Below are 72,089 nucleotides of genomic sequence, written 5' to 3'. Positions count from 1 at the left end.
GATGGCGTATATGGCGGCTGTCATATATCGGACTGCTCAGAATCTCCCTCTCCATGCCACTAAAGCGTTTATGGAGGAGGCAAAACAAGAGTTTGATCGGATGAGGGAGCTGAAAGAGGAACTTGAGGTAAAGGTAGCCAAGCTGGAGAAGGACTTAGAGAACGAGAAGGCGAGTTCTCAGTCACTGGCAGCTTCTTTGAGGTTGGATGAGGACGCAGCCATGATGCATAAGGAGAGTTATGTTACATCTTATCGTGAGGTGATGCGCCTGAGGGGGGAGCTCGACAATGTCCGGGAAGATTATTCTAAGCTCCAAAGTCATCTCGTTGGCAGCGTGACTGCTGCTTACGAGAACTTGAAGGAGCAAGTTCGGGTCATTGCTCCCGAGGCCGATCTCACCTCCTTTAGCTTGGATAACATTGTCAGGAATGGCAAGATTGTCCCTGATGATGAGGATGATGATGATGAGGTTGCTCCTCCCCATGCGTCCTCTGCCAAAGTGTCGACCTCTTCTGTTCCTCCGGTTGCACCTGACTCGGATTGCCAGATTTTGAACCGGGAGGATGGGACTGTGGACGTTGTGCCGATTCAGACTCGTCCTCCTTCTCCTTGTCCTGATGCTGCCAAAAAGGTTCCTGATGTTTGCTGATCTCTTTCTGGATATATAGTTGGCCCAGCTTGTTGGCTTTTAAAACTTTTTATTTAATTTCTGACATTTTCTAGTTGCTTGTTTAGCAACTTTTTATTTTGAAAAACAAAAGGTAACTTGCTATCCCTTCACGGTAGGTTTTGGTGGCCTTCCGGGCCTTATAAGTTTTGTAGAGTAAAGGAAGTAGTTTTTTGACTTGGCATCTTTTCTGTTTTCTACTGATGCTTGAAATCTTGCATCTCGACCTCCTCGGATTGCTTTGTTTGTTTGTAGCTTGGATCCTTTGAGGTTGTGACTTATGGGTCCAACTTGTTTCTCGGTGGTTCTTTTGCGTTGGTCCCCTTTTAAGTTATTTCTATAATCCTCTTTTCTTGGACCCTTGTCAGGTCTCTTTCATGGATTACTTTTATAACTTATTTTGTAAGAGATCGACTTCGTTAGGTCGATCTCTTTCTAGGTTATTTTTGTAATCCTCTTTCTTGGACTTTTGTCAGGTCTCTTTCAGGGATTACTTTTATAACCTTTTCATTTTGTAGGAGATCGACTTCGTTAGGTCGATCTCTTTCTAGGTTATTTTTGTAATCCTCTTTCTTGGACCTTTATCAGGTCTCTTTCAGGGATTACTTTTATAACCTTTTCATTTTGTAGGAGATCGACTTCATTAGGTCGATCTCTTTCTAGGTTATTTTTGTAATCCTCTTTCTTGGACCTTTGTCAGGTCTCTTTCAGGGATTACTTTTATAACCTTTTTGTTTTGTAGGAGATCGACTTCGTTAGGTCGATCTCTTTCTAGGTTATTTTTGTAATCCAATTTCTTGGACCTTTGTCAGGTCTCTTTCAGGGATTACTTTTATAACCTTTTTATTTTGGGCTGACTTTGTTAGGTCGAGCCCTTCTAAGTTAAAGTAATCCTCTTTAATAGGGTTGGCCAGACCTCTTTCCAGGGTTTACTTATAACTTGGGTTGACTTGGTCCGACTTCTGAACGTCGGCCAGTCTTTAAGTTATTATTTTAGCTATCCGTAAGACCTCGTCAGGTTCTTTTTTGGATTGCTTTCGATAACTTCTTACATTATTCTGTGTTCACCTTTGCCGATTTGTAGAAAGTGGTTGGCATCTTTAGATCGTCCTTTGGGTGAATCGTGCTTTCACCTTTATCGGACGGTTTATCTTTATCGTGGTCGTGCAGTGAAATTGTTTTTCACTTTCTGCCGACCTGTTGCTTTATAATCGGACGATGAATACTTCATATTATTGCATCTTGAATTCTTGTAGAATATCTAAGTAAATTTTATTCAAAGAAAAAATGCAAATATATACATGTGGGAATTTTTCATCCCTTTAAGTCGGGTATGGTCTAGGTCTCAACCTGGTGCCTCATTAAAAAAACTTTTTAGGAAAAAGAGCGCATCTACTAATGAGATCCTTTACCCCTTTTTTTTTAACTGTAGTACATTCTTAGGTTGCAGGCGTGCCATGATCTGGGAAGCTCTCGTCCATCAAGCTCGGACAGTCTATAGTAGCCCTTCCCAAGTACTTCTATAACTCGGTAGGGTCCCTTCCAGTTTGCTGCCAGCTTCCCTTCTCCGGGTCTAATCATTCCAATGTCATTTCGGATTAGGATGAGATCGTTCTCGGTGAAACTTCTCGGTACTACCCTTTGATTATATCTGGAAGCCATTCGGCGCTTTAGAGCTTCTTCCCTTATTCGAGCTCTTTCTTGGATTTCAGGTAGTAGGTCGAGCTCTTCCCTCTGAAGTTGGGAGTTTGCCCCCTCGTTATAATGGACTACTCTGTGCGATCCCTCCTCAATCTCTATTGGGATCATTGCCTCTATTCCGTATGCTAACCGGAAGGGAGATTCCTTTGTGGTGGAATGTGGCGTTGTTTGATATGCCCATAGAACCTGTGGAAGCTCCTCTGCCCAGGCTCCCTTTGCATCTTGCAGTCTCCGTTTTAACCCTGCCAATATAACTTTGTTGGTGGCTTCGGCCTGTCCATTGGCTTGTGGATGTTCGACGGAGGTGTACTGGTGCTTTATATTCAAGTCGGCTACTAGTTTTCTGAAGCCTACATCTGTGAATTGAGTACCATTGTCTGTAGTTATTGAATATGGAACTCCGAACCTTGTAACAATGTTTCTATATAAGAATTTTCGACTTCTTTGGGCGGTGGCGTTAGCTAGGGGCTCTGCCTCGATCCACTTTGTAAAGTAATCTACCCCTACTATAAGGAATTTAACTTGCCCTGACCCCTGGGGAAAGGGGCCGAGAAGGTTGAGTCCCCATTTTGCAAACGGGCAAGGCGAAGTTACGCTGATTTGTTCTTCTGGCGGGGCAATGTGGAAGTTGGCATGTTTCTGACATGGTTGACATGTCTTTACAAATTCTGTGGATTCTTTCTGTAGAGTTGGCCAATAAAATCCTGCCCGAAGTATCTTTTTGGCGAGAGCCCTTGCTCCGAGATGATTGCCACAAATGCCGCCGTGTACTTCTTCTAACACTTCCCTGGTGTGGGAGGTCGGCACACATTTTAGCAATGGTACTGAGATCCTTCTTTTGTACAGGATGTTGTTTATGATGGTATAGTACTGTGCCTCCCTTTTTAGCCTCTTTGCTTCATTTTCTTCCGTGGGAAGTGTTCCTGTTTTGAGGTAGTTGATTATGGGGGTCATCCATCCTTGGTCCTGGCCTGTTATGGTTAGGACTTTTTGTTCCTCCGAGATTGACGGGCTCTGTAGTATTTCCTGGATGAGACTTCTATTGTTGCCTCCTGGTTTGGTGCTGGCTAATTTCGAGAGTGCGTCAGCTCGGGCATTTCGTTCACGGGGTATGTGGTAGATCTTATATTCCCCGATTTGTCTGAGTTGTTCTTTGGTCTTATCCAAATACTTTTTCATGGTGGGATCTTTGGCTTGGTAGTTTCCTATTATTTGTGACGTGACAACTTGCGAATCGCTATAAATGTTGAGTTTCTGAGCTCCAACCTCTTCAGCCAGCTTCAAACCAGCTAGCAGTGCTTCGTATTCTGCCTGGTTATTTGAAGCCGGGAACCCGAACTTGAGGGAGAGCTCAACTTGGGTTCCCTGGTTGCTTTCTATTATCACTACTGTGCCGCTTTCAGTTTTATTTGAAGAACCGTCCACATAGAGATTCCACTCTGTGAGGGTTTCCAGGGCATCTGTGAATTCTGCGATAAAGTCGACCAGATATTGTGATTTAATGGCCGTCCGAGCTTCATATTGAAGGTCAAACTCTGACAGCTCGACTGCCCATTGTAGAATTTTACCTGCTAAATCTGTTTTCTGCAATATTCCTTTCAAGGGCTGGTTAGTTCGAACTTTGATGGTGTGGGCCTGGAAGTAAAGGCGGAGTCGTCGAGATGTTAGAATGAGAGTATAGGCAAATTTTTCTATTTTCTGATAGTTCAGCTCGGATCCCTGCAGTGCTTTGCTAATGAAGTAGACGGGTTGTTGTCCGTTTTCGTCTTCTCTGACTAGTGCTGATGCTACTGCCCGGCTTCCTACTGCGAGATATAATATGAGTGGTTCTCCTTCTCATGGTCGAGAGAGGATAGGTGGCTGTCCTAAGAACTTCTTAAAGTCTTGGAAGGCTTGCTCACATTCTGTCGTCCATTCGAACTGCTTTCCTTTTCTTAAAGTAGCATAGAAGGGGAGAGATCTTATCGCAGCTCCTGCTAAGAATCGGGATAGGGTGGCCAATCTCCCGTTGAGTTGCTGTACTTCTTTAACACAGGTTGGGCTCTTCATGTTGAGTATGGCCTGACATTTGTCTGGATTTGCTTCAATTCCTCTTTGTGTGAGCATGAAACCTAAGAATTTGCCTGCTTCTATTGCAAAGGTGCATTTTGCGGGATTGAGTCGCATGTCATGCTTCCTTATAGTGTCAAACACTTGAGCCAGGTCGGATAATAATGTATCTTCGCTTTGTGTCTTTATCAACATGTCATCCACATAAACTTCCATGATTTTTTCGATGTGATCTGAGAAGACTTTATTCATTAGTCTTTGATAAGTAGCTCCTGCGTTTTTGAGACCGAAAGGCATCACAATGTAGCAGTAGTTTGCTTTTGGTGTTAGGAACGAAGTCTTTTCTTGATCTGGTGGATACATGGGGATCTGATTGTACCCCGAGTATGCGTCCATAAATGAGAGATATTTATATCCAGAGGAAGCGTCTACCAGAGCATCGATACTTGGGAGTGGGTATGGATCTTTTGGACAAGCTTTGTTGAGATCGGTGTAATCGGTGCACATTCGCCACTTCCCATTTGATTTTTTCACCAAGACAACGTTGGCTAGCCATAGTGGATATTTGACTTCTCTTATAAATCCTGCTTCCAGTAGTGCCTGTACTTGTTCTTCCACAGCCTGGGATCGCTCTAGCCCAAGTTTTCTTCGCCTCTACTGTACCGACCGAGATCCTGGATAGACCGCCAACTTATGACACATTAGCTCATGGTCTATGCCCGGCATGTCTGCGGCTTTCCACACGAAGAGATCGACATTATCTCGTAAGAATTGTATTAGTAATTCCTTTGAATCTCCTTTTAGGATTGTGCCGATATTAGTTATTTTTTCCGAGGTGTCCCCGATCTGAATCTCTTCTATCTCACCCTCTGGCTGGGGACGAAGTTCTTCTCGTCGTTGAACTCCGCCCAGCTCAATTGTGTGGAACTCTTCTCCTTTGCCTCTGAGGTTTAGGCTTTTGTTGTAACAGCGACGTGCCATCTTTTGATCTGCCTTTATCGTGGCTATCCCTTTTGGTGTTGGAAATTTCATACATAGGTGTGGGGTCGAGACTATTGCGCCGAGTTGGTTGAGTGTTGTCCGACCTATGAGAGCATTGTAAGCTAAACTTACATCGACCACGATGTAGTCTATTTTGAGGGTCCTGTATTGGTTCCCCTTTCCGAAGGTTGTATGTAGTGGTATGTATCCTAGTGGTCGGACCGGGGTGTCTCCTAGCCCGAACAGACTGTTTGGATATGCTCGAAGTTCTTTTTCTTCTAAGCCGAGTTTATCAAAGGCTATTTTAAATAAGATGTCGGCAGAACTCCCTTGGTCTATTAAGGTGCGGTGCAGGTTGGCGTTTGCTAATATGATGGTGATGACCATGGGATCGTCGTGTCCTGCAATGACGCCGGATGCGTCTTCTTTAGTGAATGTTATTGCTGGGATGTTGAGTGCTTCCTCCTCTCCTTCGACATGATATACTTCTTTGAGATATCTTTTGCGAGAGGATTTGGAGATCCCACCTGCTGTGAATCCGCCATGTATCATGTGGACATGTCTTTCTGGTGTCCGAGGTGATCGTTCTATTCGTTCGGTATCTTCATCCCTTCGTCTCTTTCTTTGATCATCATCTCGGGTGGCCAGGAATCGATCTAACTTTCCTTCTCTCACCAATTTTTCTATGATGTTTTTTAAGTCGAAACATTCATTTGTGGAGTGTCCTCGGACTCGATGGTATTCACAATATTTCTTCCGGTTTCCTCCTCCCTTTTTGCCTTTGAGTGACCGTGCTGGGGGGATTTTTTCTGTATGGCAGACTTCTTTGTATATCTCGACTAGGGATGCCCTGAGAGGAGTGTAATTATAGTATTTTTTGATTTTCTCCCCTTGTCGATCTTATTTTCTCTTGGATTCCTTGTCTCTGTCTCGGTAGGAGGCCCCTGATTTTGAGGTATCTCCTAACCGAGCGTTTTCTTCCATGTTGATGTATTTTTCTACTCGTTCCTGTACTTCATCCAAGGAGGTCGGGTACTTTTTTGATATAGATTGGCTGAAAGGTCCTTCTCGTAGGCCGTTGATGAGTCCCATGATGGCGGCCTCTGTGGGTAAACTTTGTATGTCCATGCACGTTTTGTTGAATCTCTCCATGTAGTTGCGGAGGCTCTCCGGATCTCCTTGTTTGATCCCTAGTAAACTGGGGGCGTGCTTGGCTTTATCTTTCTGAATGGAGAATCAAGCTAGGAATTTTTTAGCTAGGTCATCAAAGCTTGAGATGGATTTTGGGGGTAGGTTGTCGAACCATCGAATGGCTGTCTTTGTGAGAGTTGTTAGAGAGGCTTTACAGTGAACAGCATCTGGGGCGTCGGTGAGGTACATTCTGCTTCTGAAGTTACTGAGGTGGTGGTTGGGATCTGTGGTGCCATCATACAAGGTCATATCCGGGAGTTTGAACTCTTTTGGAATTTTGGTTTTCATGATTTCCCTGGTGAACGGGTCTTGCTCTTTGCGTGAATTTTCTTCGAGATTGGCCCGAGGGGCTTTTGATTTGAGGTCGGTTTTCAATTGCTGTAGTTTTTCTTCCAATTCCCGACGTCGCCGTACCTCTCTTTGTAGATCTCTTCTGATTTCCCGTTGTTGTTGAATTTCTTTTTCCAGTTGTTTTAGGCGATCTAGGAGCGCTTCTATTGCCCCTGAAGTTGGTGAGTCTTTGTCCTTGTTGGTTTCCAGAGTATCTTTTGGTGTAGTATCCACGTTCTTGTGCGGCGTTCTGTTCTCTAGATCTGAATCATGGTCGTTGTCATAGTTGTCCGCCATGGTGATGGGATGACTTCCAGGATCCCCGGTAACGGCGCCAATGTTCCGAGGGTTACCTGAAACTGGAGGTCGATCTCGGACGAGATCTTCTGTGTTGGTCGGAGATGGTGTGTCCGGCTGGCTGGTGGCGGCCGGAGCTGTTGTGTCCGACTTGTTGGACTTGCTGCACTGCTGATCCTTGGTCACCGGAGGGTGGGGGGTACCTGCAAGAGACTCTGATGCTTAAGTTAGCACGGGTATTAAGCAGGTTTATTGTAGAATCAGAGTATGAGTTATACCTGGGTGCTCCAGTGTATTTATAGTAGTGTGGGCTGACCTTTCTGATAAGATAAGTTAGTTATCTTATCTTATCTTATCTTATTTTGGGTGAAGTCAGCTTATCTTCAAGAGAACCGCCTTTATATCTATAGGCTTGGATTGCCTTTGGATTTGGGTCGTGTTCCTCCATTTGGGCCCTTTATTGGGCTTTTCTGTCGATTTGGCCGATCTCTTTAAGAAGAGATCGGATAGTCGGACCTGAAGAGGTCGGTCGCCATGTCGCTAAACATCCCGGGTCGGACAGCTCGACCCAGGGTATGAACAGAAGAGTTTCTCAAGGATGCCGATGTCTATCAAGTTTCTGATGAAGAACAATCCCAAGAACCTCCAATGGCACGGCAATCAGAAAAAGAAACTCTAATCTTGTCATCATTTGATAGGTATGTTACTTGCTTTTCTTTAATATCATTTTTGTTTAATTTCATTTCGGTTCACTGTAAGTTTGGATTTAGGTTCACTATTTGTTTAAAATTCGGTTCACTATATTGATTAATATGAATTTTGTTTAATATCATTGTTAAATATCTATCATCCTGCAGTGCTGCTCAACCTAGGGAAAAGGAAGATGAAAGGCCTTCCTTTAGCCTTGGGATAAGTCCACCAGCATCTCAACCAAGTCAGCCCTCTTAACCGACTGTTTCACAGCTTGAAATCCTAGCAAAGGCAGTGGTAGATGTTGGAGTGATAGCAGCATTTAAATTTGCTGAAGGAACATCTTCAGAACCAAGCTTACCAGCAGCTCAAGTTTACAAAACCCCGCAGAAAAAGACAAAAATCACGAACGAGCTAATTGAAAAGTGTTATCATTGGATGACACATGTGAAACAGACAAAAGATGGTAGCAATGAATATGAACCAGTATTTGTCTTGAAACATGAGACACTCTACGAGGGATTAAGAGAATATTTGATGTCTCTAATGCCCGAAGAACAAGTGCATGTCGTGGTAAATCCTTTGCCAATTGCGTTAACATTAATATTTTTTTAAACACTCTTATATAGTATATCTCATAAATTTTCATCCTGTAGGTGGTTAGTATACACAGCATGATTCTCAACGAAATAAAAACTAAGCGGTATCAGGAATAAATATACATTGTGCCGATGGATATTGTGGTAAGCTAAATTTTTTATTCACTACTGATTACTTTTTGGTTCGGTCGGAATGTTAATATTGGTTCATCTGATCCTTATGTCTTCTGTTGAGTTCTTTTGCATTAAAAAAACTTTTCTCTTGATGATTGAATATTTTTCACATTTTATTCAGCATATGATTTGTGTTTAGTTCGGTGAAATATGATTTAACTGATTTTCACTTTGCAGAATTTTATGTTGGGAACACATGGCGTGAAGTACATTGATAAGAGGACAAACAAAGCCTACAGGTTTGATATTGAGCAGTATGCCCACCACCGCCAGTTTCTTGACAAAAGAAAACTTTCATCGCCTCCATTTGTAAGTTGTAATATCTAAAAATTCTTTGATAATTCTCTTGTGTGCTATTATTTCGACTGAAATATTCTATAATTTTCCAAAACTTCAGCTATTTGTCCCAATTTGCAATGGAAGGCATTGGTGGTTGTGGATTGCTGATGTAAACAAAAAGAAATTATACGTCCTTGACCCTATCAACAAGGAGCCAGAAAATATACCTGATTCGAGAAAGCAACTGAACAAATTTTTTGTAAGTTATTTTCTTGTAAATTATTCAAATTATTCTGTACATGAGAGGAGTTTGGTTCACTATTGTTGGTTCTGTTTATTTACTTTTTTTTGTCTCTTTCAGGGTTTAATAATTTCTTAGATGAGGGTTGTTCCGAGGGTTACCTGAAACTGAAGGTCGATCTCGGATGAGATCTGCTTTTGTGGTCGGAGCTATTGTGTCCGACTTGTTGGATCTGATGGTGTCGCTGTGTCCGACTTGTTGGACTTGGTGGTGTTGCTGATCCTTCGTCATCGGAGGGTGGTGGTACCTGCAAGAGACTCTGATGCTTAAGTTAGCACGGGCTTTAAGCAGGTTTTTAGTAGAATCAGAGTATTAGTTATACCTGGGTACTCTAGTGTATTTATAATAGTATGGAGTGACCTTTCTGGAGATAAGATAGTTATCTTATCTTATCTTTGAGTGAAGTCATCTTATCTTTAAGGGGAACTACCTTTTTCTTTCTAGGCTTTAGCTGCCTTTAGATTTGGGCTAGGTTCCTTCGTTTGGGCCTTCTTTGGGCTTCTCTGGCGATTTGGCCGAGCTCTTTGAGAAGAGGTCGGGAACTTCCAGACCTGAAGAGGTTGGTCGACTTGTCCTTTAATCAGCCCGGGTCGTACAGCTCGACCCAGGGTATGAACAGTTCCCCTGCTTGAGCACGGTCTTTCCTTTTGAGGTCGAGTCCTTTTTAGACTTTGATCTTTTTGGAGAAGCCAAACTTGAGCACTTTTTGTTGATCTCGTCGTAGAGCTTCCATTTAGTGGCTTGAATGCGGAGCATTTTTTCTCACCCCTTTTAATTGCAACGCGCGTTTTGCGTTTCCTTGGGAACGTGCGAGAGTAAAACCCATTAACTCCTTTGCCGTTTCCTTTGTTTCCCTATTTTGTATCTCATTTTTTAATTTTCAAAGCTTCTTTTAGTTTTCTCTTCTCTTGCTCGTTGTAACTTCTTCTCTTCTCCTTATCCTTTCCGTTTTTGCATTTTTGCGCTTCCCTTTTCTTTTACTCGAAAGGTGATTTGCTGGTGTCGTTTCGGTTTGTTTGCTTCAATCTCTGATCAGTTATTGTCTCCTTCTTCTCTGTAGGTTGGTTTTCTTCTTCTCTCTCTTTTTACCTTCCACGTCGTTCTTTTCGTGTTTGCATTGTTCTAATTTTGAAAAGTTTTAATCTTGCTTGAATTCATGTTGGAAAGTTTGAATCTTTTTCTGTGTTTGTTGCATCTGATTATCGCTGTAATGTGTGCTCTGAAGGTTTCTTTGATTTGTATGAATCGCCATTTTTGTCTGAGAAGGATTTGATCTTTCTCTGTTTGTAGGTTGAAGTAGTGAACTGTTTCTTTCAAAAAGGTTGGATCTTTCTTGATGATTTCTGCGTGGTCTATTTGATGTTAGATGGTTTACTGTTTTGTATGGCATGGCTGATTTCCTTTAGATGTGACGAAATCCATTTGCTGATAAACTGTGAAAAGATCGTAACTTTGATGACTTTTTTGTGAATTGTGACTTTCTTTGTGGAGTGTCGCTGTCAAATGAGGGTTGTTTTCTTGTTGAGAGGTGTCGGGACATAGACTGTAGATTTCCCTCTTTTCCTGGGCTCTTACTTTATTATTGCCTCCAAAGGGTGCCCCTGGACCTTGCTGTAGGTCCTGAGGTTTTCCCTTTTACTGCTGTGTTTGACTTCTGACATTCGCATGCTATTGTCCGAGCTATCTTTCATTTTTGCCCGAGCTGTTTTGATTAGTAACCTATTTTTCCTTTTTTCTTACTGTAGGACTAGTTGACCCATGTCTTCTTGCAAAAACATTGTCGAGATGTCCACCAAAATCCCCGAGGGCATGTCTGACTGGCTGGACTCCCTTGTCTTAATGTGTGTTTCAGTGGTTGACTATGAGTATTGCGTGCAACTTAGGAGACATCACAGGATTTATAGTAGTAGGGATCAGGAGAAGAATTACGAGTTGGTAGTGCCTGACCCTGACGAGAAGGTTTGTTTTCCTTCTCTGACTCAGGGGGAACGTCCCTTCTTTTACGCTTATGACTACTTTTTTAGCCAAATGAACATTACCATTCCTTTTACTTCCTTTGAGACCGACTTATTGTGGTCCTGTAATGTAGCTCTATCCTAACTCCATCCAAACTCATGGGGCTTCATAAAGATATTCCAACTGTTGTGCCGTGAATTGGATGTCCGACCTTCTCAAACTCTCTTTCTTTATCTTTTTGTCTTGACAAAACCTGGGATAACTAATAAGAAGGCTTCCTGGATTTCTTTCCGAGATGCCCAGGGAAAGAAAGTTTTTTCAATGTATGATGAATCCTTCTGTGACTTTAAGAACTATTTTTTCAAGGTCCAAGCTGTTGAAGGAGCTCGGCTCTTCTTTTTGGATGAGAATAACGAGCCCGCCTTCCCTTTAGACTGGAAAAAGAATGTGGTAGTGTCTAGGTATTCTTGGAAAATGTTAGATGAGGTTGAGCAGGCTTTGGTACATGTGCTAGAGGAAAATTGGGGGGAGCCTCCCCATCTTGATACTAAGAGGTTCTTGGGGGATCCTTCTCTTCTACGAGCTGAATTAGGTAGTGGTCGACTTCTTTGTTAGCTTTTTCTTCTTGTTTTATTCGTTGGTTTTGTTGATGCATCCCTTTCTTATTTGTAACTGTGGCTTTTGCTATTTTTTTTCAGAGATGGTGAAGACTACTGATTCCATGAAGGCCTTTAAAAAGGCCATGAAAGCTACAGCTGCTTAGAACATCTCGGCCAGGGCTGCGGGGGAAGGATCTTCTCAGGTCCCCTCTAAGAAGCCGACCTCGGGCATTTCTGGGCCGAGGAAGGTTATCCCTACTCCTCAGGTCCATTTGGTTGATCCTCCCCAATCAACTTCTGGTGCTACCTTTTCTCCTACTGCCGGCCCTCCACCAAAAAGACAAAAAACTGTTGAACCCTTTGATTTGGATGCCCCCCGACTTTGATGCTGTGGGGTTTGTTGACAATCAAATCGCTCCTTATGGCCGACTTCCTATAAATGATGTGTCCATTCTTCACCATCTGGATTTTATTACCCTAAGTAGTGTTAAGATGTCACACATAGGTGCAGCCTTATTCCGGACCGCTCAGGATATTCCAGTTCATGCCACGAAGGCCTTTATGGAAGAGGCCAAGTCGGAGTTTGATAGGATCAAAGGTTTGAAGGATGAACTTGATGCGAAGGTGGCAAAGCTGGAAATAGATTTGGAAAATGAGAAGACCCGGGTTACTGCTGCCGTGGCTACTACAACTCTGGCCAAGGAGATGGCACAGAAGCATAAGGAGAGCTATGTTCGTACTTATGGAGAGCTGCTGGAGGCCAGGGAGAGGTTGCAGTCTGCTCAAGCTGATTATACTGAGCTCCAGGGCCATCTCGTGGGTAGTGTGACTGATGCTTATGAGAACTTGAAGGCTCAGGTTCGAATTCTTGCTCCCGAGCTCGACCTGTCTTTCTTCAGCTTGGACAATACTGTGAAGAATGGTAAGATTGTCCCTGTCCTAGATGAAGATGATGAAAAAGGTCCTCCCCCTGAGCCGCCAGTCAAAGGTTCTACTGCCCCGACTTCTTCGACTCCTGCTGCTGAGGTCAGCCAACCTGAGTCCAGATCTTAAATCGGGATGATGGAACTGTGGATGCGACTCCTTTGAAGACCATTCCTCCTTCTACTACTCAGGATGCTGCTGTTGGGGAGAGCTTAGACCCTTGATGACTTTTCTTTGATGTATTTTGTATAGCCCGGTTTATGGGCTTTTAAACTCTGATTTTTTGTAATTGAGCCTGATGTGGCTTTTGAAATTTTAGTTGCTTTTCTTGGCAACTTTATTTAGGAAAAACAAATGCTTTCGAACCTTAAGGTTGACTTTCAGGTGGCCTTCTGAGTTGTTATTATAGTAGCTTTATTTCTCTTGACATGTTGGTTTGCAACTTTTGGTACTTCCAGGAATCTTTAGAGTGTTGGAGTTTTGCTGTCTGACAAACCCCAATTTGAGGGTTTATCTTGTGCTGATTTCAGGGGTTTTATCAATGATTCCACACACTTTCTATATGAAAATACAAGATTTTGTGTTCCTCTCCTAGTTTCGCCTCATGAATGAAAACATGCTTATTTCGCACTAAAATATATACACTTCTAATCTTCTCTTGATGCCATTCGATGCCGTGACTTGTGTGTTAAGTGGTTTCAGGATATAGAGTAGGAATGGACCGAAAGAGAGGAGAAAGACGGGTACAAAGGAAGGAAGCATGAGGATTAAGCTTTGGAAATTTCCGCATGGGCGCGTGCGCGCACCTTGCGCGCCCGCGCGGATAGGGCAACGTGGAGCCAAAGCCAAGATCCGGCTTGAGAAGCGGCTAAGCTAGGATCTTCATGGGCGCGCACGCGTACATCACGCCTCCGCGCACATTACAAGACGTCTCAACGGTGCGTGCGCGTACCTTGCGCGTGCGCGCCGATTTGCGAATATGGTTTTTTTAAGAAGTCACGTGACTTAGGCGTGGAGGCAGTTAAGGATCCCACTCTTGGAGAAACACCTTGGCGGGAAAAGCTTAAGAAGACCAAAGGAACAAGGGTTAAGGACACTTAGTTAGTTCATTTTCTAGATCTAGATATTTTGGGGAGAGAGGAGAGTTAGTTACACTTTTTGGGAGAAGAAGAGGGAGATTCCAAGCTTCACTAGGGTTCATCCTCATCTAATTTCTGAATTTTCAATAACTTTTTGGTGAGATCCATTACAATTCTCACTCCACTTTGTTCATGTCATAGATTTTCTTCTCCAATTTCAAGTAGTAGATGCAATTGATCAATTCTCATAGATCTAGAATTTAACTTTGTAATTTTGGATTTCGTCTCTATTTTGGACTTTCATTGCTACTCTTTGAGACTTGTTGTTAGATCTTTGTGTTGCAATACTTTCAATTCGACTTTTCTTCTCATTTTACTATGACTTTCCTTCTTGCTCATCACATGTTTGATAAAATGACAACACTAGCTATGGAGTAGAATTTTCACACTTGGCATAGGGTTTGGTCCTTGGAAGAAGTTGAATAGTTGTATCAATAGTTGATTTGGAATTAGGGATTGCTAGTTGGCTTGGAGTGCACTAAAGCTAGATTCCCATAAGGTGAAGCTAGGACTTGTGACTCAAGTTGATTGCTTTCATTTGACCTCCCTCTATATCTAGGGGATAACTAAATGAAGCAAGACCTAATTGTTGTCAACATTGAATGGACTATAAGGATAGAATTTCTAGTGCCAACCCTAAGCCAAGTCTTTTGATAATTGATTGTTTGTTTCTCATTACTTGCTAAAACCTTCAAAGAATTCCAACAAGGCTTACTAAATCAATAAGATGCACACTTTGGCAATTCCAAGGGAGAACGACTCGGGAGACTAGTACTCTCGGATATAGATTGTAGATTTGTTTGATGAAGGATTTTGCGTCGGTTTAGACTATACTACGATCGATCATTTGATAATTTCTATACCGGCAAAAATTCATTTGTCACTGTCCGACCTCTTTTTGATTGCCTTTGTGTTTGTTTATTTCTTGCTTTAGTCGAAGTGACCTTTGAGGCTAGCTTTGCTCGACTATTCTTTTAGTATTCTCATAGAACACTTTTAAATCGATTCAGGTGAGGTCATGGCTTTTTGGGTCGAGCTGTGTCCCTTCTAGCGCACGTCCTTTGTTGGTCCGACTTCTTTTGTCGATCCTTCTTGAGTTATTTTTAGTAATCCATTTTTAATCAGGGCTGGCCAGGCCTCTTTCTATGGATTACTTTTTATAACTTTGTCGCTTTGATCAGTTTGGTCCGACTTCTTCTAGTCGGTCCTTTCTAAGTTATTTCTAGTAATCCATTTTTTCTCAGACCTCGTCAGGCCTATTTCTATGGATTACTTTTTATAACTTTTTGTCACTTTGGTCGATTGGTCCGACTTCTTCATGTCGGTCCGTTCCAAGTTATTTTTAGTAATCCATTTTTTCTCAGACCTCGTCAGGCCTCTTTCTATGGATTACTTTTTATAACTTTTTTGTCGCTTTGGTCAATTGGTCTGACTTCTTCATGTTAGTCCATCCTAAGTTATTTTTAGCAAACCATTTTTTCTCAAACCTCGTCAGGCCTCTTTTTATGGATTACTTTTATAACTTCTTGCATTAATATATTTTTATCGCTTTTTCATCTTGCCAATTTTGTAGAAATCAGGCGGTGAGTTTGGTTCTCACTTAGCCGACCTTGTCGAAGTCGGGCAGTGAATTTGGTTTTCACTTTGCCGACCTTTGTCGAAATTCGAACGATGAATTCGATTTTCATTGTGGTCGGACGGTGAATTTGTTTTCACCTTGCCGACCTGTAGTTTTGTAATCGGGCGATAATTTTTGCGTTCAGATTAATGCGTCTTTGGTAGAGAGGCTTTGTAGAGAATCTGGAAAGTTTTATTCAAATAGAAAAATAGACATATAGGCAAAAATATATACATGTGGGTGCTTACCCTTCTAAGTCAGGTAATTTTGCAGATCTTGGCTCAGTGCCTCGTTAAAAATCCTTTTCAGGAAAAAGAGTACACCTTGTCCTAAGATCTTTTATTACCTCCTAACTATAATACATTCTTAGGTTGCAGGCGTGCCATAACCTTGGTAGCTCTCGCCCCTCGAGTTCAGACACCCTGTAGTAGCCTTTTCCTAGTATCTCTGTAACTCGGTAGGGTCATTTCCAGTTAGCTGCTAGCTTTCCTTCTCCTGGTCGACCTGTTCCGATGTCATTTTGGATTAGGATGAGATCGTTGCTGGTGAAACTTCGCCGAACTACTTTCTGATTGTATCTTGAGGCCATTCGATGTTTTAACGCTTCCTCCCTGATCCGAGCTCTCTCTTGGATTTCTAGAAGTAGGTCGAGCTCTTCCCTTTGATTTTGGGAGTTGACCTCTTTGTTGTAGTAGATCATTCTGGGGGATCCTTCTTCGATTTCTACTAGGATCACTGCCTCCATTCCATAAGCCAATCGAAAGGGTGATTCCCTCGTTGTGGAGTACGGAGTTGTCCGATATGCCCATAGGACTTGTGGGAGCTCTTCAGCCCAAGCTCCCTTTGCGTCCTGTAGTCTTCGTTTTAACCCGGCTAGTATGACTTTGTTGGCAGCTTCTGCTTGTCCATTAGCCTGGGGGTGTTCTACGGATGTGAATTGGTGCTTTATTTTCAAGTCATCTACCAACTTCCTGAAACCCGCATCTGTGAATTGCGTGCCATTGTCTGTGGTGATGGAATGGGGAACCCCAAACCTTGTAACAATGTTTCTCTATAAGAATTTCTGACTTCTTTGAGCAGTGGCATTAGCTAGGGGCTCTGCCTCAATCCATTTTATAAAGTAATCTACCCCTACAATAAGGAACTTGACTTGTCCTGATCCTTGGGAAAAGGGTCCTGGGAGGTCGAGTCCCCATCTTACGAATGGCCAAGGTGATGTTATGCTGATGAGCTCCTCTCGTGGAGCGATGTGGAAGTTAGCATGTTTTTGGCATGGTGGGCATGTCTTAACGAATTTGGTTGCTTCTTTCTACAAGGTCGGCCAAAAGAACCCGGCTCGGAGTACTTTTTTGGAGAGAGCTCGTGCTCCGAGATGATTACCACACATGCCGCTGTGTACTTCTTCCAAAACCTCCTTTGTATTGGAGATCGGCACACATTTTAATAGGGGTGTTGAAATCCCTCTCCTGTATAGGATGTTGTTTATGATGGTGTACTATTGTGCCTCCCGTCTTAGCCTCTTTGCCTCCTTCTTGTCTGTAGGGAGTATTTCTGATTTGAGGTAGTTGATTATAGAGGTTATCCATCCTTGATCCTGACCTGATATGGCTAGGACCTTTTCTTCCTCTAAAATTGATGGGCTCTGCAATATTTCCTAGACGAGGCTTCTATTATTGCCCCCTGGTTTAGTGCTGGCTAATTTTGAGAGTGCGTCAGCTCAGGCATTCTGTTCCCGAGGTATATGGCGGACCTCATATTCCCCAAGTTGTCCGAGCTGTTCCTTGGTTTTGTCTAGGTACTTTTTCATGGTAAGATCCTTAGCTTGGTAGCTCCCCGCTATTTGTGAAGTGACTACTTGTGAATCGCTGAAGATGATAAGATTTTGAACTCCAACCTCCTTAGCCAGCCTCAAACCGGCTAGTAATGCCTCGTATTCAGCCTGATTGTTCGAAGCAGAGAATTCAAATTTTAAGGAAAGTTCGATTTGAGTTCCCTGATTGCTTTCTATTATCACACCTGCGCCACTCCCAGTTTTGTTTGAAGAGCCGTCTACATAGAGATTCCATTTTGTAGGAGTTCCCGAGGTGTCAGTGTACTCAGCAATGAAATCAAGTAAATACTGAGACTTGATGGCCGTCCGAGCTTCATATTGAAGATCGAACTCAGATAGCTCGATTGCCCACTGCAAAATTCTTCCAACTAAGTCTGTCTTCTGTAGAATACCTTTTATGGGCTGGTTGATTCGGACCTTGATGGTGTGAGCTTGAAAATACGGGTGAAGTCGTCGAGATGTTAGTATGAGAGTGTAGGCGAACTTTTCTATCTTTTGATAGTTTAGTTCAGCCCCTTGCAGGGCTTTGCTGATGAAGTAGATGGGCTGTTGCCCACTCCCATCTTCTCTTACTAGTGCTGAGGCTATTGCCCGACTTCCCACTGCAAGGTATAATATGAGTGCTTCTCCTTCTCGTGGCCAGGTAAGAATAGGTGGTTGTCCCAAGAACCTTTTGAAATCCTGAAAGGCTTGCTCACACTCTGGTATCCATTAAAACCTCTTTCCCTTCCTTAGTGTGGCATAAAAGGTGAGAGATCTTATGGCCGATCCGGCTAGAAACCTAGACAAGGCTGCCAGTCTTCCGTTGAGCTGTTATACTTCTTTGATGCAGGTCAACCTTTTCATGTCGAGTATAGCCTGGCATTTATCCGAATTTGCCTCAATTCCTCGTTGTGTTAACATGAAACCCAGGAATTTGCCAGCTTCTACTGCAAAGGTGCACTTTGCAGGGTTAAGTCGCATGCCATGCTTTCTTATGGTATCGAACACTTGGGCGAGGTCAAACAGTAATGACTCCTCACTTTGTGTTTTTACCAACATGTCGTCCACATATACCTCCATGAGTTTCTCAATATGGTCTGCGAAGACCTTGTTCATTAATCTTTGGTAGGTAGCTCCTGCGTTTTTGAGTCCGAATGGCATGACCACATAACAGTAGTTTGCTTTTGGAGTTAGAAATGAGGTCTTTTCTTGATCAAGTGGATACATTGGGATTTGATTATATCCCGAATAAGCATCCATGAAAGAAAGGTACTTGTATTCAGAGGAGGCGTCCACTAGAGTGTCTATGCTTGGGAGTGGATAGGGATCCTTTGGGCAGGCTTTATTGAGGTCGGTGTAATCAGTGCACATCCGTCATTTCCTATTTAACTTTTTCACCAAGACAACATTGGGTAGCCATAGTGGGTACTTGACTTCTCTTATGAATCCTGCCTCTAGTAGAGCTTGTACCTGTTCTTCCACAGCTTGGGATCTTTCCGGTCCGAGCTTCCTACGCTCCTACTGTACTGGCCGAGATCCTGGGTATACTGCTAGTTTATGGCACATTAGCTTGGGGTCTATGCCCCGCTTGTCTGCGGCCTTCCATGCGAAGAGATCAACATTATCCCTTAAGAACTGTGTCAGGGGCTCCTTTACATCTTTCTTTAGGGTTGCCCCAATATTTGTTGTTTTGTCTAGGGCATCTTCGATCTGAACGTTTCTATCTCGCCCTCAGGTTGTGGACGAAGTTCCTCCCGACCTCGAACTCCCCCGAGTTCAATAGTGTTGATTTCTTCTCCTTTGCCTCTAAGGTTCAGACTTTCATTGTAACAACGTCGCGCAATTTTCTGGTCTCCTTTTATCGTGGCTATCCCTTCTGGAGTTGGGAACTTCATGCATAGATGTGGAGTTAAAACTACTGCGGCAAGCTGATTCAGTGTTGTCCGACCTATCAGGGCATTGTAGGCTGAGCTTACATCGACTATGATGTAGTCTACGTTGAGTGTCCTTGATCGGGTTCCCTTTTCGAAGGTTGTGTGTAGTGAAATGTATCCAAGCAGTTGGACTAGAGTGTCTCCTAGTCCAAACAAGCTATTCGAATATGCTCTGAGCTCTTTTTCCTGTAGGCCGAGTTTATCGAAGGCGGATTTAAACAAGATATCCGCCGAGCTTCCTTGGTCTACCAGTGTGCTGTGGAGATTAACGTTGGCCAATATGATAGTAATGACCATGGGATCGTCATGTCCCGGGATGATGCCTGCCGCGTCTTCTTGGGTGAAAGTAATAGTAGGGAGGTCGGGTGATCCTTCTCCTCCTTCGACATGGTATACTTCTTTAAGGTGCCTTTTGCGAGATGACTTTGAGATCCCCCTGCGAATCCTCCGTTTATCATATGAACGTGCCTCTCCGGGGTGTGAGGTAATCGTTCAGCTCGTCTGACCTCCTCGTCCCTTCTTCTTTTTTTGGGCTCATCTGATTTGTTGGCTAAATATCGATCTAGTCGTCCCTCTCTTACCAATTTCTCTATGACATTTTTTAAGTCGAAGCACTCGTTGGTAGGATATCCATAGATTCAATGGTATTCACAATATTCTATCCGATTTTCCCCTTTTTTTTTTCTTTTGATTGGACGAGGTGGGGGAATCTTCTCAGTGTGGCACACTTCTCGGTAAACATCCACAAGAGACACCCAGAGAGGGGTGCAATTATGGTATTTCTTAGGCTTCTCTCCGTGTTGATTTTCTTTTTTCTTAGACTCTTTATCATTATCCCGGGAGGAGTAAGAGAATCCGGGTTTTGAGGTCTCTCCTAGTCGAGAATTTTCTTCCATGTTGATATACTTCTCTGCCTGTTCTTGCACTTCATTTAAAGATGTTGGGTGTTTCTTTGATATGGAGTGACTGAATGGCCCTTCTTGCATGCCATTGATGAGACCCATGATGGCTGCTTCTGTTGGTAGGCTTTGTATGTCCATGCATGCTTTGTTGAATCTTTCCAAGTAGTTGCAAAGACTCTCCCGATCTCCTTGCTTGATCCCTAATAGGCTCGGGGCGTGTTTGGCTTTGTCCCTCTGGATAGAGAATTTGGCGAGACATTTCTTGGCTAAGTCATCAAAACTTGTGATAGACCTAGGAGGCAAGCTGTCGAACCACTTAATCGCCATCTTTGTCAAAGTAGTTGGGAAGCCTTTGCATCGAATAGCGTCCGAGGCGTCGGTGAGATACATTCTACTTCTGAAATTGCTGAGATGATGGTTTGGATTGGAGGTACCGTCGTATGGGGTCATGTCAAGAGCTTTGAAATCCTTTGGAACTTTAGCTTTCATGATTTCTTTGGTGAAGGGATCTTGATCTTTGTGGGGGTTGTCACCGTGACCGATTTGAGTGGTTTTGGTTTTTAGATCTACCTCGAGCTTTAGGAGCTTATCCTCTAGTTCTCGGCGTCGCCTGGTTTCTCTTTGAAGGACCCTCTCGGCTTCCCGTTGATGCTCGACCTCTTTTTCGAGTTGTTGGAGACAGTTTTGTTGAGCTTATAGTGCCTCCATGATTTCTGTACTTGGCGAATTTTTGTCTTTATTTGGTTGAGATGCATCTTTTGGTGTGGTGTCCGCATTCTTATGCGGCGTCCTATTCTCTAGATCAGAGTCGTGATCGTTGTCAAGGCTGTCCGCCATGATGATGGGATGACTTCCAGGTTCCCCGGAAACGGCGCCAATGTTCCGAGGGTTACCTGAAACTGAAGGTCGATCTCGGATGAGATCTGCTTTTGTGGCCGGAGCTATTGTGTCCGACTTGTTGGATCTGATGGTGATGCTGTGTCCGACTTGTTGGACTTGGTGGTGTTGCTGATCCTTCGTCACCGGAGGGTGGTGGTACCTGCAAGAGACTCCGATGCTTAAGTTAGCACGGGCTTTAAGCAGGTTTTTAGTAGAATCAGAGTATGAGTTATACCTGGGTGCTCCAGTGTATTTATAATAGTGTGGAGTGACCTTTCTGGAGATAAGATAGTTATCTTATCTTATCTTTGAGTGAAGTCATCTTATCTTTGAGGGGAACTGGCTTTATCTTTCTAGGCTTTAGCTGCCTTTAGATTTGGGCTAGGTTCCTTCGTTTGGGCCTTCTTTGGGCTTCTCTGGCAATTTGGCCAAGCTCTTTGAGAAGAGGTCGGGAACTTCCAGACCTGAAGAGGTCGGTCGACTTGTCCTTTAATCAACCCGGATCGTACAGCTCGACCCAGGACATGAACAAGGGTGTACGCTGGGGCGGAACCCTTAATGGAGGATGGACTGGGAGAGGAAGTAGAGTATATCCAATTGAATGGTCAACGTACAAAGTAAGAATCTTTCTCTTCTATAGTGCTATTTTTAATGTGTTTTATTTTATATACTATTGATCGTATTATACTCAATTCTTGCTTAGCTATAATTGTGGAATATACGTGATGAAAGGGCTCGAAACAATAGATCCACAAAAAATAAAAAGCGGGAAGAGATATAAATATAAAGCTTGGACACAAGTAAGTACTTTCTAAATTAATAAAATTCTTTTTTTTTCTTATTTCATTCAGTTAAGTTGATATTGTAACTAGAGCTTTGAAGTTGGTTGTTACTCTGTTCAATAGTTCTTTTCCATGCAGAAATACTATTCTTGTTGATTGAAATTTGATCACCATTTATTCACCACATAAACAAATTTCGGTTTGGTGGCTTTTATAATTTTGATTCACCAAGTGAATGTTTTTCAGTTCGGTGGCCTCCTTTTAATTTGTTCAGGGTTTAGGTTTACTGTGATTGCATTTTTACAGTATAACTAAGACTTTGAATGAAATTTGTTGTTATTTAATGTGATTTTGATTTAATTGATATTTAATTTATTCAGGGTTTAGGGTTCTTGTGATTGCATTTTTACAGTATGATTAGCGCTTTAAATGATATTGTTCTTATTTCATTTGGGTTCATTTCTTATGTAACTAATTCATTTCAATTGAAATGTAGAAAGATATTGATGGGTTCAGATACCAATATGGTCTAAATCTTCTGTTTCATGAAATGAACAGAATCAGAGACCAAGTGATTTGGGAATCTGAAGCAAGAAGACTCTCCAAGCCATCTGCTTTCCTCTCCAGCCCTTATTGTAAATACACATCTGGCGATTTAGATAGCAAATAGCATATAATAGTTGTAATTAACAATATTTTGTTTAACTTGTTTAAAAAGCAAAAAGTGCTTACTTCAAATGTATATATGTCAATGTATGTATCAAACAATGCATATAGTAGTTGTATATATTTTGTTTAACTTGTTAAAAAAAGCAAACAATGCTTCTTTCAAATGTATATATGTCAATGTTAATGTATATATCTATTCTTACTCATCTGAGATGTTAATTTATATATCTTGGACTGTCTGGCTGCTGTTTTATTCCAGGTTCTTAGTGATTGCAATCACTGTATTTACCAATACATTCGAACTCCAAAAAGAACATAGTGAACCGAAATTAATACACTGGGTGAACCGAAAGGTAGAAACACACTAAACCCCTAAACCCTAAACCCTAAACACTAAAACCAGAACCCTGAACACTAAACCCTGAACCCATAAACCATAAATTCCTAAAACCCTAAAACCTATACCCTAAACCGTACACCCTAAAACCTAAACCTTAAACCCTGAACCCGAACCCTGAACTCCGAACTCTAAACCCTAAACCCTAAACCCGAACCCTGAACACTGAACTCTGAACCCTAAATGCTAAACCCTAAACCCTAAACCCTGAACCCTACCGTAAACTCTAAACCCCTAAAACCCTGAATCCTGAACCCTGAACCCTAAACTCTTGACCCCTAAACCCTAAACCCTCAACCATGAACACGGTGAACCGAAATTAATACACGAGGTGAACCAAAATTTTGAAACACACTAACCCCTGTACATTGAACCCTGAACCCATAAACCCTAAACCCTAAAACCCTAAACCCTGAAACCCTAAACCTTAAAACTCTAAACCCTATACCCTAACCCTAAACTCTAAACTCTGAACCATGAACCAAAAAAACAAATTCTAATTATTCAACTTAGAAATTAATACACTAGACAAATAAAAAAACTGTATATAGAATTTCACAAAAAAAGTGACTATTCATTAAAGACTATCAACATTCAGAAATTAAACCTGCTATAACCATGGTGAACCGAAATTTGCTCATGGGTGAACAAAAATTTACATTAATAAAAACTAAAACTTGTACAATCCTCTCTTGGATAATTCATATCTAGTGTATTGTAAAGAGTGGAGCTTGACTGAATCGATGATCCGGACAATTTAACCCAGTTGAAGGGTTTGTCTTCAAAGTTGGAGATATCTTGGATTTCCACCTCCTCTTTCTGGTGCATACAATTAGTTGATTCTTAATCTTGTCTCCGTCCCGAGTCGTGTTCCTTATTTTCGTAGAAAAACCAGCAAGTTTGGAATAATGTTTGTAGAACTTTCCAGCTTCTTCTAGTGTCTTGAAAATCATTCCCACCTTTGGGACAAATTTATCATCCACAACACAGCTGGTCTGCACGGTGAACCGAAATCTTAATTATGGTGAACCGAAATTTTAATTACGGTGAAACAATTATATAGTGCTTAGGGAAAAAAATAGAATATATTCGTCTAATTTTTTTAGACTCCTTTCTGCTTACTGAACCGAACACATGCACATGGTGAATCAACTCTTTAGTACTTGCCGAACCGAAAAGTTACTCACAATTACTAACAGTTAGTCACAGTTACTCACACTCACAGTTACATATTATCAATTCAATTAAATTCAATTCAGATATAGATCACATCAGTCTATTCAATTCACTTCAAATAAAATTAGCAATTTCATTCCATTGAATTAGATTCAAAATTCAATAGTCCAAACCTTATCAAATTGATACGTTTAAGAAGAATTATCCAAATCACACTCAGTCAACTGATTTGAAGTTGATTCATTCATTGTTTCAATTTAGAAGTGCAGATCGAAGAAGAAAACGAAGAAGATGAACGATGAAGGTAATTACATTGAAGTCAATCCAAATCGATAATGCAAAGAAGAAAAACGCGAATAAAGGAGAGCAACGAATTTAATTAGGTTGACGTTGTATGGAAAAGTTTACGTTGAGAAAGGTTGATCACGCAAAAATAAGGATTAGGTTATATACGTTATATGAGGCGCGTGTACACAAACGAGTGTGTGGGGCGTGGAGTGGAAGGGACTTGAATAAGATCCATGTAATTTTTACATGAATATAGAGCTTTTCCGATAATAATAATAATAATAATAATAATAATAATAATAATAATAATAATAATAATAATAATAATAAAAATAAACTCAATTGTCCGCATTATAATTATTAGACCCGATTTGATCCAATCGATTTACACAATCTAAACCGAATCATGTTTAAATTTTTTGATAAAAAGACAAATATATCCCTGATTTTTGTTTTTATAAAAACAAAAAAAAAATCATGATCTAGTGGGTTATGTAAATTAGTCGATTCGATCGATCTGATAACAATTGGATTTATTGTTATTGTTATAAAAAAATCAGTTTTATTCTAGTTTGTTAAGAAATTGAAAAATAACCGATTCATTAATATGTCCAATAATAATGCGACACATAAGGGTCTTTACAAAAAGACGTTTTACACGTTTTTATAGGAGTATCCTCCGAGAGAGCATCTACTTGACTCTTCTTGTGTGAGCACTGTCACCTTCATTACAATGGGTGTCAAAAAAACAAAAGATAAAAAAAAAGGTAGATATTACATAAAAATTTTATAATTGTCTTTATATAAAAATATATTTTTTTTAATCTTTGGATGATAAATTGTATGATTAGATTTTGATATGCTATAAAAATATTGTTTTTATTTAAAATGTGGCTAAATAATAAATTATATTTTTAAACAAAACATTTTTACAAAAAAATATTTTCGCCATCTTTATTTGAGTAGTTGTAAAAAAAAAACCAACAAAATGCATTTTTGTATCATTTGACAACTTTAGAATATTCCTTATTAATTTTGAAAAAATTTAGACATCTAATGCTCAAGAGTTTAATTATTTCTTTTTTTCCCCTTTAATTGAATCATGTTATCATTGGTGCAAGTTACAGCCGGTTATGCTTGTAGCATTTTTAAGGAAAAATGTGTATGCAAATATTGTGAAGGAAAAAAAAATAAAATAATAAAAAAAAATATTAAGTGTCACAAAATATATCATTCTCATTTATCTACAGCAGCATATAGATACTTGTCAATAGCGAGGTCCAAATCTCTGTCTTTATATTTATGGAAAAGTTTTGCATTCATGTATTTTTTACATGGTAGTTAACTAAGTAATTTCTTCCACACGCGCGTCCTCCATCCCTCACTCGTTTGTCATACACGCGCTACATATAACGTGCTGCAACCTAAAGCTTTGCTCAACGTAAATTTTTTGCTGCAACGTAAACCTCCTCCTCCTCCTCCTTCTTCTTCTTCTTCTTCTTCTTCTTCTTCTTCTTCTTCTTCTTCTTCTTCTTCTTCTTCTTCTTCTTCTTCTTCTTCTTCTTCTCTGCTCGCATTCTTCCTTATTGATCTGCATTGCCTTCGTCGTTCTCCTCTGGTCGCGTTCATCTTCTCGTTTTCTTATTTCGATCTGGTTACGTTGCATTTATCTTCTTCCTATTCTTCTTCGTTTTTTTCTTCGATCTGCACTTCTGAATCGAAACAATAAATGACTTAACTTCAAATCAGGAGAGCGATTTGGATTACTCTTCTGAAACGAATCAAACTGACAAAGTTTGGATTATTCAATTTTGAATCGAATTGAATGGAATGCAAGTGTACTGAATTGTATTGAATTGAATTGATAATACGTAAATTGTAGGCAGAGTTATTTGAATTTGATTTTATATAATGGATTATGTTTCATTCACTCAGTACTATGCAATTGTTTCACCATGAGTACTGTGTTCGGTTCATTCTACAGAAAGCTGTTTGAATTTGATTTTATATAATGGATTATGTTTCGTTCACTCAGTACTATACAATTGTATTGTGTTCGGTTCACCATGAGTACTATGTTCGGTTCATTCTGCAGAAAGCTGTTTGAATTTGATTTTATATAATGGATTATGTTTCGTTCACTCAGTACTATACAATTGTATTGTGTTCGGTTCACCATGAGTACTGTGTTCGGTTCATTCTGCACTATTCAAAACTCTTCTTCCTCACCTTCTACTGCTTTTTCACCAGAGAGAGAATGAGGAAAAGACAAAAAAATACAGCAGCAACAACAACAAAAGAATGACGATAAGGAGAAAACACGTGAAGAAGAAGGAACGCGAAAAAGGAGGAAAAGGAGGAAAAGGAGGAACGCGAATAAGAAGAAGACGTTCTGCGAGTAAACAAGCGTGAGAAGAAGAAGAAGAAGAAGCGCAGAAGAAGAAGAAGAAGAAGCGTGGGAGAGAAGAACCGTTGGGTAAGAGCGATTTCATATGTGTTGGGCGCATGTATTTCACGTTTTATTTAATGGTATTAAATTTTTTTTGTGTTGAATCAACTTAGTTACATGGTTACATGGATGTGTAACATCCAACAATGATTTGCGTGCATTCCCATCAAAAAACATGTTAATGAACTCTGTTGCATTAATTACTTTTTGTCGGTACTTCTTAATGAGCAATTTTAGTTGGAGTGGTTTCATTGGTTCCTACTTCCTCAAGTCATGGCCAAGCCGAGCACCTTTCCGAGAAAGAGGCATTCTAAAATGATTTCTACATTATTTGTCATCTCTTTCGCCGCTAATCTTAGGTAATTTTTTAATGGAGGAATGATAAATTTTCATATTTTTATTTTATAATATTTAAAAATATTATTCATATATTAAAATTAACTACTAAAATTAATATTAATATTAATATATTTATACATAAATATATATAATTTAATTTATTTTTAATATATATTTATATTTTAGTATATATTTTATACTAATAACTAATTTTATTGACTAATTTTAATATACATATAATATAATCGTATTATATTTTTATGTTCTCTTTTACTACTATACAATAAGTTACAATATGTTTTTGTCGAGAAGCAACCGTGAAAAATACAAATAATTAGTCCTACATCAGAACAAAAATAAAAAAGAAATAAGAAATTTATAAAATGATAAAAAAAATATATTAAAATTATATCTTAAAATTTAATTTAATTATTTTATTAATTTTTATAATTTTACTAAATTTTTAATTATATTTTTATATATATATTTTTAATTAGATTCTTATACCATACTAAATTTTATAATTAAGTTTTTATTAATAATAAACGTTATAAAAAATATTTATAAAGTATAAATTTATTAATTTATCCATACCTTCAACATAAAGGAACCATCAGGAACCATCTCTATTCTCTATTTTTTTTACTCTCTACAAATTCAAACACTAATCTTTAAAACCACCCTCTTCCATTCAATCTAATTCTCTCTGGTGGCATTTTGTTAAACATTGCACCTCTAGCTTCATTCCTTCCCTTCTTTCTTCCATTATCCACCACTCCACCCATCTCGTCCACAGTCTCTATCTTCACCCCTTTCTTCTGTCATTATCCTTCTTTTACCAATAAATTTTATTTTTCTATAGCAGAATTCTTATTATAATTAATTTTTAGTATGATCAGAAGTAGAATTTTTGTTCTAACATAATCAATTAACTACAAGCAAAATACATAATAAAAAATTTTAGCACAATCAATTTTTTTAAACATAAATAAAACTAATTCAAAAATAGAAGGAAAATCAGAATGAAACAAAAATAAAACGAAATAAAAATAGAAACAAGATGAAGCAAAAGTATAATAAAGTAAAAGTAGAATGAAACATAAGAAAAGGAGAAAGCAAATCCAAACAGAACGGAGGCTGAATCTGAAATCAAATCTAAGACACCAAGCAACAAACACCGACAATGGATGGAAAGAGAGTAGCTCGTCAGTGAGCTCACTCTTTTGTGGCCTCCACCCATCTCTTTTTTCCCACAACATGATCTCTCTTTTGTAGTTTCTCGTTCTTTCTTTTTTCTCTGTGGTAGTGGCGGTGACAGAGAACAACCAGAGCTATAGAGGACCGCTACAACTTCTTATACCACCAAGGTCCCGACCAGTTCTTTGTTGTCAAAATCCAAAAGTATAACTCCATTGTCATTTGTATAAACATGCCACCTGGCCCCTTCATCTCCTCCGATCCAAGACTCGTAACTCTCTTGGACTTTATTTCCTTCCCTGTCTTCTTCAACAACTCTAAGATTGAAAAGCACAACGTTCTGTTGGGAATAATACATCATTCCCTCTTGAGAAAATACCTTTCACAGAGAAATAAAATAGACACAATCACAACAGAAGAATTTAATGTGGAAAACCCCAATTACTGGAGAAAAAAACCACGGCCGTTGTCAAATGACAACCAGAGAATATCACTATGTGAAAATTGTTACAACACATAGACTTCTTTCTCTCTAACATCGGCACCCCAGTACACCCACACTCTCAAAGCAAATATTTAACTACACCTCACAACACTCTCTAATCAAAGAGTATAGAGGAAAAGAAAAGTCAGATACAAGCTTTAAGTGTTTCCGACTGGTGCAAAAAATATGGAGAACTTAGCCTCATATTTATAGCCTAGGCCACCCACTCCATTTGCTATCCTAAGAAATGTGGGACTAATTCAATCAAATCCTAACAATCTCCACCTTGATTGAAATAGTCACACATCTTCAGCTTCCATAGTCAACATTGACAATTCTTTGCTGCCATTGTCTATACCGACAATCATAGTTCAGAGAACTATCATACTCCACCATGAAAGTATACTCACTTGGAATTAGACCACTCCAAGCATTTCGCCTTGGTACAAATCGAAACCTTGCTGAAAATTCATGGTGCAACTTCCAAATTGGCTTTTCCTGGAAGTTCTTCAGCCATCGACATAACTCCGCCACACACCTTACATCTCAACGCCAACCAATACCCGTGTGTAATTGTGGACCCGATTGCCACAACTTATCCTTATCCATGGCAGTGCGGCAATACCATGAGGATACTTCTCCTTCAACGCCTTGTGCAAACCTGATTGTATCAACACATCCTTGACTTGTATTTTCCACAAGCCAAAATTGATTCTTCCATCAAATTTCTCTATTTCAAGCTTTACAGCACTTGAATATCCTGATATTGTTGCAACCGTATATTGGAATAGTATAACTCAACTATAGACTGTGCACTAGAAAGGGTCCCAGGAAAGAGAGGTGGGTCACAATGGACACACTTAAATACCAAGTCTTTCCTTAGCTAGAACCTTTCCAAACTGCACTCTCACAGTGTCACACTGCCTTTCAGCAACAACAACAGCAACCAAAGATCAACCTCAAGCCGACTGCAACCACAGAGCATACTAAGAATAAATCCCACCGAACCGAAGCTCTGATACCACATGTTGAGAATAATACACCATTCCCCCTTGAGAAAATACCTTTCACAGAGAAATAAAATAGACACAATCACAACACAAGAATTTAATGTGAAAAATCTCAATTACTGGAAAAAAACCACAGCCGTTGTCAAATGACAACCAGAGAATATCACTATGTGAAAATTGTTACAACACATAGACTTCTTTCTCTCTAACATCGGCACCCCAGTACACCCACACTCTCAAAGCAAATATTTAACTACACCTCACAACACTCTCTAATCAAAGAGTATAGAGAAAAGAAAAGTCAGATACAAACTTTAAGTGTTTTCGACTGGTGCAAAAAATATGGAAAACTTAGCCTCATATTTATAGTATAGGCCACCCACTTCATTTGCTATCCTAAACAATATGGGACTAATTCAACCAAATCCTAACACGTTCTTGACGGCATCTTCATAACCGGCGGCTACAGAGTCTGTGCCTACGTCGACACCAATGAGCCCACCTATACCGCACACAAGAGCTTCTTTATCAATATCATCGTCGCTAGGCAGCAACACTTTCAACCGGTGTGAAAGTGTGAGAAAATGATGAGAATGTAACCGTATGAGAGATTGATGAGATTTTTTTTCTTTGTAATTTTGAAAATATATAAGAGGTGTTATTTTTTAGATTTTTTTGTTTTATACGCTTTATTTAATAAAATATTTTATTAATATTAACGTTTTTGTCATAGTAGAGAATTAATTATAAAATTTAATAGGGTATAAGAATTCAATTAAAAAAATATAGAAACCTAATTAAAAGTTCAATAAAATTATATAAAGACTAATAAAATAATTAAATTTAAAATTTTAAGTTAAATATGATATTTTATTGTGTGGACTGAGTGAGATAATTTTTGTATATCATTATCAAATTTATCTATTTTATCAAAAAAATATTTTCTTTTGTTATGTATTTTTCTCTTTTTTTTTCTTAATTTTTTTAATTTTTAATTTTTTTAATTTTTCTCTTATTTTTTTATTTTTTTATAAAATTTTTAAAAATACATAAAAAAAATACATAAGAAGGACAAAACCTAGAAAAAGAATGAAAGAGGAGTAGAAGAACTAATGAAGAAAAAAGAAAAAAAATTAAAATATTATGTATATAATAAAAATTAATTATTAAATTAGTCATATTATATATATATATTTTGTTTAACTTATTTTAATATATATTTTATATAAATAATTAATTTTATAGTTAATTTTAGTGTATATATAATGTAGAAATTAAAAGAAAATGATCCGTTAAATATAATTCGGATTTAACCGCCCTATAAATCGATAAACTTAATAAATTCTAAACATGCTTATTTCTGTTATTAGCGATACATCAAATAAAAATTAATATAAAAATATTATTTATATATTAAAATTAGCTATTAAAATTAGTTATCAACGTATTTGTATATAAATATATGTATAATTTAATTTATTTTTAATATATATTTATATTTTAATATATATTTTATATTAGTAACTAATTTTAGTATACATATAACATAGTACAAATTAATAATAAACTACCACCAAAAAATATATCAAAACAATAGTAGACCAACAATGGGTTGATGACTGATAATCTATAAAGAAATTAATTCTAACAAAAAAAAAAAAGGTATATGCTATTTACTCTGAATATATTTAACTACTCATCTTATATTCATACTCATTAAATTAAAGCATCCGAATATTTTTATAGGTATCAAATGTTATCGGTATAAAATTATAAATATTATGAATACAAATTATAGATGTTATTAATATAAAATTATGAATGTTATGTGTATGAATTTATAGATGTTATGTGTAAATTTATTAATTGAATAAATTAATTTAAAAATATGATATTTTTTAAAATTTAATTATATGATAAAATTTTAAAAAGCATCTGTGTTAACTTTATATTTACATATGCAATAACTAAAAAATGATATGTGTATGGATGTAATATCAAATAAACATGAATTTAATTTTTAGATGTTAGTTGTAAGTAATTATATATAGATGTTATGTATATGTACGTGTGAATATTATGTGTATGAACTTAGTTAGTATACAATATAATTATAAATGCACATAAAAACACACACAAAAATATTAAATCAGTTTATTACCATACCTCATCAAAGCTAGTGTGGTTTTTCATATTCTCGAAAATTGGTTGACTGACAACAACCTCGTCGGGTGAGTCCGTTTGTTGTTCAAATTCTTCATCAGCACTTTCTACCATAAGTACCGTATTAAGGTCGAATTCAAATGTCATACTATTTGCAACGATAAACGCGACTTCTTGTAAAATTTCTTGACTTATACACTATTCTACTTGCAATGGTATTATAGTCATAATTTTTGAATGATCATAATTAAATTAATGGAAAGTATATATTACAAAAAATCAAGTGCAAGTAAATTCCTTAACGAAAACAAAGAATTAATAATTTTTTTGTATTTCCATTGATTGATATTAAATGCCTTAAGTGAAACAAAGAATCAAGTGTAATTAACTCAATTAATGTATATTATCATTACCATCCATTATTATTATTATTATTATTATTATTATTATTATTATTATTATTATTATTATTATTATTATTATTATTATTATTTAATGTATTTTTAAATATAAAAATTAAATTATAAAAGGAATATTAAATATTGATTACAAGAATGCCTACTAATAAAGAACATGATATTATAATTAATATCATTAATAAGTAGAATTGATAAGAATATGATAATTGGAATAATAAGAGAGTGAGTTAAAAAATAAAACTGTTATTAAGTGATATAAATAAAGTAAATTATAGAAATTTTTGACTAATTATGACTAAAAATTTTTTGTTAGCAACTTTTTTTTTCATATTTTATATAAATAATTAATTTTATAGTTAATTTTAGTATATATATAATGTAAAAATTAAAAGAAAATGATCCGTTAAATATAATTCGGATTTAACCGTCCTATAAATCGATAAACTTAATAAATTCTAAACATGCTTATTTCTGTTAGCAATTAATCAGATAAAAATTAATACAAAAATATTATTTGTATATTAAAATTAACTATTAAAATTAATTATTAATATATTTATATATAAATATATGTATAATTTAATTTATTTTTAATATATATTTATATTTTAACATATATTTTATACTATTAATTAATTTTATTGTACACATAACATAGTCCAAATTAATAATAGACTACCACCAAAAAATATGTCAAAACAATAGTAGACTAACAATGGGTTGATGACTGATAATCTATAAAGAAATTAATTCTAACAGAAAAAAAAGGGTATATGCTATTTACTCTGAATATATTTAACTACTCATCTTATATTCATACTCATTAAATTAAAGCATCCGAATATTTTTATAGGTATCCAATGTTATCGTGTTCTCTCTCTCAATGCCGTCGTATGCATCTTCCTTTTTAAGCGAAGACAAATTCATACCTAGGAAGCACCGATACGACACGCGATACGGATACGACACGACACGGATACGCCGACACGTTCTTTTTATAAAAAATTGGATACGACACATTTAGGATACGTTGTGAATTAAAATTTAAATAATATATCAAATTAATAAAATATCATATTGTAAATATAAGAGGAAATATAGTTGCATAAAAAAGACTAAAAATTATGCAATTATTCAAAAAAATAAAAAATTTTAATCTACTCTTGTCATCTCGCTAACAGAAAATGTATCAATTTCTTTTTCTCCAAGTCCATCATCCACAAATACCACAGCTTCTATGTTTGGTTCATCTAAAGATAAATACGAAACCTCACTCAGATTTGGACTGTTGTCATCAACTCTGCTTCTATTAATTATTTTATTTTTAAATTTAAATTTTGATTTTAAAATATTTAAAAATTAAAAAAATCGGTTAATTGGACCATAAAACCACAAAATCGGGTCGGACTCGTTCGGATTCGTGACAGTTTCACCAAAATTTTGCACCGTAAAAAGACACGCCACCGATACGCTCGTTTGAAGTATCCGTCGAGTGTCGGTGTCAGATTCGTGTCCGACACGATACGCTGACACCATAGAAAAATCCGTGCTTCATAGATTCATACCAAGCCCAAACGAGTTTTTATTTAACAAAGAAAATAAATAATAAAGTAACGTAAAAGAAAAAGTGGAGAAAAGAAGAAATGTGTGGTGGACTGGTGGGTGTTGTCGTTTTGCCATAGATCATTCATCATTAGAGGACAATCTTTACCCGACTTCTCTCTCCGAGAATAAAATTATTGGTCACTCAATAGTCAATGCAACTATGGAAAGATTTGAATTTAATAGATTATTAGCAAGACTTGCTCAGAAGAAAGGGACAAATCTGGATCCTTTCCCGTAAAAAAAAATTGAATAGTATTTAGTATAAGATTTTATTTTTTATTATTTTTTTATTTAATTTTAATTTTATTTATAAAATTAAATATGAAAAATCACATTTTATTTTCTCAAATGTTAAAAAAAATAGAAAAAATTCATTTCCCAAACCTCTCTATATTTTAAATATATATATTTTTAATTTATAAACTTAACATATACCTTAATACATATATTAACTAAATTCTCTATTTATTTATTTATTTCTTTAACCAAACAATGGACTTATCCTAGGAGGAGGGGTTGATTCGGGCATTACCGTTAACAACAACCCCACGACCACTTTTTAATTTATTTTATATCAACTAACTTTTACGTGAAGCAGAAGTATAAATTTTAGAGAAATTTTTCAAATCAATTTTTAAATATCTTTTAGTAAAATGTTTTAGTCTTTAATAAATTTTAATTATTAAATTAGTACTCAAAGTTTTAGTTTGATAGATAAATTAATCTTTATATTTTTTATTAAATAACGACAGAAATTTTATCTAGTTTTTTTTACTAAAATTTGGCGTGAAAATTAATATGTCCAATAAAACAGAAGATTAAAAATAAATTTAATCATTAAAATTTGTTAATAATTAAATTGTCCGATTAAAAAATATTTAAAGATTGATTTAAGATATTACTCTAAATTTTAGTATGTATTTGGTTCTATTTTTTTGACATAATTCTTTTATTATCATTAAATGGAACCTATTAAAAGACTAATACGTAAAAAAGGAGAGTTAACTAATATGCATTAAAAAAATAAAAAATGTTGAATATCTAACATTTTCCAAATTAAATAGAAAAACTGACAAATTTTTACGTATCGTGAATGCAAATACAATGATTGATTTTAACTGCATAATTATTATAAGTTTTTGTTCAATTAAAAAAAATATTATCTACAATACATACAAAGGATCAAGAATTCAACCTGTGTGTTGGCCTAACATTTAATGAATTTCAATGATCATAAACTGATCAATTCATCATCGAGATAAAATTTTGTTTATACAAAGATTTGTATTTGACATTAATTTAATAAAGAATGCTAGGGAATTAAGAATTTTATTCAATATAAAAATACGAAAATTAGCTAGTAAATATTATTAGTTTAAATATAAGATAAAAATAAAAAAATGTTGACCACTTAGAATTTCTTCAATTTAATTAGTTGAACCATATACGTTTTTTTTTCTTTTCAATTTTTTATTACATTTACATTGCTTTCTCAAAATATTCACTCATAAAATCTCGAAGAGATCTATGGAACCTTGCTAGATCATACCAACTCTGTTATTATAAATCTCATCATTTTAAATATGACAGTTGATTATTTCAAGCTTTCAACATTATTTAATAAAGAGTATTAGAGGTGAGTAAATTTTGTAATTTATAATTATTAATTAATTATTATTAGTGTTTTTAATAATGTGATGAGATTACTCATTTTATTTTTACTGATTAAGTGCTTGCCAAAATTTAATAAAAGTGCTAACTTCCTAGATTTTTTTATTTTAATATTTTACAAATCCCACACAACACGTTCATGAACCTAGGGCATCTTCCTTCACACTTTCTCTCTGACATTAATCCCATCATTATAACTTTTCCATTAATTAATATATTTGTGTAGAAATTTTTTAAATATTTTTAGAACATTAGTTTTTTAATAATTTTAATAATTAATTTCAATTAATATATATTATATATTTTTTATAATTGAAATCAACCTAAAACATCAATGAAACTGTGTTAAAAGACATGTATGATATGTATAAACACAAAATCTAGATGAAGTTTCGTTCTCTCCAGCCTCAATGATGATTAATTTATGAAGAAAAATGCACGCGCGCGCTTGCTTTGTTTCTTGCATGTCACGACTGCAAGCTGTGAATCAACCACTGCACACATATTTATTCGAGCAATTAAGTTATATTCATATGATATCCTTAATTAAGTTATATTCATATAAATTTATTAGATTAAATTAAAGATTTTTATCATTGATTTAATATATAAATTAAATAAAATTTATTTCAATTTATTTTAACTCTATCTAATTCATAGAAATTAGATACAGATAATTCTATTTAGAATTGGGATGAATTTTAGTAGTGTTCAGGATTTTCGTGATGAATAATATAAAAAGCAAAATAATTTAACTTTACATTTAAAAACTGAAATATAATTAAGAGTAATTTAAAGATATTATTATTAGAAATTTTTCAATTAATAAAAAAAATATTGGAATAGGTATCAACATTTTTATAGATTAGTACTATAATTGATTATAATTCAATAATAATTTTTCCTTGAAAAAAATTAGAATGACATCTTGTTGCTTGAATAAGAGGATTGAGGAGTGAATGAATCGAGAGAAATTGGCAGAATAAGTAGATGATTATCATTGTTCTGCATAAATTGATTTATATCAAAGTAGTGAGAATTGGACCGATCAATAAATTAGTAAAGTGATTAATTTATTAATTTAATGGTTCAATTGAAATTTAACCGGAGTTCAATTGATTTAATGAAATATTAAATAAAATTATTAAAAATTTAATATATAATTTTAAATACTTAAATTCAATGATTTTTAATTTAATAAAATTCAAAAAATTACAATTTCATCTAATAACTTATCCGTAATTTGTCCATAAAAATTTATAAACAATTTTAAACATCAAAATTTATAACTAAAGTAGGTCAAAATACACGTAAATTGACAAACATACAATATTATTAACCCAACATGCAACCAAAAATTAATAAAAATCAGTAATTCGATCTTCAACATACAACAGAAAAACCATTAATAAAATTAACTCAAAATCAGAAAACAGCAACAATATTATTTCAGAAAATCAACAACAACATTATTTTAAATAGTTTTGAAATCCCTTTGAAATTTTTGGACAGCACTATCTATTAACCCAGCATACAGCTAAGAATTAACAAAATAAGTAGTTCTATCTTCAACATACAACAAAAAAAATCATTAATAAAATTAACTCACAATATCAAAAAATAAAAAGACAGCAACATTATTTCAAACAAGGTTAAAAAAACTCTTTTGAGATTCTTGGACAACACTATCTTGTGACTGTTGATCACTGAGATTGTTCCATCTAAATTACAAATATGCAAATTACAAATTACATACAGCAAAATAAAATTTCAGCCATAAAAATTCAGATTCCAAAATTAAATTTATCATTATTTTTACAATTATATCAACCAAAATCAAAATTTCATTCAATAACCAAAATTCAGAATTCAGAATAGTAAAATATAGCAATTCAAAATCATTATGAATAACAAAATAAAAAAATAAACTGAATAACTGAAGATTGAAGAATTCACGACGGTAGAGAGTAGAGAAGGCGTCTAGGTCATGGCAGCAGAACAAAGCAGTTTCCGACGACGTTGACAGAGCAGCTTCTACCAACTAGACGAGCAGACGATGCCGATTAGACGACCAGACGACTAGACGACTAGACCAACTTGGGAGTTTAGATGACGACGCTGCTGTAGCAGCTTCAATCTGCGACGGTGACTTTTGTTCCGCCCGTTGGAAGTCCTTCTACCCAGTGACAACGTCGATTGTGGTAGACTGGGAAGAACAGTGACCTTCGTTGTTGGATGAAGATTAGAACTTGGAAGTGAAATTAGGGTTGAATATGTGGTGGTTGGTGAATAATGGGACTGAGGTCTCAGTATGCTTAAGGGGTGGGGTTGGATTGGGTTGGGTTGGGTTATCGGGTCAGGCAGCAGTTTTTTTTTCTTGTGTCTCAAAACGACGCCGTTTAGGACCTAGGGTAAAAAATCGGCATTTTTAAAAAAATCGACCGGTTCGGCTAATTCACTGGTTCCACCGGTATCGCTACCACCAGTGTCTTTGCTCTCTTACATCACTGCCACTAATATCTTTGCCATCTGTTTGTTTATTCGCTTCTCTGTTCTCTTTTTCGATCACATCTTTACTCGACTCTTCGTCCATCTTTGTCCACCTTTTCAAACTCTGGCGTAGTTGTTGCCCTCCTTTATCCCTGGTTAAGATTTATTGTTCTTTCCATTTTTGTATTGAATTTGCTAAAAAATTTGCGGTAAATGTGAAAGATGAAAGATTGAGATGATAGAAAAAATTGGGAAAAAAGGATATTTTGGCCTGAAAGGACAATCTCTTAAAGCAAAATTTAATGTTAGAGACGATTTTGAACGTAAAAAAATCTTAAGGATAATTTTGATTTTGGCTATGACCATAAAAACCAAAATCGAACTTAACCTTTAATTTAGTTACTGATTTGTTGTATATACATAATACTTTTTATTTCTAATTTATATTTATATTCGAAACTAGCTAGATAGAATACTTAATTAATAAAAAAAATGCTAGAGGGTCTTCAGAATTTATTATTTTTGATTAATAGTTAGTTGTTAATGTATAAAAATATGAACTAAAGTATGTTGTTAAATTACTAAATTAAAAAAATTAAATTAATAGTTAAAAGTGATAGCTAAAACATAAATTTTAATAATCTTGTGACATATTTCAATTAATAATGCAAATTTATAGTTGTTAATTAACGACAATATAGTGTTCCAAAGTTTATGCATGACCATCACTTCATTAAGGCACCAAACCATATCATGTATGTATTATATATGAAAAAGAGAAGTGATAGGGTTAGTAATTTTTGTATTTTGTAATCATCAATTGGTTATCAATAGTGTTTTTAATGATGTGAAATTAAATTTAATGGTGTAGGATCATTCAATTTTTTTTTATGGTTAAATGTTAGCTAATTTTTTAAAAAATTCCTTGTCCCAAGACTTTTCTTATAAAAAAAATATAGGTAAACAATGAGAATGTTAAACATTGTGAACAATAGATATGTTAGATGTTCAATTCACTAGTTGTATAAATAGTTATTCTAATATTAGAGTTTAGGAGATAGTTTAAAAGTGTAGTATTTTTTTTATTTTATTGGATCAATTATAGAGACTATTATTAGTATTGTTCACAAAATTCATTGTCTACCTAGCAAAACCCATTATATATATAGATGAAACCAAGAGGGTTTCTGCTACTAGCTACAACAACCAAACCACACCGAACCAGACATAAACAAAAACCAACACGAAAACAAAAAGAAGAATGGCCTTTTCTGATGTTTATTCTCCTCCTACACCTCCACCTCTCACGAAGTACGATGTTTTTATCAGCTTCAACGGTAAAGACACTCGTAACGGCTTCACCAGCCACCTTCATTCCGCTCTGTGCAGAAACCAGATCGAAACATTCATAGATTATAGAATTGAGAAAGGTGGTGAGATCTGGGAAGAACTGGTGCAAGCCATAAGAGACTCGTCGGTGTATCTGGTCATCTTCTCAGAGCACTATGCGTCTTCAAAGTGGTGCTTGCGGGAGCTTGCTGAGATCATAGAACTCACAAACATGGTGGAAAAGGGACACCACCATATTATTCCTGTGTTCTACAGGATTGAACCCACGCATGTTCGGAAGCAGACGGGAAGCTACTACAGTGTGTTCGCAGATTATGACAGAAATTTGGATTATCGCCTTGTGCGGCAGTGGAGGAAGGCACTCTTCCATGCAGCCAATATCTCCGGCTTCGAATATAATCATCACCATAGCAGGTAAAATAAATATAATTCACTGTAATTATAATTGTTAACTACATGCATGTCTTAACAAGCTACTTCCTAACACACCAAACAAAAGGGTACTTGTTGCATTGGTAAGGGGCTATCTAGGGTCGACCACAAATTTAAACACTTTAATAATTAAGATTAAGAAGTTCCATGTATTCCCACCATTAAAATAGAGTTATAATAATATTTTTGTCCAACCCTGCCTCTCCTCTACACATGGCCTATAATATTTAATTAGCGTTATCATAAACTTAAGCACGCCGCACATGCACAACAAATATAAAATGAGGAGTGTTAGTTGCAGTAATTTTTGTGTTTTGTAACCATTAATTAGTTATCAGTAATGTTTTTAATGGTGTGATATTACATCTAATGGTGAGAGATCACTCATTTTTCTTTTGATGGTTAAGTGCTGGCCACAAAACACAAAAGTTACTGGCCCCTAAACTTTCTCATATAAAATGGGAGCCTTGGACAAAGACGCTTAAAACGTCCTTTTTTTAGATGTTTTTCGATAATTAAATTTAATACATATAATCGATTAAATCGTATTATTTTTATCAAAATTAGACTAGATAAATTAATTTGACTGAAAAATAGTGAATCAAATCTTAAACTGGTCTAAATTAATATTATTTTTTTATAAAAAATGACTACAATATCCTATTATAAAAAATGACTAAAATACTTCTATTATGTATATTTATTTTGACAATCCTAAATTTTAGTTCTTTTGTTTGTTTACTGTAGGGTTAGAATTTAGAATTTTTAAAATTAATATATATATATATATATATATATATATATATATATAATAAGAGTATTTTAACTATTCTCTATAATAAGGTTATTGTAGTTATTTTTTATAAAAAATAATAATATTAATTTAGATCAATTAAGATTTGATTCACCATTTTTTCGGTTAAATCAATTTGTCTAGTCTAATTTTGACAAAAATAACATGATTTAATCGATTATATATGTTAAATTATAATTACTGAAAAGCATCTTAAAAAAAACGTTTTAGGCGTCTTTATTTGAGTGGCTCCCATCTAAAATATATACTACTTAATATGCACAGTTTCTGTTTTTGTCTCTAAATCTCAATCTTTTTTTAAAACACTACTTTATAAATTTTAAATTAATTATTTTTGTCAAATTTTAAAATTTTTTAAATTTTTTTTGTCAATAACAAAAATTAAATATCATTTTATTAATCAAAATTTTTCGAATATCAATTTAATGTTTACCTCTAAAATTATACCATTGATGCTAGCTATTCTATGAATAACTTTTTGTTTTCATTTAAGGGGAGGAGTATAAAAGTTGAATTAGATTCCAAGTTCAAATGTAAAAGGTATACAAGACTCAATTAACTAAATTGTTGGCTCAATTGCTAAATTTTCTAATGGCTTACAAATTACTCTTTAACTAATTTTTATTTAATTCTGTTAGATAATTAACAAAAATTTAACTAACAATAAATTAACAAGTATTTTTAAATTATATTTTATATTAATTAATTTTATTAATTAATAATTATTTAAATTTTATCTTTTTAAAAGTACAACATTATTAATTATTAATTATAATTATAATTATTTAATATTAACTGATTAAAAATTATTTACTTATGCTTTTTTTTATTTTCATATTGCACCTTATATATCTCACCCTTCCCATTACTCAAATCCTGGATTGATATCTTAACTACCTTAATTATATCGTCACTCGTACAATGAGGTAAAAACAACTTTCTTTTAGTTGTTTATTTAGTTAAAGTTTAAAAAGCGTGTTTTAAAAATATGGGATTTTTTTTGGTGACTAAAAATATGGATTATTAATAATAAACACAAAAACTATGAATAAAATTAAATTAATAAATAAATTAGAAGATTTGAGAAAAAATAATTGAATTATTTAAATTAATAGACTAAAAATTAATAATTTTAACTAATATCAATTTAAATAACACTGAATTTTTTAAATTAATATAAAATGTTTTTAAGATTAATTTTTATAATAAATTTTATTTAAGAAATTAAAAAATAAATAACAATTGTTAGACTAAAAATGAAATAATTAACAAGAATTGGTAGATTAATTAGAATATAGATCTTCAAAAATCATAAAAAAAAGGAATTATAGAATATAGATTAATTGGTTTTATTGCCATTTGTTCAATCTTTTCTTCTTTGGTGTGTATACATTTTAACCTTTTTTGGGTTAAATTACACATGCCAGGACTGAATCTGACCTCATTGAAGGCATAGTCCAAATGATTATTCGGAAATTGGATCAGAAATACACAAATGAACTCAGGAGCCCTTTTATACATGATCAAAATTATGCTTGCATTGAATCTGTATTGATCAACTCACAGGAGGTTCGAACCATTGGAATTTGGGGCATGGGCGGCATAGGAAAAACAACTATTGCAGCTGCTATTTTTCAAGAGTTCTCTCCCAAATATGAGGGTAGTTGTTTCTTGGCCAATGTAAGAGAAGAATCTTCAAGGCATGGCCTCAACTACATTTTCAATAGACTTCTTTCTGAGTTGCTGCACGAACATGTTCATATTACCACTCCAAAGATTGTGTCTGCTGCTATACTCCGCAGATTGAGGCGTAAGAAAGTTTTCATTGTGCTAGATGATGTGAATACTTCTGAGCTTCTAGAAAATTTGCTTGGAGTGGGACAAGATTATCTTGGAGTTGGTAGCAAAGTTATTGTTACCACCAGAGATAAGCATGTTCTTCTGAGTAGATCGGTTGATCATATCCATCAAGTCACAGAAATGAATGATGAGAACTCTCTCAAACTGTTCAGCTTGAATGCCTTCAACAGAACCCATCCTCCTGAAAATGAATACTGGGAGCTATCAAAAAGGGCACTTGCTTATGCCAGAGGAAATCCTTTAGCTTTGAAAGTTTTGGGGTCATTTCTTCATTCCAAAACTGAAAAGGAATGGGACAATGCATTGACAAAACTAAAGAGGATTCCTAATGCAGATATTCAGAAGGTGTTGAGGTTGAGTTTCAATGAATTAGATGATACAGAGAAGGATATATTTCTAGATATTGCATGTTTTTTTAAAGGAGAAGAGAAAGAAAAAGTGATAAGAATATTGAATGAGTGTGGCTTCTTTGCAGATATTGGAATAAGAAACCTTTTAGACAAGGCTCTTATATCAATAGCTACCAATAAAAACATACAAATGCATGACTTGATACAGGAAATGGGTCACAAAATTGTGTGCGAAGAATCTCTCAAGAATCCTGGAAAGCGTAGTAGAGTGTGGCACCGAGATGAAATTTGCGACATATTAAAAAATGATGAAGTAAGTGAATGACATTTTAATAGAACAAATGTTTTTTTAATAAAATATATAGCCTATATAATAATGAAAAATTAGTTACACTAACATTGATTATTATTATATTTATTTGGTAGGGGTCCGCTACAATTGAAACCATATATTTGGATATGACTGAGCGGACAGAAATATGTATAAGCTCTGATGCACTTAGAAAGATGCCAAAGCTAAGGTTACTTGCTTTTGCTAACGACAATGGCTATGGACAAAAGAGAGTTGATTATACATTGAGTCTTCCAACAGCTCTGGAGTTGCCTAATAACTTGAGATACATTCAATGGGATGGATGTCCATTAAAATCTCTATCAACCACTTCTTGGCCAAGCAAGCTTGTTGAACTCTCCATGCCGTATAGTGATCTTGAAAAGCTTTGGGATGAGCCCCTGGTAATTTTTTTTCTCAATAATCTTAGGTGTACACAAAAATCATAATCAGTTATTAATATAAAATATATACTAAAATATAAATATATATTTAAAATATATTAATTATATATGTATTTATACACAAATATATTGATAATTGATATTAGTGGTTGATTTTGATATATATATAGTATTTTTTGTTTTTTTTCCTACTAAATTTATCCATGACAATAAGTTTAAGAAAAAGTATAAACCTTCTGTTAAATAACATATTAATTAAAATTTATGTGTTTATACAAGAATAATTCTATCTGTTTATTAGAGTTTACAACTTAACTTACATGGTCCATTGTATGCTGTTGCAGAATTTTCCAAGTTTGGAGCTAATTTATCTGGCTAGTTCGAAACGAATGATAGAGTGTCCAGATTTATCCGGTGCTCCAAATCTAAAAGAAGTGTGGGTGAATGGTTGTGACAAATTAACTCATCTTCACCCTTCTATTTTCTCTCTTCCAAAGCTTTCAGGGTTATGTGTGTATGGATGCAAAGAATTAAGAGCCTAAGCAGCAACAATTGTTCAACATCCCTTGAAAGAGTTGTTGCCTACAACTGCCCAAATCTGGAAGAATTCTCAATCCCAATTTCAAAAGACCATTCTGATATTCATGTCCATTTGAGGTCAACTGCCTTGAAACAACTACCATCATCAATTGTGCATCTTCAACATCTTGTGAACTTCTCCTTTCCAATCAGCGATCTCCTCATGGATCTTCCTGAAAAGTACACCAATCAAATCATGCTTTCAGACCCTAACAACCAAGAATGTGACTCAGTGGCCACCTTACGCAGAATACTACCCAGCCCTATGTTCCATTATCTAAAAGAATTGAAGTTTGATGGATGTCAAAGTTTAACTGAACTCCCAGACACAATCTCTTTGTTATCGTCATTGTTGTTGATAAGCCTACATAACACTAACATCACTTCCTTTCCAGAAAACATTAAGACTCTTCCGCGGCTCAAGGTTGTTATACTTTGTCATTGTGAAAGGTTACAACATGTACCAGCGCTTCCACCTTCCGTTCATGACTTCAAGGTCTGGGACTGCAAATCTTTGAGGACAGTGTCAGGTTCCAATACAGAAGAACTGAAAATACAGCATGGTACTACTTTTATATTCCTAAACTGCGTGATGTTGGATGAAGAGTCATACAATACCATTTTGAAAGATGCCATTGCTAGGATGGAAATCAAGGCAAAATCACTATCAGCAACAAGAACAGAAAACAGAATTGAAGAATGCACTGTTGTTGATGATGGTGATGGCTTTCTTAGTGAGGATAACGCCAACGTTGGCAAGATTTGTTATTTCTTGCCAATTAGAGGAAGTAAACTTGATGACTTGTTCCATAATGGATCTTCACAAAATTCCATCAGCATTCAACTGCCACTAAGTTCCAATTTCTCTGGTTTCATTTTCTACTTGGCTCTTCCTCCAATACCACCATGTAATACTGGTGACCTTGACATTAGGTTTGGGTTTGAATGTTACTTGGAAACAAGTTGGGGTCAAAGGACCCATATAGCAAGTTCGTCCTTAATAGGATGGGGCTGCAGTTTTTACCATGGCTTTCAGATGAATGTTATGTCGGATCATGTGTTATTATGGTATGATTCCCAATGCTGTAAGCAGATAATGAAAATAATCAGAGGAAGAAAGGCCATTGATGATGATGACAATAATGCAAATCTGGAAGTTAAGTTCTTTGCTCGGCTACCAAATAAGGAGGAAGTGGTGATAAAAGAGTGTGGCATCCGTTGGATATACACAAATATGGAGAAGGAATCAAGAGTGTGCAGGTTCAAGAGAAGCAGGCAAGTTTTCGAGTTAGAAGAAAAAGACTTGGAATCTGATGATGAAGGAGAAGAACTAGTTCCTCCAGCAAAGAAATTTAAGCATAGCTTAATGGAAGTTGAATCAGTAGAAAACTTGAGGTAACCTTTTAATTAATTAATTGGTTACTATAACTGAGTGTTAAGCAAATAAGTTTAATTTAATTTATGCATGCTTTAGCCAGCAAGATATGCTAATAATATTTTCCTCTTTAAAAAAAATGAACAGGAAAAAACTAGAACAACTTTTGCACATTCAATTTGATGGAGGCTTTCTTAGCGCGGAGATCAAACTGGGGTACAATGTGTAGTCCATTTACAATTATAGTTCTTATGAGCAATTTCAGTTTAAAGGTACATATTTTGATTATATTTCTTTTATTAATAACCTAAGACTGGATATTCTAGCTAATATTATATCATGTTAGTATCTTCTGTTTTTTATATATATTTTTCCGTCTACCATTTTGTTAATATTGGGTTTTTTTTTTAATTAACATAGTATTATTGTTTTCTTCATAATAGAAATATAGCAACTGCACATCATTATTGCTGAAGATGGGTAAACTTGAATGCCAAAGAATAGCTTCTAGTGCCTTCAATAGTTCAGTGCCATCAAAATGGGTTCTTCCCAGTTATTTTTTCTTTTTGGTCTCAGTCCTTCTCAATTATATTTCTAAAGATACTATTCTCTCTTTCTATTTGTTATTTTCTATTTGCGAACACTCAAATAAAAATAAAAATGCTCATTTCATCTTTTGTTAAAGATATTTTTGTGTTACATTTTAATTAATTTTTATATAATTTATTCGGTATTCTTCGTCACATATTATTAAATTCTTAAAAAAATTTCTTTTCAAAAACAATAAAAAATATTTAGATTGGACTAAAAACAAATAGGTAATAGATTAACTATTAGATTTTTTTTAAAATTATTTATATAAAAAAATATGTCACACTCATCAATTAATATATATATATATATATAAATTTTTTAAAATAAAATTTATCATACGAGTTACATCGATAACAAACTCAAACCTCTTAAAATTTTTACAAATAAAAAAATAATTAATTTATATTCGTACTATATATAAAATAATTTTATTTTATTTTTAATATTCGTACTATTATTATTATATTATAAATTAAAATTCACTAATTTAAATTTATTTTTATTTTTAATATAAACATTAGAAATAAATAAAATTTTAGATATAGGGTAACAAAAATAATGTTTGAAAAAATTTGGATTTTTTTATTTTATTTTTAAAAAAAATCCAAAAAAGCACTCATGTTAGAGGCGCGGTTTTTACGAAACAAAATCATCAATCTTGATTTACAAATGCACCTCATATTTTTCTAAAATTACGTTTCAATCTCATTTAAATTATATATCTCCATTTTATGAACTGTATAAAAAATCATTAGGGCCAAACAAGTCTTGTTAAAACACAGTATGAATATTGAGCCAATTTTGATTATTCCAGAAGACATACGGCAAAACCAATTAGTGATGGATTAATTCAAGATGAGTGAAGTGGAAAACAAAACCAAAGGGAATGGAAACTGGCTAGAAACTACTGTTTTGATGTATACGAAATTACGAAGGAGACATTGAGCAATAGATAAGAGCAGAAATATTAAAATATTTCCAATAATTTCAGTCCAGACATCACGTTACTATAATTTATCATTTTAGGTCAAGTTATTTAATTAAATTGTTTGGAATCTAAAATTATTAAATTACAATTTTTTTAATATTATATACGTATTTGAAATATTTACATATCTACAAAAATCATTATAAAATGTAAATCTGTAGTTTCTGACGATTTCTTCATCATAATCCATTTTTTTAGAAAACACAGCAATTTTTAGTCATCACACAAATTTACATTTAATTTTAAAATTATTACACCTGTACCGATTTCTATATATATATAATATTAAAAAATTATATTTTTATAATTTTAAATTCTAAACAATTTAATTAAATAACTTACCATAATTTTATAAAAGCAGACAAACCTAATTTAACCTTCTCCTAAAGCATTATGTTTCTTACCAAAGACTTTAGTAAATTTTGACCATTGATCCACTCAAAATTTAATTTTTTTTATCTCAATTATTTTATTAAATATAATTTTTTATTATTTAATATTTTCTTTTACATATTTTTTATTAATCCTACTTAAAATCATACTTAATAAAATAAATTGAGAGAAAAAAAGATTTGAAGATAGCATTTGATTAGTGACTAAGATTGAAAGACTAAAATTTAGTATTATATTTGGTAGTCAGAGATTAGAACTAAAATTTCAATCTCTTTTTTTAAAATTTCAATCTCTTCCATACTTTCAAAAAATAGAAATACAAGAGACTAAAATTTTGAAAACAGTGACTAAAATTTAATAATATTTTATATAAAAAAATTTTAAATCTATCATTCAATTTTTATGTTTATTTTAAATTAAATATAATATTAAAATATATATTTTACACCAAACACAATACAAAAACTTAATTCAATCTCATTCTTTCAATTTTTATCTTCCAATTCCAATCTCCCTTCCAAATACAGTCGAAAGTAACCATTCTCGAAAAATTTTAGTCTGTTTTTTCGGCCTTTTTCTTTTTTTAAAACAAAGAAAGCTCAACACACTAAAGTGGAGCAACAGATAATTAAAAATACTATAAAACCATCAAAACAAAACCAAAAACGAATGTGATCAATCCCCTGTCATCTTCGGCATAGCCATCAACAACCAAAAGGATCAATATCAGTCCACTCCTTGTAGCTTATAAATGTTCTGCCTTGAATGACCTCAACACCTGTTGCTCTATTGTTAAAAATTCTGTCATTGCGTTCCATCCAAATGTTCCAAATCACTGCAAAGAATCCAGTCAGCCACCTCTTCTGCTCCTCTTTTGTATTAAGCATGCCAGTCCAACTCTCAAACAAACCTTTAATGGTTCCTGGGACTGCCCAATCTTTATGAAAGCACCTTAACCACGCGCACCACACCTGCCAAGTAAACTCACAAAAAAGAAACAGATGCTGCACAGATTCTATTTCTTTTTTACACAGGACACAAATATTGTCACTCTGCTGGATGACGCCTAATCTACTCAACCTCTCTTTAGTATTTACCCGACCAACTAGCACAAACCATCCAAATAGCTCGATTCTTGGAGGCACCAACCCTTTCCAAATAACACTTGTGAAATTATAGCTCGTAATCACTTGCGAAAGAGTCTCCGATTGCAGCACCTACACTACAGAGTTAGTAGAAAAAATACCTTTATTATCAAATTTTCAAACAAGATTATCTTCTCTACCGGTTGATAGCTTCACTGGCCTCAATCTCTCATGCAGTTGATGAACCAGTTCCAACTCCCACTGAAATAATTCTCTCCGCCACTGAAAATTTCAAATCCACTCTAACCCATCCCAGAACCCACAATCTCCTATCACAGATCCTTTTTCTATGGTAATGGTTTTGGGAATCCTTTGTACTGTTGATACATTATTGATCCAATTATTCAAGAATACTTTAAATAATTTTTTTTGAAAAAAGAATTTAAAGCATAAATTTTTTTATTAATAACATCTTATAAATAAATTATTTTGTATTTAGATTTTTAATTATAAAAATATTTATTTTAAAATTATAGTGTTTGGATAAATAATTTAAAAAATACATTTTTTTACACAAGAGAATGAATATTAAATAACGATGATAACAAATACTTTTCAATAATATTGAATAATTTTATATCACCTAATCACTAAGATTACAATTGATTAGGCAATTGATTATTTATTTACTCTTTTATTAGTTCCATTTTTCTAATGCTTTCCCACGTAATATCATTAAAAATTAGTTCTTCTACTTCACCTTCACCCATGAAATTAAAATTTTCATAAAATTTCTTAAATTGTTCATGGCTTATGTCATTCCGTGAAATAAAATTGTATAAAGCCAGCACCAATGATTCTAACTTGTATAAACCTAAGATCTTGCTTTTAAAAAAATACCTGGAAGGAATATATGCAATAAGTAGTTTAGATGAAACATTGTCTAAAAATAGTGGTGGAGGATCAATATTTCCACTGTAGGAATCATTACGTGAAAATGTGAAAATGGTGGTGAAGTGCTCGTACTTCTAGCAGATGAAACATTGCGTGAAAATAATGATGAAAGGTCTTTTAACAAATAGAACCTAGTGTGAAAATGGTGGTGGAAGACCAGTATTTCCAACAAAAACAGAAAATATTTTTTACAGAACCAAAAATAAAAGTATATCTTTTTTGTTTTGAAGTTAATTTTTTTACAAAAATAATAAAATAACTTATTAAAAAACAAAAAAATTCGTATATTTTTATTTTTTTTAAAAGATTATGAATTAATTTTTCAAAAAAATTATTTTTTTTTTTCATAATTCAAAAAAAAAAAGCTTCTGCTCCTTCTCAAAGGCTCATTTTTTAATTCACTCCAGCACAGCTAATTTGATGCTTTCTTACGGTCTTAATCCAATTAAGCGTTCCTAATTAATCTGTTGCGCTTTTTGTTTTTCGTTTTTTTAAGTTTAATTTTGCATTCCAATTAAGTAGAATTGTGAGTGGAACATCTTTTAGTGTAAATCTCAAATTAGCTTTCAATTTTGTTTTTAAACATTTTTAATTTAATAATTTTCTATTACACATGAAATTTGTAAATGTATAAATAGTGAAAAAATAGTTGCTTAAAATATAAATAATACGGAAAAAAATTTCTAAAATAAGAAAATATTTATAAAGTAACAAAATAAAAGAAGACACCTCAATCAGGCAGAGAAAGTTATATCAAAAGGTGATCCATGGTGATTTATGATGACATTGTACCAGGGGTAGCAGAGGTAATACAAATACTTCTAAAGTTAATAATTAAATGGTGCATTCTATGGTGTAGAAATGAAATTGTTTCTATATGTGTAAAAGGATAGGTGTCAATGTATTAGTAGTTTACGCTGATGGTTCTTGAATGAGAAAAAATTAATTAGAGTACTGATTCATTGGACCCACAAAAAGAAAGAGAGTGTGTGACATTGTATCTGTGCCATAGAGACAACTTATTAAGTTTTTTTTATTTTAATAAATTGAATAAATATTTTATTTATTAAAATAAATAATTTAAAAAATTATTATCATGTAGACGAGATATATGTATTTATAAATATAAAAATATATTTTATAAAAATAATAAAAAATATTAATAATTTAAATTAGACCAAACTCTTAAAAATAGAACATTTCAATTAATATGGAAGGTGGACGATCTTAACCGTACTACTTTCATCCACTGACGTTTTTTATTAGAATTTACACTAAATCAATTCAAATAATAACAGGGCGGGATTCGAACCCCCCAATACTTGTTTAAGCAAACTAGTGAGCTAATCACTAGACCAAATTCATTAATTAATTAGTTAAAACCACCTATTTCTTCTGTTATTTTAAAACTGCTCATCTTTTCTATTATTTGAAACTGTTTATCTTTCTTATTATTTAAAATATTCTATGATGAGTTTGGAAAACTCTAATTTAAATTGATGATGATCAAACATTATTAACAGCAAAATTATTAATTTATTTTTTATTAAAGTATGTTAATTGTAATAATTTTTGCTGTGTAGATTCCTTTTTGGGCCGAAATAAAAGAAAGTTGGCAAGCCCAAATTTGTTACTTATAGCTCAGCCTTGAAACATAATGTCCAAATTGATTTGGCTGAAGCAAGTTGTTATCTTGGGCCAAAATTGAACTATTATTGCTACAAGCCCAAATTAACAAGTGTTGCTACATGACCCAATGCATGATCCGAAAATAATTCATCAGGAAAGCAAATGTTATTATTTGCCTTATGCCTTCCAACGGATCTAAGCTTATTACCATGTGATGGATTCCAAATTCATTCAATTATCATTTATTGCATGGGAACAATGAGAGAGAAAAAAGAACATCTAATTTGATTGCAGCATCTAATGCTACACGCTACTCAACAAGGGAAGAATCATTTCAAGTAATTTCATTCTCTTTCCTAAATCAATGATGTTCAAATGTCTTTCTTCTCTCTCATCACTTTCTTTCTCTTCGGTCCTTACACAGCAAACCATGGAGACTTTGAGCTATCAAAAAGAAGGGAAGGCAAGCTACAAGACCATCTCAATGATGGCAAGAAAACATAAAAAATGTAGTGGCTAAGATCTTCAACCATGAAAGAAAAGATATGGTGATGAAATCTCAGCCTCTCCATACCAAAAATGGGTAAGGAAGATTTCGGCCAGCAAGGAGAAGATCCTTGGAGAGGATGGCTTGTCTCTGCTTTTGAGCTCACTCATCACAGAAGGTAGCTAGGGTGGTTACGTGAGGGAGGAAGTAAAAGTGGAGCAGATGAAGCTATCACCATCATGAAGCATCAAGGGCCAGAAATCCATCTTGGAGAGCAAGACAAGGATGGAGCGCTCGGATTGATGAAGAGTGATGACCAAGGAAGGACTAGAGGTAATTGCATGTTGGTTATTGCTCTCTCTAGCCGAACCGGTTTTGTTCTTGAAGGAAGAAGAAGTTGGCTTGGGTTTTGGCTTCAAAGGTGGAGACTTCTCTCTTCTATAAAAAAGAGTGAACAGCCACGGTTTGGAGCAAGGAGTTAGAAGTAAGCAATGAGAGTGCAAGGCACAGGATTCTCAGAGCTACCTAAGCTTACAGATTTTCTTCTTCTTCAATGTATTCTGTTTAGTATTTTTCTGTTTAATTTTGTCATGTCTTGAGTCTCATGGAAAAAAGGCAAACAGTGAGGTTTGTATGAAAAAGCCATAGAGCGAAAAAAGACAGAGAGTGCAAAATTAAAAGAAAAAGCCATAGATGTCCTTAAAGTTCTTTTGTTCATCTATGTTGTGTTTCATGATTCTGTGGGAATCCCCTTATAAGTTGGGTTAACACTTTACAGTCTGTAATCAAGAAGATTATAGTGAAATTCCATCATGGTTGTGATGGAGACTGGATGTAGGCTGCACTGCACTTAGTAGCTGAACCAGGATATATTTGGGTGTAATTTTCTCTCTTCTCTACTCCATTTCTGTTTCTACTGCACAGGAGCTAAGTCTGAAAAAATATCTCGTGCCAAGTGACGAGACAAAAAGAAAAATCTCGTGGCTGGGGACGAGACAAAAGAAAAAGTCTCATGGCTAGTCACGAGATAAAAAGACAAAAAGTTTCCAGAAGTGGTTTCAAAGGTCAACAAGTATTATCAAGCAAAAAGGGGCTAAGATTCAACCCCCTTTTCTTAGCCACTGATAACCATCATTCTATTTTTAAGAGTTTGATTTAATTTAAATTATTAATATTTTTTATTATTTTCAAAAATTATATTTTTATATTTATAAATACACATATCTCGTTTACACTATAAACGAGATAATTTTTTATGTATCTCATTGTAAGGAGATATATGAAAATTGAAAAAATACACATATATCGATACGAGTAAAATTATCTTGTTTACAGTATAAATAAGATAAGAGATGCTTATGTATTTTTCTAATAATTTTTAAAATTATTTATTTCAGAAAATAAAATATTTATTTAATTTATTAAAATAAAAAATTTCCACATATTATTTGATTTATTGTTAATAAATATGTATATCACTAATCAAATTAGAATTAAATCTATTAGATGAAAAAAATTTTGAAAATTTTTTTTTAATATTAACCAAAATATTTTTTATAGAATTTAAAAAAGAAAAAGATCTTGAGACTAACTTACTTTCACTCTTAAAATTATTACTATTAAAAATGAAAGAATGTATAATTTAAGTAATAGGTAATTACTATTCATTTATCGTGGTTAACAAATTTATTGTTTTTATAATTATATGTCCTAAATATATTAATAATTATTTTTATATTTTTAATATTTTACATGTTTTAATTTATAAATTGAATTGACAATTTACTATTATTAAAGATATCCCATTTTTTTAGAAGAAAATATTTAACTTTGAACAAAAGACTAAATTAGAACGATATAAAATGTTTTAGACAAAAATAAAATATTTTTTCAATTATAATTGAATAAATCGAAAACGTTAAAGATAAAATTAAATAAAATAAAAAATTAGAAATAGTTTAAAAAAAATTACAGACATTAAGGACAAAAGTATATTTTACCCTATTATTAAATATTTAAAAATAAATAACAATTTACGATTGAAAAAATATTGTTTTGGTCCATAATATTTGAACTAAGTTCTAATTTTATCCTTAATATTTGAAATATTTTATTTTTGTCTAAAACATTTTATATCGTTCTAATTTAGTTTTTGTTCAAAGTTAAATATTTTCTTCTAAAAAATGGGATACCTTTAATAATAGTAAATTATCAATTCAATTTATAAATTAAAACATGTAAAATATTAAAAATATAAAAATAATTTGTAATATATTTAGGACATATAATTATAAAAACTAATTAAATTTGTTAACTACGATAATTGAATAGTAATTACCTATTACTTAAATTATACATTCTTTCGTTTTTAATAGTAATAATTTTAAGAGTGAAATTAAGTTAGTCTCTATATTTTTTCTTTTTTAAATTCTATGAAAAATATTTTGGTTAATATTAAAAAAATATATTTTTTTTAAATTGTTTCATCTAATGGACTTAATTCTAATTTGATTAGTCATACACATATTTATTAACAATAAATCAAATAATATGTGAAAATTTTTTATTTTAATAAATTAAATAAATATTTTATTTTCTAAAATAAATAATTTTAAAAATTATTAAGAAAATACATCAGCATCGCTTATCTTGTTTATACTGTAAACGAGATAATTTTATCCGTATCGAGATATGTGTATTTTTTCAATTTTCATATATCTCCTTACTGTAAACGAGATATGTGTATTTGTAAATATAAAAATATAATTTTTGAAAATAATAAAAAATATTAATAATTTAAATTAAATCAAATTCTTAAAAATAGAGTATTTCAAATAATAAGAAAGATAAGCAGTTTCAAATAATAGAAAAGATGAGCAATTTCAAAATAATAGAAGAAATATGCAGTTTTAACTAACTAATTAATGAACTTGGTCTAGTGGTTAGCTCACTAGTTTGCTTAAGCAAGTGTTGGGGGTTCGAATCCCGCCTTGTTATTATTTGAATTGATTTAGTGTAAATTCTAATATAAAACGTCAGTGGATATAAGTAGTACATTTAAGATCGTCCACCTTCCATATTAATTAAAATGTTCTATTTTTAAGAATTTGACCTAATTTAAATTATTAATATTTTTTATTATTTTTATAAAATATATTTTTATATTTATAAATACATATATCTCGTTTACATGGTAATAATTTTTTAAATTATTTATTTTAATAAATAAAATATTTATTCAATTTATTAAAATAAAAAAACCTAATAAGTTGTCTCTACGGCACATATATAATGTCACACACTCTATTTTTTTTTGTGGATCCAATGAATTAACAATTGTGTACTCTAATTAATTCTTTCCTATCCAATAACCATCGACGTGAACTACTAATACATTGACACCTATCCTTCTACACATGTAGAAATAATTTTATTTCTACACCATAGAATGCACATTTTTTAATATGTATATTTTTGTCAAAAAAGAAAAATCATGTCTAACGTCATTACATACATCATTATGGTTGCCTAGCATTGCTAGTGTCATTCGGCTTTTTTTTTTCTTTTGTTAAATTCTTAGCCCAAAGTATAGAAACATATGAAAAGTTGAGAACTAAGACGTTTACTGCAGTTTAGGCGTTGGTTCAGGTGGTAATTCATATGCTTCTTAATATTAGAAAAAAAAAAAAAAAAAAAACGCTTGCTTGATGTATCATGTAAATAAAATATTAGCCAAGAAGAGATTATATAAAGCTTAGCCTTCTTCCATTCAGAGACACTAAAAACCGCAGAAAAAGTGAGAACAGTGTGAAGCAAAATCCAAGGTAGGTTGTTCAACTCTTACATCTACTTCACTATTTTATGGACTATATATCTGAATTGCTGAAGTTTTCCCTGAAACTCTGTGGTATTTGAGATTGAGAGTGATTATTAATTTGATATTCAAGTTGAATGAGTTTAGATTTCATTCTTATTCTGTTATAATTGACTAGTTCGATCTATGTAGAATAGAAAACAGAATCTGTTATTTTTCAATTTAAGGTGGTTATTATGGAGATGATATGTAATGAAGTCAGAATTGTAATCAAAATGAGGTATTCTGGGTTCCATGAGGTACTTGAATTGATCATGATGTCAGAACACTAGTGTGCCTTTTAATTTGGACAAGTTAATCTCTCAGGTATGCATATTGATTTTTCTTATTATTTGAGACAAGTTATCAATCTTATAAAAGAAAGGGAGAAGTAAACTCATGCTATTTTAACACTTCACATGAATGACCAAAATAAAAAGTAAAAAGGTCATGTGACTTTTTCTTAATTGATTTTGTAATCTTTTTAACAACCGTATATTGCTACACAACCACCATTTGCTCTTACTCTTGCTCTTGCATCAAAGTAAAACTACTCTTCTGACTAGATACATCCTTTTATATATGGAAATAGGGGTGTCCGCGGATTGGATCGGATCGGATATGGCAAAAAATTCTATCCGATCCGCACAATTTTCATCGGATCGGATCGGATCGGATATCGGATATATCCGCATTATTAAACCTTCTCTTTTTAATCATATTTCTATGTAAAAAAATTCGATAAAAATATTTATTTCATACTTTTAAACTTATTTATTTCTAAAATATTTTTAATCAAATTCTCTCTAAATAACAAAAATAAAATAATACAATATATGAATAATAATTACTAACTAAAACATACAAACAAGTAAATATAATACCAAACATATATATGTTTGTTTATTTTTTTAATTATTATAGTGCGGATCTGCAGATCCGTGGATGTAGAGCAGATATCCGCAATCCGATCCGCAAAGGGTGCGGATCGGATCGGATCCGATGGATCCGATGGATCCGATCCGATCAATTTATGGATCGGATCATATCCGCAATTTTCGGATCGGATGCGGATATTTACCGCGGATCTGCGGATACGATCCGATCCATGAACGCCCCTATATGGAAAGTATATGTTAATTGAGGGCACTCTTGATTAGTTAGATCTTTCGTTAATAGTTAATATTATAATATAAAGCCACATTTTTTTTTGACTGATATATGTTTTGTATTTTGTTAGTAATCATATTTTCTGTTTACTTACATTGTTACACACGGAAGGACTGACTCAAACCTCATTTGACTTCTTTGTTTACTTGAAAATATGAAAGCACACTCCAAATGGATCTGCAGAAATTGAATCTCGATAATACAAATGAAACCGAAAACTCTTTTGTGAAGGACCAAAACTATGCACATATTGAATCTTTATTGAGAACCCAACCAAAAGAAGTTCAAGTAATTGGAGTCTGGGGCATGGGTGGTATAGGTAAGACAACCATTGCTGCTGCTATATTTGAAGAGTTCTCTCCCAAATATGAAGTCAATTGTTTCTTGGCAAATGTAAGAGAAGAATCATCAAAGCATGGATTCAAATACATATTCAATAAGCTTCTTTGTGAGTTACTACAAGAAGATATTCATATTGATACTCCCACAATCATATCCTCTAATATTATGAGTAGATTGAGGCACAAGAAAGCTCTTATTGTTCTAGATGATGTGAATAGTTCTGATCTTCTTGATAATTTGCTCGGAGTAGGAAACGATTATCTAGGAGTTGGTAGCAGAGTCATTGTGACAACTCGAGATAGGCATGTCCTTACATGTAGAGCCGTTGACCAAATTCTTGAAGTCAAGGAAATGAACTATCATAACTCCCTTAAACTCTTTAGCTTGAATGCCTTTAACCAGATCCATCCACCTGAGAATGGATTCCAGGAGCTATCGAAGAGAGCAGTTGCTTACGCCAAAGGCAACCCTTTAGCTCTAAAGGTTTTGGGATCGTTTCTTCGTTCCAAAAGTGAAGATGATTGGGATAGTGCCCTAACAAAATTGAAAGGAACTCCTGATGCAAATGTTCACAAGGTGTTGAGATTGAGCTTTGATGAATTGGATGATGCAGAAAAGAATATATTTCTAGACATTGCATGTTTCTTCAAAGGGGAAGAAAAATATAAAGTAATAATGATATTGAATGCCTGTGGTTTCCATGCAAATATAGGGATAAGAAACCTTTTAGACAAGGCTCTGATAACAATAACCAAAATGAAGAGAATACAAATGCATGACTTGATACAAGAGATGGGTCAAGAAATTGTTTGTGAAGAGTCTGCTAAAATTCCTGGGGGACAAAGTAGATTGTGGAACCCTGATGAAGTTTGTGACATACTGAAGAATGATAAAGTAAGAGAAAATGATTCTTTGTATTGTTTACAAAAACATATATGAAATATAGCTTATTGAATATTACACTAACATTGATTGATGTATTTATTTGTCCAGGGGACTGATGCAATTGAAAGCATATTCTTGGACATGACTCAAACCACAGATCTACATATAAGCTCCAATGCATTCAGAAAGATGCCAAATCTAAGGTTACTTGCCTTTGCTGATAGCATTGGTCATGGGAGAAGGAGAACCAACAATAATTTGTATCTTCCAACAAATCTTGAGTTACCTAATAGCTTGAGATATATTCAGTGGGATGGATATCCATTGAAATCTTTACCATCCATTGGTTGGCCTAAAAACTTGGTTGAGATTTCCATGCCAGACAGCAATGTCGAAAAACTTTGGGATGGAGTACAGGTATGCATGATATAACACCATGTATGTATATATTTGTTTGTCTTTGACAGAATTTTAAGTGTTAAATCCTAAACCTTAAATGTATGTATGTATATATATTGTTACAGAATTTACCAAGTTTAGAGATAATCAACCTTCGAGGCTCCAAGCGCTTGATAGAGTGTCCAAATTTCTCAGCCACCTCAAATTTAAAAGAAGTATGGTTCAATTTCTGTGAAAGCTTGACTCATGTTCACCCTTCTATTTTCTCTCTTGAGAAGCTTGAGTTTTTAGCTGTGTATGGATGCAAAGAACTCAAGAGCCTATGCAGTAGCAATTGTTCACCTTCTCTTCATACAGTGGTTGCCTATAACTGCCCTAATCTCCAAGAGTTCTCAGTCCCAATTCTGCATCAAGATTCCAAAATTCATTTGCATTTGAGATCAACTCCTTTGAAAGAACTTCCACCATCAATTCTGCATCTTAAACACCTTGTAAACTTCTCTTTTCCAATTAGCAAGAATCTTGCAAAACTTTCTGCAAATTTTGCTAATCAAATCATGCTTTCTGACATCAGTGAACACGAGCAAGACGCGGTCGCCACTCTGCATTCAGTACTACCCTGCCCTGTATTCAAACATGTAAAGCTTCTCAAATTTGATAATTGCCATAGCTTAACCGAACTCCCTGACAACATCTCTTTGTTATCATCATTAGTGAAACTAAGCTTTCATAAAACCAATGTCATAGGCTTACCTGAAAGCATTAAGTTTCTTCCACAACTCAAAGTTCTTAAAGTTTGTCACTGTGAAATGCTGCAATTTATACCAGTGTTTCCACCTTCTGTTGAATGTCTTAAGGTATGGGATTGTAAATCTTTGAAGACAATATTGAGTTTGGAAAGTGAAACACCCAAACAACATGCAGGTACTTTCATATTCCTGGACTGCATGAATTTGGATGAAAATTCATGCAATGCCATTCTGAAAGATGCTATTGCTAGGACAAAATGTTGGATGGAAACAATACTAACAAGCGAATCAGAAGTCTCGGAAGAACAACGAGAGAATGAAGATCATAATGTGATTAATTTTGGGAAGATCTGTTATTTCTTTCCTATAAGAGGTAGCATACTTCAAGAGTTTTTCCATGACTACTCTGCTCAATCTTCATTTAGTACTAAAGTGCCTCCAAGCTCCAATTTGTGTGGGTTCATTTTCTTCTTGGTTCTTTCTGGAGCACAATCATGCAGCACTGATGAACTTGTTATTAACTTTGAGTGCGAATGTTACTTGGAAACAAGCTGGGGAGAAAGTATCCATGTAGCAAGTTCCGCCATTGTCGAATGGGACTGCGATATGACCATTGGATACCAGCTGAATGTTATGCAGGATCATGTGTTGTTATGGTATGATGAAGAATGTTCAAAGCAGATAATGGAAACAGTTAAAGGAAGAGAAGCTAATACTGAAAAGAAGTCCCATTTTAATGCAAAGATGACAGTTAAGTTGGTTGCTAGGCTACCAAACAAAGAGGAAGCAATGATAAAAGAGTGTGGCGTCCGATGGATATATTCAAATGTGGAGGCAGGATCATCAAGAGAGCAGAGATCCAAGAGAATCATGGAAGATGAAGACTAGAAGTGAAAAGCACAAGGTAATCATCCAAAGCTCAAATAGTTGATTGTGATTTTTCATTGTATTTGTATGCTGTGCTTGCTGTTATAGGTGCTAATTGATGTATATTTCAATCAAGTATATGGAATAATATCAATAAATTGCAATTGTTGCTGCTGGAAAAGACTTGTTCTAAGGTTGTGTACCTAAATTTTTTGGTAAGAAATTTGATTGTATTCTCACCTTTCTGTTTGCTTGTTTAATTTGACCGGTTGTAATTTCTTTTCAGAAATGAAATATTATCTCACAAACAAGTATTAATTTAAACGGGCCTGCTACACATACAAGCAAAAAAGCCTTACAAGTTATCCAAGCTACCAGCCCAGAATCCTTTTACACGCGCAGTGAAGAGCATTGAATAGAGCGTCATTTACACGCGCTCCACTCAAACGGTTATGTTTCACGTAAACCGCCCCTTAATGGCAGACTCTTCCACTTCTTCCCCTTCTCAAAGTCATTCAGAGAAAACGCAACCCTTCCATTTTCGAGCAACATTCGAAACTCAAGATATACAACTCGTCGCTAACATTCGAAAACTCCATCAACACACCATAAAACTTTCGATCAAGAATCTCCAGAGAAAACAAAGCTATAATACTCAAGGTACGTTACATTACCATTCCTGTATATTTTCCAGATTTCGAACTAGGTTTTACTGTTCTTCTACGTTGTTGTACGTTTTACTGTTCTTCTTGCTCTACGTCTCATTTTACAGTTTATAATGTTCTAGGTTTTACTGTTATTCTTGGTTCTATGTTATACTGTTCTTCTTCGTTCTTCTAGGTGTTATTGTTCTTATTGTTCTAGTTCTTCTGGTAACTGATTTTTGGGGGTATATTCCGTAGTTTGGTGGGTGTATATGGAGTAATTTGTTGGGTGTATATGGCATAAAATGTTGGGTGTATATTTCTGAACTGATATACGGTAATAGTCAGTAGTTGCTTATATTTGCTTGTCCATGGATGTATATTGCTTGACCTTGTAATGTTGCTTGACTTTGAATATTGATGCATGTTTGAGTGATACCTGACTGATATATATGGGTGTATCTGAATCATATCTATGGGTGTATCTTACTGTTATCTATGGGTGTATCTGACTCATATATATGGGTGTATCTTACTGATATCTTTGGGCGTATTTTTCATTTCAGAGAAAATGGCAGCGAGAAACCAACCTGGAAGAAATGTAAGAACAAATATATGTCTTACATGAAATCAGTTTTATATAATAGAAATATATCTGACTATAATTTTATTTTTGTTTACAGCAAACCAAAGACCTTAAGTGTGCAACACATCTCTTAAGTGATAAATTCAGAAACATGAGTGAGGAGAAGAAAACGATTATGAGGGATTTGGGATTCGGTGGCTTGATGCACATCCCACCACTAAGGGTGCATCACCAAGTGTGAAGGGAGCTGGCTAACAACTTCAAACTAGGGGAGAACAGACTGGAAACCGGATACGGTTCTTTTAAAATAACACCAAGAAAAACAGGTCATGCGCTTGGCATCAATGCAAAAGGTAACTCGCTAAAAATTATAGGTGTATATTAACTGATGCTTTGGTGTATTTAAGTTGATGCTTGGGTGTATTTGAACCGATTTTGATACTTTGTTGTTTTCCTTTTTGTAGGAGATCTATTTCCTCAAAAAGTCGATTATAAGAAACTTTCTGAGGATGACAAAGAAATTTTTAGAAGATTCCAGGGTAAGACCCTCAAAAGTCTTACAGATGAGATGATGGATATTGGCGTGGGTAACGAAGAGGAACGCCTAATGTTCAAGAGGATTTTCATCCTCTATATACAGATGGCGTTCCTTTTACCAACGACAATAAACAAAATCCCGCCTGTGCACCTGACCCCAATTTTTGAGATGGACAGCATAACGGAGCGAAACTGGGGAGGGCATGTTTTGAGCTTTATCGTCAAGGGCATAACCGACTACAAGGAGAAAAAGAAGAAGGCAATTGATGGCTGCCTCTTTGCCCTAATGATAATTTACTTTCATCTTTCTAAAAACAAAGGCAAGAAGAGGGCTGAAAGACCGCCAAAACCCTGGATTGCCAACTGGAGTAAGGAGCAGTTGGTCGAAAGAATGAGTGCAGAAACAGAAAAAATTTTGGTAAGTGAACATAATATGTTGGGTGTATTTTATTTACCTGAATGCTGCTAACTAAAATATCTAATGTTTCAGGGGATTGTAAAGATGGCACAAACAAGAGAGATAATGAAAAAAATAGAGAAAAAAGAAAAAAAAAAACAAGAAATCAAAAAAAAAAAAAAAGGAAGGCAAGTTCAACATCGTCTTCGGAGACAGAAACAACTGATAGTGACAGTTCTACCTCTGAGTCTGAGACTCAAGAAGACTCAGAGGATTCACCAAGAAAACAACCCAGCAAAAAAGGAAAAAAGTAAGTACCATACTTGGGTGTATTTTCTTTGTCGAGTTGGGTGTATTTTGTGGAACCATTTGGGTGTATTTTGTTTATCAAGTTGGTGTATGTTGTTTATTAAGTTGGGTGTATTTCGTTTGTTGTGTTGGGTATATATTGTCCATTCAGTTGGTTGTATCTTTTGCATTCATTTGGGTGTATTTTATATCTTTAGTATGTTCTAAATAATGATTGTTTGCCTTCAAGAATGGACTCCAAAAAAAAAAAAAGAAGAGTCAAGAGGATTCAGATTCTGATTCAGAATCTGAATCAACTGATGAGTAATGTTCTGAAATTATTACTCCTTTCTTTTGGCTTCATTATCAAGATTTCGTATATTAACTAAAGTGTCTCTTATTAACTTATAGAAGCGAAGAATCATCACCGGTGAAGAAGCAAAAAAAAAAAAAGAAAAAGACACAAAGAACACCAAAAAAATAAGCACTTCTTTGGATAATATTCTGTGATAAAATTAATTTTTTATTTCTGATTCATACTCGTTTTTTCCACCCAGAACACAATCCAAAAAGAAAAAGGTTGTTGTTGAGCATTCATCTTCTGAAGAAGATCAATACTATGATGGGTACAATACCTCGTAAGCTATATTACCGTCTATCATCATAATTATTTTTGTTAACATCTTCTTTTATGAATGTAGTGAGAGATATGAAATAGGAAATGAATATCTAGATGAATTGTTAAGGGAAAACGATGAAAAATCTGCTGCAGAGGGTATGTCTTGTTGGGGTGTATATTTTAGATTTTAGTGTATTTTCTTTGCTAATAATTGTTTATTGTTTCGCAGGGAGAACGAAGCTGACCTGCGATCGACAGAAGGTCGCTATGTCTCCTCTGAAACGTAAGAAGCTTTATTTAATAAAATCTTGTTATCATGATTTACCTGTATCATATTTTGTCTGAATAACATGAAATCTGTTTAGAATACCGGATGTGAACTTGGAAAGTGATGATCCTTCCTCTCAAGGACGCACAGAACAAAGTAGTGTAAATAAGCCGGCAGAGAGCATGTAATTTCTCTTTCAAATAACCGTTACTTTTGTTCTTTTATTACCTTCTACTTCTAATTCTGTATATATTTTTTTTAGAAAAAAAGTCCTTTATTATTTTATTCAAGAAAAAAAAAGCAAAAACTGCAAGTATGTAAGTTCTCAAAAAACAAAGCCTGTCTTTCTTTTGAATTGTTCGGATGTATTTTTTTACTTTCTTTGGGTGTATTTTAGGTTGAGTCCGGTTCAACAGTCAGCCAGTGAGCCGGCTGATTCGAATATGATGGTTGTGAGGGAAGAGACACCGTCGGAAGGGCTTGCAATGTGAGTTTTTCAAGAATATTTCAACCTTATAACCTTATTATTTTCAAAGGCGTTGTTAACCTTTCATTTTTCTTCTTGTTTAGACTTCCGATTCAAGTTTTTGTGCCAGTGTCCCAAACAACCACTGTGCCGGAATTTGAAGAAACACCTGAGACAGATTTTGAACCAACCCCTCTGCTACAAATTGAAGGAACTACAAAAACGTAAGAAATAGTATTGGGTGTATATTTGTTTAGAGTTTGGGTGTATATTGCGTTACAGTTCGGGTGTATATTTGGTAACAGTTTGGGTGTATATTGTTCCTGAATACTTTTTTTTACGCCATGATTAATTTTGTGTAACCGTGCAGCACTCCTGAATCCCCCCCAACAACTTGAGGAAAGCACACCCACGCTTCCCCTAGCTCCATCTAAAATGTAAGTTCATCAGAGTAAAATCAATCTTTGCTTATCATCCATATATTCTTATTCTTATAATACGTCATACATGATCACACAGTTATCCAGCCCCAGAAGACGCTGTTGCGCTGATGATGATGGCACGGACAGCATCGTATGTTCCTAGAACAGATCCGTTGCCATCATTCAGCCTTGCCCTCACTGATTCAAGCCAAGAAAATGCAACAACACAGGAGGGAGCGTCAACACAGGAGGCAAAAATGGCAAAATCTCCAGAAGCTGCAAATTTGCTAGAACAATTAGAGGATTTGGTACAAAAAATAGCAAGCAGTGCGGCGAAAGAAGAAAGTAAAAGTCCACAAATTCAAAAGGAGACTGGCGGAGAAAGTTCTGGGAAGTTTGAAACTCCTGCCGGAAAAAATCAGAATACGGATGATATGAAAGAGAAGTGCTACATCTGGGGGACGCGAGTGAAGACATACGCAGATGGCAAAACTAAAGAGTATGACAACGTGTGCACTCTGATTTCCCAAGATAAATACATTTTGACAAGAATGCACCTTGCATCACTCTAGGCGGGAAGTTATATAGAAGATGAGGTAATATTAGAATAACATTAATGTTTTTACACCAAAGTTAACTGTAATGTTTATTAATGTAAATTGATTTCGGCATATATTTTTAAATTGTATCTGCCATGTGCCTCATCCTCAACCAGAAAAATGATAGAAGGTTTCAAGAACAAGTATACTGTCTCCTCCCTGATATTGTGGTAAGTGTTACTTCTACGAATTTTAGGTGTATTTTCTATATTCATTTGGGTGTATTTTTTACGTTCAATTAGGTATAAGTTGTGTAGTCATTTGGGTTTATTTAAAGTATTCACTTGGGTGTATTTTCAGTATTTCATTTGTTGTTTCATAATTGTTGCAGAACATGGCCATTTCGAAGCACCCAAACGGGGAATTCATACCACCTAAAACCAATAAAGAATTCAGGGTGGAAGACTACCCAAGTTTTATTCCCTTCATAGATGCAAAAAAATTAACTTTGCATCTATATGTAAATTTTCATTTGTAAAATTTGTTAGTACTGTTCTTTACTTATATGCCAAATAAAATAACACACTGTTGAAATGTGGCAATCCTTCAGATTTTTGCACCTGTTTGCTACTCGGGCCATTGGTGATTATGGGTGATTGATACAACAAAGCAGAGATTTTATATACTTGACCCGCTACACAAGAAAGCTTCAAGCGATGAGAGAAAGCAGCTTAATAAATTCACTGTAAGTTGGCTCTATGTTCTTTACTTTAATAGATAGGTGTATTTCAATTCAATATAAGGTGTATGTATATTTTGCTTTGGGTGTAAGTATGTTCTCCTTTGGGTGTATTTCATTCGGGTGTATTACTGATTTGTTTTGGTATTTAAGGGATATGTAATTTCAAGAATGAGAGCATATGCCGGCGGGGAACCTCTGAAGAAAGACGAGAAGGAGAAGGAAATTAAAGTATCATACGTTAATATATCAGGCCAAAAATCAAGGTATAAATTTGTGACTCTGAACATTAAACTTTCCTAAATGAGATTTGTAATTTATTTTCTTCGTTTTCAGCTATGACTGCGCTATTTACGTTATGAAGTGGCTTGAGTTAATTGAGCCGAAAAACATTAAAAGGGAAAGTATGAATGGGATAATTGGAAACAGGTAACTGTCTTTAAAACTATATAACTCTGTATTACTTTACTGAATTAATATTGCTGTTTAAACAGAATATACTTTTTAATTGTAGGACGAGGTGGACCACTATAGAGTGGAATATGCTTCGCGGATACTATTCAGTGAAATGAATAAAGAGAGAGATCAAGCAATTAGAGCGAGTAATGCAATAAGACTGTCGAAGCCATCCTCCGTATTATTGAGTCTGTTTTGTCAGATAAATTCTACTGATATAGAAACTGAGTAATCCAACTGCTAGCTAGTTTGTAAATTGAACAAATGCTATAAAAATTTGCCATTTATAAACAACTTCTATTCAATGAAATTTTTTTCCATAGTTAAACTGTCTGTGCTGTTAAACTGTTTGTGCTGTATTCAAAAGCTCTGTATTACAGGTGGTAAAATATGAAGGAAAACATCAAGGCAGATCTAAACACAAATTATAAACTTTTACACCCAACGAAAGTTTAATATACACCCAAGATTGCTTAAAATATACACCCAAACTGTCTGTGCTGTATTCAAAATGTATGAATTACAGGTACTAAAATATGAAGAAAAACATCAAATCAAATATACACCCATAACCTGCGATTTTTTACACCCAAATAAAGTTGAATATACACCCTGAAATCTACCCCTCTGATGCTTTGAGACTAAAACCCTGAACCCTAAACACTTAAAACCTAAACCCTTACCCCTAACCTGTAAACCCTAAAACCCTAAACCCTAATATTATATATATGTATCTATATTTAAAATGTGAATCACAATAAAAATCACAAAAATACACCCAAAAGAACAGTGCTTTTACACCCATATTCTGTAAAACTATACATCCAAAGAGTTATCCCCTGCTGCTGGTACCCTGAACTGATAATTCATAACATGTTCTTGATATTGGCTGGAATTTGAATGCACCACTGATGCAGCATCAAACAGGTTTATCTGAATATAACAAACTCACATATTAGCTAAACTATTAACGAGAAAAATAAACTCAATCACCACAAATTTAAAGAACATTACTTTTACCTCGCTTAAAACTTTCGTTTTCTTCTTCTTTATGGCATTTGCAATCTGTTTGTCCAACTTTGAACCTAGCCTATTTTTTGGACGTCCTCTTGTTCGAATTCTTGGCGGGCTTTGAAGCTCGTTAACGGATTCCAAGTTGGCGTCTTCGTGGGATAAAGAAGATGTCCCCTTCCTTTTGGCTTTTAATGATTCCATCTCAGCCATGACGTTATCGTAGGCACGGTGCAGAATTACAGTCAAACCTCTTGCTTCTTGGCTCCATCAGTGGCTCATCGTGGCTGCTCTTGATGTGTGTGTGTCGCCTCTTTATCTTCTTGCTCCATCGTTCCAGTATATATCTAGGTGACACTTGGCTTATTTGTTCAAAGCTTAACACGCTTAGTGCGTGACGACACAGTATCCCTCTCGACTCGAATATTAAGCATTGGCATTTTACCTCGGCTGCAACTGAGTCGTAAGTAACCACAAACTTGTTGAATATTGAGCTGGAAACTTGTTCTCTGACTTCGTATACTGAATAGCCTAGAGCGGAATTCGTTAATCTGGTGATGCAATTCGCCTTTCCTCTGAATTGCGCTTGGACTTCCCTAAACTTTTGATGAGTGTACACATCTTGAAACTGAGCTTCAATGGAGGATTTGGTTGCACACGGTATGACTGTATGAAAATATGCAGCATCTGATTCTCTCTCTGCTTGCTCCCTGCTTCCGAGGCAATTATCGTATTGTTTGACGAACTGAATAAGCGAGCTGTTCTGGGTGATAAACTTGTTAAAAAATGAATGCATGCTCTCGCTCCTTTGTGTGCTTCTCATCCCTGCCCAGAAGTGGTGATCCAGATAGATAGGAACCCATATATGACGGTCTTCATACAGATCTGCAGAATACACCCAAACACAGACTATAAATACACCCGATAAAACATGCAATTTACACCTCTGCTGCAGATTTTAAAAAAACATTACCTGAAATCCACTTGTTGTCCACAAGACCAAAATTCAGCAGAAAATCATTCCAATTCCTATCGAATGAGTCTTTGCTATGAGAGTTCCAAACAACTTGGCTCATTTCTTGTTCAATATCTGCATGTCCCTTGTACCCGTTTAATTTGCTTGGAATCTTCTTCATGATGTGCCAAATACACCAACGGTGAATTGTTGTTGGCATACAGGCCTCTAAAGCCCTTTTCATTGATGCGCATTGATCAGTGAGAAACCCTTTCGGAGCGTTTCCTCCCATGCAACGAAGCCAACATTGAAATAACCATTTGAATGATTCAATTTCTTCGTTTTTTATCAAAGAGCATCCGAGAAGTGTTGACTGACCGTGGTGATTCACCCCGACAAAAGAACCACAGACCAAATTATACCTGAAACAAATTACCATAGTGCAGAATGCAAACACCCAACAAATGTTTCGTATACACCCAAAAAACAACCAATATACACCTCTGTTGCGGATTCATAAAAATACATTAATTTAGCATCATAAACAGGGACAGTTTGTTACCTGTTTGTATTGTAGGTGGTGTCAAATGAAATGACGTCTCCGAAATACTCAAAGGCAGCTCTACTTCTTGCATCGGCCCAAAAAGCCAGCTTAATCGATTGATCCTCCTCGAGTTCAAGCTCAAAAAAGAAATTCTAATTCTTCTCTTTCATTCTTAACAAATATTTCCCGAATTTCTTTGCATCTTCTTGTTCGGAAACATTCCGCACTTCCCTGTTAATGTAATTCCTCGCGTCCTTTTCGATAAAATTTAACTCGCGGTGACCCCTGGCAGCCGCAACAAATGATTGGTAAGTTTTGCTTGGTCTGATACCGGCCTCCTCGTTATTCTCTATTGTACGACGAATGGACATGCTTAGTTCCCTGTGCTGTTTGAGCATCTCTGCTTTACTTGGACAGCAGGGGTGTGAATGATCCAGCACAACCTTTGAAATGATCCAAGCACCGACATCCTTCAATGTGTGTATATAAATTCTTGCAGGACAGTTTAAACCGGCTGTCGGATTGGTCTTCTCGGTCGGAGATATTTTAGATTTCCATTTTTCCTCTCTGCTACATGTAATCAATTGATTCTTAATCTCGTTTCCCTTCCTATTTGTGCTCCGAACTCTTGTAGAGAAACCTGCAGCCTTGGCGTAGTTCCTGTAAAATTTTTCAGTATCTTCAAGGGTGGTAAAGGTCATTCCAACCTTCGGAACAAACTGGTCATCAACAACAGAGAGAGGCTGCAGAATACACCATGTCAAAAACTATAAATACACCCAATCATGTCTGATATAATACACCCGAACCGCAACAACTCAACTAAAATGACAATAAAAGCCATAAACTGTAAATTCACAGGCTGCAGAATACACCATGTCAAGAACTAGAAACACACCCAATCATGTCTGATATAATACACCCGAACCACAACAACTGAGTTAAAATAATAGAAAAACCAGTAAACTGTAAATACACCCACACTTCCCTCAAAAATACACCCAAAAAAGTTCTGATCTACACCTGATCGTCTGCTATAAATTCCAAAAAATTAATCAAAACTAATACATTACATTCAATCCACAGATTTATCTTCATGCGTTAGTTTGATAGTCAATGTTCACGAATTATTCACCTACACAATGCTATACAAATTACTGCAACAAAATTCATAGTCATCCTATGTAAATCAAACCTCAGGAACTTCATTAGATTCAAATTTATAATCCACTTCGCCTGGATTCAGCTGACAATCTGAGGTTGAATCATTCATTATCTTCAAAATGAGTTCAAACTTTGATTTCAGAAAACAAAAAATCAAATAGAAAACGAAGCTGGAGTTACAGAGAGAGGAACTAACGTAAATGACGAAGAAAAAACGAGTGAGAAAGGAGGAAAAAAGAACAATCGAAGAAACCAGGGGAGCTTCGCGAGAAGAAAAACGAGCAAATCTGCAAATAAGAAAAACAAAGAAGGAAACAAATCTTTTAAATTTGGTAGTCATATATAGCGCGTGTATACGACGTAGCCATTGGAGCGCATTTTAGGTTTTAGGGCGTTAACTAACTTGTAAAGCATACAAGTCGTTAGCGCTTGTATGCAGAGCTTTCTGTAATTTAAATATGGTTTATTTTTCTTAGTGTGAAACTCCAAATTAGGTTATAATTAATGATATTTGTTCTATACAAATTATTAGTATCTAATAAAAAAAATAAGAAACCGATTTCTGATTTTTGAAATATTATTAGATGAATTAGTTTCAAATAAATTATAAAAAAAAAATAGCCTCTAATATGTTTTAGCAAATGACAAATTATTCTTTAGTTTTTTTTTTTAAATAATATGTTCGAGGGATAAATTATCTAAAAATTTACAAGGTAAAATATTACTTTGTCTTATATTTTATTTCGTAATTTGTCTAATATATAAAAGGTTAGATGAATTTGATATTTTATTCCGTCGTTAAAAACTAATTAAAGCAAAAAGAGATTTTGATGATTTTTCACTATGAAATTCATTTCTTATAATTTATTTGACTTTACAATTAAGAAATTTTGTACAAATTCAAAATTTAATCTTGAAAAGGACAAAATAGCAAATATTTAACGTAGAATAATTGTGAGTTGATGAATTAGCAATATCCAATAATTTAATTTCTACCACTTGACATGTTATAAGTTTATAACTCTTTCCATGTAGGAAGGATACCTGCACCTTCTCCACTGTCTATCGTTGCAGCCACCTTATATAATTAATTAATCATTATTGTGTCGTTAATCTTTCGTTGGAGGTCCTTTTCAAAAGTTGATGATATAATCCAATAGTGTGAATTGAAGGAAAATAAAGGAGAATGACTCATTGACTTTTCCCTTTCTTTCGGACTAGTCATGTTTAAAAAAAGATGTATTCGGTAACAAATTAAAAAGTGTGATTCTCAAAAATGTGTATGTGTGAGAGAGAGAGAGAGAGAGTATTTAGATGAAATCCTAGGTGAGAGTGTGGAATATGTTTACCAGATTATGTAAAATAAGGGCATATTTAGATGTGTATTTTACTTTTTTTATTTTCCATTTCTATTTTCAATATTTCTCATCTAATTAAGCAAGTAGGTGTTACCTCACCATAACCTCTAAGCAAGATTTTTTTTGTTAGATAGATTTTATTATTTCTAATTTTAAGTATTACAACATATTTATGTTATATATTCACCTGTATAATATATATATATATATATATATATATATATATATATATATATATATATATATATATATATATATATATATATATATATATATATTTTAATATTTGGTGCATTGGTCCAAATTTAAACCCAACCAGATGCAGCATATAAATTACCACTTGAGTGCTGCCTATAAGCAAGAACTTAAAAATCAACTAACAAAATAAAATAGTATAATTCACTACAATAAATTTAAACTAAGACAATCCTTTAAAAACGTTGTTTATAATACGAAAAAGTGTTGTCTTTGATCAAAAGTAATACTTTTTGACAATACGGAATATTTTTTGGGGAGTTAGTTATACGCCCGTTATATTTGGTCTAAGACAACGTTTTTGTGTATCAGAGAGAATTCTTTTTATGGCAACCTTTAAAAAACGTTGCCTTTTCTACCAAAAAAAAAAAAGAACAACTCTACGAAAGAGTTGTCTTAAGAGACCCAAACACAATACTTTAGATAAGATTTTATGCAACACTTTCTACGAGTTGTATTTTCTAATACATAAAACAATACTTGTCCAGATTTTTTTAAGTTGCATTTTCATATACCAAAAGCAACACTAGTATAAGCTTTTTCTGATTGTTTTTTCATATACCTAAAACAACACTTGTTCAGATATTTTTTTTAAGTTGTCTTCTTTATATATCTAAAACAAAATTTATCCATAATTTTTTAAGTTGCCATTTTTATAGACCTAAAGTAACACTTATCTAATAAGTTTATTTGCAGTTGTCTTTTTTTAATACCTAAAGCAACATCTTATTGAATTTTTCTTAGGTTCTCTTTTTTTATATCTAAAACAATATATTTTTTACCTTTGTT

The 72,089-nt window shown here is 34.3% G+C and overlaps 3 protein-coding genes across 12 annotated transcripts; all 3 read left to right on the top strand.

Annotated features, from left to right (window-relative positions):
* The first annotated feature begins 39,385 nt into the window (after positions 1-39,385).
* Positions 39,386-46,341, top strand: LOC112777817 (disease resistance protein RPV1-like). The gene is made up of 5 exons (XM_072227156.1): positions 39,386-39,926; positions 42,186-43,281; positions 43,395-43,703; positions 44,048-45,677; positions 45,805-46,341. Exons 1-4 carry the CDS (start codon positions 39,424-39,426, stop codon positions 44,243-44,245), a joined length of 2,106 nt encoding a protein of 701 aa, XP_072083257.1. The 5' UTR covers positions 39,386-39,423; the 3' UTR covers positions 44,246-45,677; positions 45,805-46,341.
* Positions 46,342-55,354: 9,013 nt separating this feature from the next.
* On the top strand, positions 55,355-61,605 carry LOC112776065 (disease resistance-like protein DSC1). 10 transcript variants are annotated; one of them, XM_072227524.1, is made up of 9 exons: positions 55,386-55,611; positions 55,799-55,967; positions 56,972-58,046; positions 58,146-58,454; positions 58,562-60,089; positions 60,189-60,267; positions 60,339-60,712; positions 61,263-61,297; positions 61,380-61,605. In XM_072227524.1, exons 3-5 carry the CDS (start codon positions 56,982-56,984, stop codon positions 60,071-60,073), a joined length of 2,886 nt encoding a protein of 961 aa, XP_072083625.1. In that variant the 5' UTR covers positions 55,386-55,611; positions 55,799-55,967; positions 56,972-56,981; the 3' UTR covers positions 60,074-60,089; positions 60,189-60,267; positions 60,339-60,712; positions 61,263-61,297; positions 61,380-61,605. The 10 variants fall into 10 exon arrangements, with proteins under 10 accessions (XP_072083617.1, XP_072083616.1, XP_072083625.1 ...); XM_072227521.1 differs by having other exon boundaries at positions 55,409-55,611; positions 55,794-55,967; positions 60,189-60,246; XM_072227516.1 differs by having other exon boundaries at positions 55,355-55,967; positions 60,189-60,246.
* Positions 61,606-61,922: 317 nt separating this feature from the next.
* LOC140182110 (uncharacterized) lies at positions 61,923-66,341 on the top strand. The gene is made up of 15 exons (XM_072228220.1): positions 61,923-62,078; positions 62,210-62,237; positions 62,310-62,526; positions 63,062-63,142; positions 63,353-63,406; positions 63,489-63,575; positions 63,789-63,878; positions 63,962-64,081; positions 64,228-64,294; positions 64,377-64,875; positions 64,995-65,048; positions 65,210-65,563; positions 65,711-65,823; positions 65,894-65,986; positions 66,072-66,341. Exons 1-9 carry the CDS (start codon positions 61,923-61,925, stop codon positions 64,253-64,255), a joined length of 861 nt encoding a protein of 286 aa, XP_072084321.1. The 3' UTR covers positions 64,256-64,294; positions 64,377-64,875; positions 64,995-65,048; positions 65,210-65,563; positions 65,711-65,823; positions 65,894-65,986; positions 66,072-66,341.
* Positions 66,342-72,089: the final 5,748 nt, after the last annotated feature.

This window comes from Arachis hypogaea, chromosome 19, assembly GCF_003086295.3.
Source record: "Arachis hypogaea cultivar Tifrunner chromosome 19, arahy.Tifrunner.gnm2.J5K5, whole genome shotgun sequence".
Lineage (NCBI taxonomy): Eukaryota > Viridiplantae > Streptophyta > Magnoliopsida > Fabales > Fabaceae > Arachis > Arachis hypogaea.
This window is presented reverse-complemented; position numbering and strand designations above follow the sequence as displayed.

Excerpts from the sequence above, each read along its gene's own strand:
- LOC140182110 (XM_072228220.1), top strand. The coding sequence starts at position 61,923 with ATGGCGTTCCTTTTACCAACGACAATAAACAAAATCCCGCCTGTGCAC. Across the intron at positions 62,079-62,209 it reads ACAAGGAGAAAAAGAAGAAG|AATGAGTGCAGAAACAGAAA; the intron begins GCAATTGATGGC and ends GTTGGTCGAAAG. Across the intron at positions 62,238-62,309 it reads CAGAAACAGAAAAAATTTTG|GGGATTGTAAAGATGGCACA; the intron begins GTAAGTGAACAT and ends CTAATGTTTCAG.
- LOC112777817 (XM_072227156.1), top strand. The coding sequence starts at position 39,424 with ATGGCCTTTTCTGATGTTTATTCTCCTCCTACACCTCCACCTCTCACG. Across the intron at positions 43,282-43,394 it reads ACATATTAAAAAATGATGAA|GGGTCCGCTACAATTGAAAC; the intron begins GTAAGTGAATGA and ends TTTATTTGGTAG. Across the intron at positions 43,704-44,047 it reads AGCTTTGGGATGAGCCCCTG|AATTTTCCAAGTTTGGAGCT; the intron begins GTAATTTTTTTT and ends ATGCTGTTGCAG.
- LOC112776065 (XM_072227515.1), top strand. The coding sequence starts at position 56,982 with ATGGATCTGCAGAAATTGAATCTCGATAATACAAATGAAACCGAAAAC. Across the intron at positions 58,047-58,145 it reads ACATACTGAAGAATGATAAA|GGGACTGATGCAATTGAAAG; the intron begins GTAAGAGAAAAT and ends TTATTTGTCCAG. Across the intron at positions 58,455-58,561 it reads AACTTTGGGATGGAGTACAG|AATTTACCAAGTTTAGAGAT; the intron begins GTATGCATGATA and ends ATATTGTTACAG.